This window comes from Babylonia areolata, chromosome 28 (assembly GCF_041734735.1).
Source record: "Babylonia areolata isolate BAREFJ2019XMU chromosome 28, ASM4173473v1, whole genome shotgun sequence".
Classification (NCBI taxonomy): domain Eukaryota; kingdom Metazoa; phylum Mollusca; class Gastropoda; order Neogastropoda; family Buccinidae; genus Babylonia; species Babylonia areolata.
Window position 1 is genome coordinate 3,897,144 of NC_134903.1, and position 68,677 is coordinate 3,965,820.

A 68,677-nucleotide genomic window follows, 5' to 3' on the forward strand; every position below is an offset into this window, starting at 1 on the left:
GAAGAAAGACTCGGAGGAGGAGAAAGGTATCCAAGACAAAGAGAAGAAAGACTCGGAAGGGGAGAAAGATATCCAAGACAAAGAGAAGAAAGACTCGGAAGAGGAGAAAGATATCCAAGACAAAGAGAAGAAAGACTCGGAAGAGGAGAGAGAGATCCAGCATGAACTCAGACATCATCCATCAGACACGGTCAGCTCAGACAAACAGCCAGTGGAACCAGAGAGTCCAGCCCTCAAGCAGCCACCACCACCTGACACAGAGGTCAAAGATCAACCAGGGGCTGATAGACCAGTTGCACGTGCCACTGAGCGTGGAACCACAGACCCAGATCAGATGGAACAGACTCGGCCTGCGCCGTGTACGCCACGCAGAGGTCAGCCAGAACCAGACACACTGAGCGCGAATCAAGGAAAGCAGCAAACTGCAGATACACACCCACCAGAACCAACCAAACTGAACGCTCGTCAACCAGATCTGCATAAACCAGACGCAGATGGGTCAGACCAGAATCTGCCAGGTATCAATGGAACGCACTTAGATCAACAAGTCATAAATGGGTCAAAAACAAGTGAACCGGATACAGGCAAACCACAGCTACACAAACCGCGTGGAAACGAAACAGACCCAATTCATCCAGATACCGGTCAACCACAACCACAACCACAAAACCCCGTCACAAACGAACCAGCATCCAGACAACCAGATTCGGATCATTCACATCAAGATGAACAAAACGTAAGTAAACCGGAACCAAGCGAAACAGAAGTCAGCAAACCACAAGCAGACGAACCTGATACAGAGTCAGAACAAAGTCAGTCGGATTCAAATCAGCCGCGGCGAAAGAGACCAGATACAAAGGAAACAAAAGCAAGTCAACAAGAGGTGACTCAACTAGACACAGCCGAACCAGAACCAGCTCGATCAGACATCAATCAAACACAAGATCAACCAGACACACGTGAGTCAAAACCGAGCCCGTCAGATATCAATCAACCACAAGCAGACAGACCAGCCACAAGGGAATCAGAGCAGGGTCTACACGTTATCCACCAACCACAACCAGTCACAAATGAACTGGAACCAAGTCGACAAAACATCAGCCAACCAGAACCAGGTAATCAACACACGAATGGACCAGGTCAACAAGATATCAATCAGACAGAGCGAGGTAAATCAGACACGCATGAACCAGAACCAAGTCAAATGAGAGTCAATGAACCACAACAAGACCCAGAGTCGGAATCAAGTCAGCAAGATACTTTCCAAACAAAATTAAACAAACCAGACACAAATGAACCAGACCCAGGTCAACAGGATATCCATCAGCCAGAACCAGACAAACCAGACCCAGAGTCGGATTCATCAGTCAGCAATACACTTACCAACAAGAAGCAAACAAATCATACCAAAGTGACCCAGAACAACAAGATGCCAATCAGCCAGAATTAGACGAACCAGACACAGAGTCAGAACCACGTCAGCAAGATACCAGCCAACCAGAACCAGACACGTCAGACACAAATCAACCAGAACCAGACAAGTCAGACACAAAGCAACCAGAACCAGACAGGTCAGACACAAAGCAACCAGAACCAGACACAAAGCAAACAGAACCAGACAAGTCAGACACAAAGCAACCAGAACCAGACAAATCAGACACAAAGCAACCAGAACCAGACACGTCAGACACAAAGCAACCAGAACCAGACAAGTCAGACACAAATCAACCAGAACCAGACAAGTCAGACACAAATCAACCAGAACCAGACAAGTCAGACACAAAGCAACCAGAACTAGACACAAAGCAAACAGAACCAGACAAGTCAGACACAAAGCAACCAGAACTAGACACAAAGCAAACAGAACCAGACAAGTCAGACACAAAGCAACCAGAACTAGACACAAAGCAAACAGAACCAGACAAGTCAGACACAAAGCAACCAGAACTAGACACAAATCAACCAGAACCAGACAAGTCAGACACAAAGCAACCAGAACTAGACACAAATCAACCAGAACCAGACAAGTCAGACACAAAGCAAACAGAACCAGACAATTCAGACACAAAGCAACCAGAGCTAGACACAAAGCAACCAGAACCAGACAAGTCAGACACAAAGCAACCAGACAAGTCAGACACAAAGCAACCAGAACCAGACAAGTCAGACACAAAGCAACCAGAACTAGACAAGTCAGACACAAAGCAACCAGAACTAGACACAAAGCAACCAGACAAGTCAGACACAAAGCAACCAGAACCAGACAAGTCAGACACAAAGCAACCAGAACCAGACAAGTCAGACACAAAGCAACCAGAACCAGACAAGTCAGACACAGAGCAACCAGAACCAGACAAATCAGACACAAAGCAACCAGAACCAGACACAAATCAATCAGAACCAGACAAGTCAGACACAAAGCAACCAGAACCAGACAAGTCAGACACAAAGCAACCAGAACCAGACAAGTCAGACACAAAGCAACCAGAACCAGACACAAAGCAACCAGAACCAGACAAGTCAGACACAAAGCAACCAGAACCAGACAAGTCAGACACAAAGCAACCAGAACCAGACACAAAGCAACCAGAACCAGACAAGTCAGACACAAAGCAACCAGAACCAGACACAAAGCAACCAGAACCAGACAAGTCAGACACAAAGCAACCAGAACCAGACAAGTCAGACACAAAGCAACCAGAACCAGACAAGTCAGACACAAAGCAACCAGACAAGTCAGACACAAAGCAAACAGAACCAGACAATTCAGACACAGAGCAACCAGAACCAGACACAAATCATTCAGAACCAGACAAGTCAGACACAAAGCAACCAGAACCAGACAAGTCAGACACAAAGCAACCAGAACCAGACACAAAGCAACCAGAACCAGACAAGTCAGACACAAAGCAACCAGAACCAGACAAGTCAGACACAGAGGAACCAGACAAGTCAGACACAAAGCAACCAGAACCAGACAAGTCAGACACAAAGCAACCAGAACCAGACAAGTCAGACACAAAGCAACCAGAACCAGAAACACAAAGCGAGAAAAAACCAGAGGAGCCAGAACAATTAAATCAAACAGAAGCCAGTGAAGCTCACCCAGACACAGACAAACCAGACACAAATTCAGATTCAAACCCACCAGATATTGATGGAACACAACCAGATAAACCAGATACAAATTCAGAACTAAGTCCACCAGATATTGATGGAACACATTCAGATAAACCAGATACAAATTCAGATTTAAATCCACCAGATATTGATGGAACACACCCAGATAAACCAGACACAAATTCAGAACTAATTCCACCAGATATTGATGGAACACAACCAGATAAACCAGACACAAATTCAGAACTAAATCCACCAGATATTGATGGAACACATTCAGATAAACCAGATACAAATTCAGATTTAAATCCACCAGATATTGATGGAACACACCCAGATAAACCAGACACAAATTCAGAACTAATTCCACCAGATATTGATGGAACACAACCAGATAAACCAGACACAAATTCAGAACTAAATCCACCAGATATTGATGGAACACACCCAGATAAACCAGACACAAATTCAGAACTAAGTCCACCAGATATTGATGGAACACACCCAGATAAACCAGACACAAATTCAGAACTAAATCCACCAGATATTGATGGAACACAACCAGATAAACCAGACACAAATTCAGAACTAAGTCCACCAGGTATTGATGGAACACATTCAGATAAACCAGACATAGATTCAGAACCAAGTCCACCAGATACTGATGGAACACATTCAGATAAACCAGATACAAATTCAGATTCAAACCCACTAGATATTGATGGAGCACAGCCAGATAAACCAGACACAAATTCAGAACTAAATCCACCAGATATTGACGGAACACAACCAGATGATGCAGACACAGACGCATCCGCACAAAGTCAATCACACCCAGATGCAGAATCAGGCAAAGCAAATTCCAGTTACACAGAATCAAGTAAAACAGATACCAATCAACCACGCCCAGATACAGAGTCAAGCAAATCAGAAGCCAGTCAGCCGAGACCAGAAGAAGAACCAGAAGCAGACAGGCCTGCTCCAGACACACCAGAGACGCCTGCACCTCATGGAAGTTCACCACACTTGGACAAACCAGACGCGGTTCAGTCACATTCAAACAGACGCAAATGGGACCCTGATCAGCTGGACACAAGTCAGCCAGAACCGGAAAGACCAGAAACTGACAGGTCAGAGCTGTGTGAACCAGCCACAACCCACTCAGAGTCTGACCAACCAAGGGAGGAAAGAGACATCAGTCACCATCAGAGAGAGAAAGACGAACACACAGAGAAAGACGAACACACAGAGAAAGACACCGACACGGAAAACGAAAGAAAAGCATCAAAACCAGATGAAGAAGAAGAAGAGTCCAGCCAGTCTCAAAACGAACAGGCAGATATAAACGAAAACATCAAGACGGACAAAGAGAGCCAATTCTCTGAACCAGACGAAGACAAAGACATCGGTGAACCTCAACAAGAGGGAAAGGGAGGTATAAACAAAGGCAAGACGACAGACAAAGGCGACACAGACCCTAAACCAGAAGAGGGAAAATACGACAGCCAGCCGCAGAGAGAGCATGGAGATGATGCAGACAAAGAAGGAGAACAGCTGAAGGAGAAGCAGGATGAGGAGAAGGAGCAGGAGAACAAGCGTGATCAGGATGAGAAACAGGAGGAGGAGGAGAAGCTGGAGGAGGAGAAGAAGAGGCTGGAGGATGAAATGGAGCAGGAGAATGAGCTGGAGGAAAAGGAACAGAAGAAGCTGGAGGAGGAGAATGAGCAGGAGAATGAGCGAGAGAAGCTAGAGGAGAAGGAGCAGAAGAAACTGGAGGAGAAGGAACAGGAGAAGCTGGAGGAGAAAGAGCAGGAGAATAAGCGAGAGAAGCTGGAGAAGAAGGAACAGGAGAGTGCGCAGGAGAAGCTGGAGGAGCAGGAACAGGAGAAGCTGAAGGAGGAGGAACAGGAGAAGCTGGAGGAGGACAAAGAGCAGGAGAATGAGCGAAAGAAGCTGGAGGAGAAGGAACAGGAGAGGGCGCAGGAGAAGCTGGAGGAGAAGGAACAGGAGAAGCTGGAGGAGGACAAAGAGCAGGAGAATGAGCGAGAGAAGCTGGAGAAGGAACAGGAGAGGGCGCAGGAGAAGCTGAAGAAGGAACAAGAGAAGCTGGAGGAGAACGAACATGAGAATGAGCGAGAGAAGCTGGAGAAGGAGAAGCTGGAGGAGGGGATGGAGCAGGAGAATGAGCTGGAGGAGAAGGAACAGGAGAAGCTGGAGCAGGTGAAAGAGCAGGAGAATGAGCGAGAGAAGCTGGAGGAGATGGAGCAGGAGAAGCAGAGGGGAAATGAGCAGGAGGAAGAGGAGAAGCAAGAGGAGAAGGAACAGGAGGAGGGGCAGGATAAGCTGGAGGAGGAGGAGGAACATGAAGATAGGGAGCAGGAGAAGAAGGAAGAGAAACAAGAGGAGAAAATGGAGCAGAAGGAGAAGAAGCAAGAGAAGGAACAGGACGAGGAGCAGCAGAAGGTGAAGGAGGAGAAGGAACAGGAGGGGAAGAAGCAGAAGGAAAAGAAGGAACAGGAGGAGAAGAAGCAGGAGAAGGAAGAGGAGAAGAAGGAACAGGGAGAGGAGAAGCAGGAGGAACAGGAGGAGAAGCAGGAGAAGGAACAGGAGGAGAAGAATCAGAAGGAACAGGAGAAGAAGCAGGAGAAGGAAGAGGAGAAGAAGGAACAGGAGGAGAAGAAGCAGGAGGAGGAAGAAGAGAAGAAGGAACAGGAGGAGAAGCAGCAGGAGGGTGAAGAGAAGGAGAAAAAACAGGAAGAGGAGGAGAAGCAGGAGAAGGAAGAGGAGAAGGAACAGGAGGAGAAGGAAGAGGAGAAGAAGGAACAGGAGGAGGAGAAGCAGAAGGAAAAGAAGGAACAGGAGGAGAAGAAGCAGGAGAAGGAAGAGGAGAAGGAACAGGAGGAGAAGAAGCAGGAGGAGGAAGAGGAGAAGAAGGAACAGGAGGAGAAGAAGCAGGAGGAGGAAGAGGAGAAGAAGGAACAGGAGGAGAAGCAGCAGGAGGGGGAAGAGAAGGAGAAAAAACAGGAAGAGGAGGAGAAGCAGGAGAAGGAAGAGGAGAAGGAACAGGAGGAGAAGGAAGAGAAGGAGAAGAAGCAGGAGAATGAGCAGGAGGAGAAGAAGCAGAAGGAAGAGGAGAAGGAGCAGAAGAAGCAGGAGAATGAGCAGGAGGAGAAGAAGCAGAAGAAGGAAGAGGAGGAGCAGGAAGAGAAGGAGCAGCAGAAGGAGGAGAAGCAGGAGAAGGGACAGGAAGACAAGGAGCAGAAGGAGGAGGAGGAAGAAGAGGTGCAGGAGAAGTTTCTGGGGAGCAGGGCCCCCTTGAGGGACTGTCAGCCCAACCCTGCCTGGTTCAACCCACCATCCTTCCCACCCAACCACCACGTGGACCCCTCGGAAACCCTGCTGCAGGTGAGAGAGAGGGCGAGAGGGGGAGAGAGAGGAGGGGAGAGAGGGAGGGAGGGGGAGAGAGATGGGGGGGCGGGGCAGGGGAGAGAGAGAGAGGCAGGGCAGATATACAGATTCAGATGATTAATTATTCATTTAAGGCCATTGCCCCATAAGAACAGGGAGTGATAACAGAGTTTTAACATGCGTCACTACAACTGTGTAAACACAAGAAGCATAACCAGATACCACAACAATCAGGATACTATTACGAGTGTTTCTGTCAGCTGAAGTGCTCGAAATAAATACAAAACTACACTGCACATTGTTTTCATTATCAGGTCGACAACATCAATAAACATAATCTAAACAGACATGGATATGTATAAAAATTTCTTCGGGATGAATTTAACTCGAAGGTTGTTTGGAGCAGGGCATTTCGAAACAAAATGAACTTCATCCTCTCTGGAGAGGCATGGAAGAGAGAGAGGGAGAGGGGGGGCGGGGAGAGAGAGAGAGAGAGAAGCGGGCGAGGGAGAGAGAGAAGGGAGAGAGAGAGAAAGAGGCGGGGGAAAGAGAGAGACGAGAGAGAGAGGGGGAGGAAGGGGGGGGGAGACATGAGGTAAAGAGAGTAGAGCGGGGGAGGGGGGGGGGTAGAAAGCGGAGGGGGGTGGAAAGAAATGAGTGAATGTGGGAAGATAAAGGAGGGAGAAAGAGAGAGGTGGAGGAGGAGGAGGGAGGGGAAGGGGAGAGAAAGAAAAGAGAGAGGGAGAGAGAGAGGAAGGGGGCAGGGAGATGAGAGTAACAGAGGGGGAGGGGGCGTTGGGGGGCGAGAAAGTATGGGAACAGAGCCAGGAGGGGTACTGAGAGAAGGCAAAAGAGTACATTTGGGGTGGACGGGGGGGTGGGGGGGGGGGTGCAGAGAGATAGAGAGAAAAAAAAAGAGTAGGGGAGAAAGAAAGAGGAGAGAGAGAGAGAGAGAGTGAACCACCACCCCCCACCCCACTCCACCCCCACTCCGCACCGTTGCTGGATTTTCCCCCACCCCCACACCCCCTTTTTATGCTTTAGAGATCAGTTTTACTTCGCTTGAAATGTTTCCCTGGGGACGGGAAGTTCGAATCAATAAGACGGGCGCAGTAGCCGAGTGGTTAAAACGTTGGAGTGTCAGTCTGAGGGTCCCGGGTTCGAGTCTCGGTAACGGCGCCTGGTGGGTAAAGGGTGGAGATTTTTCCTTATCTCCCAGCTCAACATATGTGCAGACCTGCTTGTGCCTGAACCCCCTTCATGTGTATGCCGCAAGCAGATCAAATACGCACGTTAAAGATCCTGTAATCCATGTCAGAGTTTGGTGGGTTATGGAAACAAGAACATGCCCAGCATGCACAACCCCGAAAACGTAGTATGGCTGCCTACAAGGGGGTTGGAGGGGGTGATCCCAAGCATTTGGGTGGGAGGGAGGGTTGGGGGTTAGCATTATATTTCTCTTTTTGTCACAACAGATTTCTCTGTGTGAAATTTGGGCTGCTCTCCCCAGGGAGAGCACGTCGCTACACTACAGCGTCACCCCCCTTTTTTTCTTTTTTTTACGTGCGATGCAGTTTTATTTGTTTTTCCTATCGAAGTGGATTTTTCTACAGAATTTTGCCAGGAACAACCCTTTTGTTGCCGTGGGTTCTTTTACGTGCGCTAAGTGCATGCTGCACACGGGACCTCGGTTTTTCGCCTCATCCGAATGACTAAGCGTCCAGACCACCACACAAGGTCTAGTGGAGGGGAAGAAAAAATCGGCGGCTGAGCCGTGATTCGAACCAGCGCACTCAGGTTCTATCGCTTCCTAGGCGGACGTGTTACCTCTAGGCCGTCACTTCGCAGGCAAGGGCACAACGAACCCCTTCTTTCTTTTTCAATAGCTTTATTTCAGTCTCTAGAGGGGGGAGGGGGTGGGGAGGGGGCGGGGGAATTCCAAGCTTGCGGGCGGGAGGGAGGGAGTGAAGGAGTCCATCTTGACTGGCCACAAATGAATGACCCCGGGGGTGGGGGTGATCATGATGATGACGATGATAATGATAGTAGTAGTAGCAGTAGTAGTAGTGTTAACATCATCATTATCATCATCAATACTACTACTGCTGCTGCTGTTGCTACTACTACTACTACTGTTGTTGATGTTGTAACCGTCATTATCAGTAATACTAGTATCATTATTATTATCATCATCATCATTAGCATCGATACTACTACTGCTACTACTACTACTGCTGCTGCTGCAACTACTGCTGCTGCTGCTACTACTACTGCTGCTGCTACTACAACTGCTGCTGCTACTACAACAACTTCTTATTCCTCTTGTTATTACTATCATTACCACTGTGTTGTTTTTGTTGTTCTTCGTCTTCTACATATTATTACTATCATCCTCATTATCATCATCATCATTATTGTCGTTGTTGTTAACATTATTATAATCATCTCTCGTTTTCAGTTGGACCCGGACCGACAGATGAGCCCCAGCAGAGAGTTCCTGGACTACTTGGACTTCTGGTCCAGTCCATCGTCCTCTTCCGACAGAGCTGGGGGTGGGGATGCCAGCTTTATGGGCGACATGGAGTGAGGGGCGGGGGGGGGGGGGTCTTGTCCAACCCCTAGGGGATGGGGGTGTCAGCTTTATGGGGGACATGGAGGGGGGGGGGTGGTCTTGTCCAATCCCTAGGGGATGGGGGTAAAGGCTTTATGGGGGACATGGAGGGGGGGGGGTCTGGTCCAATCCCCGGGGCTGGTGATGCCATCTTTGTGGAGGACATGGAGTGAGGGGGGGTCTGGTCCAATCCCTGAGGGTGGAGATAACAGCTTTGTGTGGGACATGGAGGGGGGTGGTCTGGTCCAACCCCTGAGGGTGGAGATAACAGCTTTGTGTGGGACATGGAGGGGGGTGGTCTGGTCCAATCCCTGAGGGTGGAGATAACAGCTTTGTGTAGGACATGGAGGGGGGTGGTCTGGTCCAATCCCGTGGGGTGGGGGTGTCAGCTTTGTTGGGGACATGGAGTGAGGGGGGGTGTGGCCCAATCTCTGAGGGTGGGGATGTCAGCTTTGTTGGGGACATGGAGTGAGGGGGTGTCTGGCCCAATCTCTGAGGGTGGGGATGTCAGCTTTGTTGGGGACATGGAGTGAGGGGGGGTGTGGCCCAATCTCTGAGGGTGGGGATGTCAGCTTTGTTGGGGACATGGAGTGAGGGGGGGTGTGGCCCAATCTCTGAGGGTGGGGGTGTCAGCTTTGTGGGGGACATGGAGTGAGGGGGGGTGTGGCCCAATCTCTGAGGGTGGGGGTGCCAGCTTTGTGGGGGACATGGAGTGGGGGGGGGGGGGTCGATGGTCGTGGAACTCGTGGCACTGAGAAATGCTTCTTCTGACACACACACTGTGTGCTCTGTTGTACTGTGTTGCGTTGTTGTGTTTGTATTGTATTGCGTTCGTTAGCTGTTGTGTTGTGTTGTATTGTACTGTTTTGTATTGTGTTGTATAGTATTTGTGTTGTGTTGTATTTCTGTAGTTTTTGTATTGTATTGTGTATGTTAAGTATTTGTGTCGTATTCTGTTGTATTTGGATAGTTTTTTGTATATTATTGCGTGTGTACAGTATTTGTGTTGTATTGCAATGCGTTGTATTGTATTGCTATAGTATTGCATTGTATCTGTTTAGTATTTGAATGGTACAGTATGATTATTGTATTTATTGTATTGCGTTACTATTTGTCACGACAGATTTCTGTATGTGAAATTCGGGCTTCCCTCCCTTGAAGAGAGGGAGTTGCAAAAAAGGGGGTTGCACTGCTAGATTTTTTTTTCTATTTTATTCACAATCTTCAGTCAAGACATACCACAGAAATGTGGTATCAAGATCCATCAACATCGAAGCCAGTTAACAAAAATAGGATTAACACCAATTAGAGGAACCGTCAAAATCTCATGAGTGCTAGCTACAAAGAAATCTAGATGACTTCTTCCTACGGATATGTTAACTAATAGACTACTTTTAATGGTGTGAATGACAACTAACCACATTTTCTGGAGGAAATCACTTGTTAAACAACTGTCTGGACTGTGGTGAGAAACTTATGCAGTGTGTGTGTGTGTGTCTACTTTCATGTATTCTGTTTTGTTTTGTTTTCTGAAGACATATATTGTATATTGACTGAAATAACATGAATTGATAAAGAATGAAATGTGAGTTTGTGTATCTCTGTCTGTACGTGATTGCATGTTTTTTGGGTGTTTTTTTTACAAGATACAACTGTATTTTCACAGACATATTTAATCATAAAAAGTATGGAAGATAGGATATATATATATATATATATATAGAGAGAGAGAGAGAGAGAGAGAGAGAGAGAGGTATATGTGCGTGAAACGTCGTGGATATGAGGTTGTTTTATTTTGTTTTTGTTTTGTTTTGTTTTTTTGTTGTTGTTTTTTTTGTGTGTGTAACAGAGTACACTAATGGCATCTGGAATTGAAACAATATTAGTTAAGGTATTAAAGGGGGGGGGGGGGGTGTGCGCGCGCGCGCATATTGACCAAGGTGCTGCAAATTATCCTGCGCTTTCTGATATTCGTTGCAGAAAAAAAGCACAGTAATTGAAAAGAAAAGGAAGTCTTTGAGCCAATCATCTCAATCCTTTACTTAACACGTCATCACTTGACCCTGACACCCTGAGCTTCAAGACCTCACGAGACCAGATCGGTGGCCGAGTGGTTAAGTGCACTGGGTCCTGGGTTCCAATCAAACCTGCGTATTTGGGTGAAGAGGGGGGGGGGGGGGGGGGTTCTTTCCCTGTCTCCAAGGTGAACATAAAGTGCAGACACGCTTGTGCCTTAACCCTCATTGTGCGTTCTTCTTCTCGTTCGTTAACCCTTTCACCGCCAAGCTCGCATTTATGCACAGGCGTGGAAGAGGACCCATGTCACTGAAAGGTGACCATTCATTGGTCTGTAATCCATGAACCTACTGCTCTTAATGTTCGGTGGTAGGATAGGCCATATTTTCTATACATTGCACAGGGAATCCCCAGGTATTCTTAGCCACTGTCTTATCTGTGTTTATCCCACAAGGGAATTTTGTACTCGAGATTGACTGGCGGTGAAAGGGTTAATGGGCTGCCACTCCGACCTTCACTCGTATGTCCACGAGTGGGCTTTTACGAGTATGACCGTTTTTACCCCCGCCATGTAGGCAGCCATACTTCGTTTTCGGTGATGTGCATGCTGGGTTTGTTCTTGTTTCCATAACCCACCCGAACGCTGACATGGGTTACAGGATATTCAACGTGCCCTATTTGATCTTCTGCAACACGAAGGGGGTTCAGGCACTGGCAGGTCTGCACATATGTTGACCTGGGAGATCGGAAAAAATCTCCTCCACACTTTACCCACCAGGTGCCGTTACCGAGATTCGAACTCAGTACCATCAGCTTGAAAGTGCAACGCTTTAACCACTCAGCTACTGCATTTTATTTTGATTCTCGCCCCCAGAGAGGCACAGTGCAGTACCACACATAGTGGTGACGATGTCTGTTGGATGGAGACAATCCTTTATTGTCTGCATGCATGGATATAGGTAGAGATATAGATAGTTACAGATTTCAGATTTCTCTGTGTGAAATTCTGGCTGCTCTCCTCAGAGAGAGCGCCACCCACTTTTTTTCTCACTGAGAGCGCCACCCACTTTTTTGTTGTTGTTTTTTTCTGCCAGCAATTTTGTTTTCCTATCCAAGTGGATTTTTCTACACAATTTTGCAAGGGACAACCCTTTTGTTGCCGTGGGTTCTTTTACTTGTGCTAAGTGCATGCTGCACACGAGACGTCGGTTTAACGTCTCATCCGAATGACTAGCGTCCAGACCACCACTCAAGATCTAGTGGAAGGGGAGAAAATACTGGCGACTATGGGATTCGAACCAGATTCTCTCGCTTCCTAAGCGAACTCGTTGCCTCTAGGCCATCACTCGACATACGTATGGTTTGTGTCTTAATGACGTATTGTTCGTAAAGGGTTTTGAACTGGCTGAAAGTGGACTCCTGTTATCATGTGGTGTTGGGGCACGTGTATGTGCAGCTAAGTGCATATTTCCACTCTGTGTGTGTGTGTGTGTGTGTGTGTGTGCGTGCGTGCACCTGGATATTTTATATGGAATGATGTGTGCGTGTCCTTGAGTTCAAGAAATATTGAGCAGTCTTTTATTCATATGTCGGTTTTTTTTATGCATAAACCTTTTCATTTTCTTTCTGTCACTGTAGTGTTCTGTAGTTACAGGCGATAGAAATACCCTTATAAATAAATTGTTACGGGTGCACGCATATTCTTCCCTCATGAACAACAAAAACAACAACAACAAAAAAAGAACAGCAAAATTTCATGGTTTGCTGATGTAAAATCATTTATTACAAGATCAAAAATACAGAACATGCATACAAACTATTTAAATAAACAGACTGAATTCAAAACAAACCAAAAAAGTATCTCAAAAAACTATCTATGTAACTATAACAAGTGGTGTTCCTAAAATAAAGAAAAGAAACAAGAATTTATAAACAAACATTATAGAAGAAAGGGGGGGGGGGAGATCGGAGAACAAAACATTTGGACAACCTATCAGAGGCCATGCATCTGTCTGTGTTGGTATTTCTTCCTCCTACAGAAGAGAACAAAGCTGCAAATCACTGCAGTGATTTCATGGCAATTCCACTGCTTTCCACGCTACAAGGGGGAAAGACTTCAGCACTTGGACATTATTTCTGTATCATTTTCACCTCTTAACACTCAGTCTTGATCAGTTTCAGTTTCTCAAGGAGGTGTCACTGCGTTCAGACAAATCCATACACGCTACACCACATTTGCTAAGCAGATGCCTGACCAGCAGCGTAACCCAACATGCTTTGTCAGGCCTTGAGAAAAATTTATTTAAAAAGAAAGAAAAAAAAAATATATATATATATATTGGGAGGTGATCTGGCCTTCAGTTTGGATTTTGTTTCACACATTTGGCGTGTGGATTCGTAAGGCGCATGGTACAAAGTTGAGGAAACGGTACCTCCTTACAATCTGTAGAATATGGTCAATCTCTTCCACGTAAATTCTGTGTAAAATGTTAAATCTCTTTACCATCTGTAGAATATGGTCCATCTCTTCCACGTAAATTCTGTGTGAAATGTTAAATTTCTTTACCATCTGTAGAATATGGTCCATCTCTTCCACGTAAATTATGTGTGAAATATTAAATCTCTTTACCATCTGTAGAATATGGTCCATCTCTTCCACGTAAATTATGTGTGAAATGTTAAATCTCTTTACCATCTGTAGAATATGATCCATCTCTTCCACGTAAATTATGTGTGAAATGTTAAATCTCTTTACCATCTGTAGAATATGGTCCATCTCTTCCACGTAAATTATGTGTGAAATGTTAAATCTCTTTACCATCTGTAGAATATGGTCCATCTCTTCCATGTAAATTCTGTGTAAAATGTTAAATCTCTTTACCATCTGTAGAATATGGTCAATCTCGTATCTCTTATGTAAATGTCCCCTGATGTCATGTAAAATTTACTTCCCCTGACCATCTTTAGAATATGGTCTATCTCTTATGTAAATGTCATGTAAAACGTTACATCTCCTTATCACCTATAGATTAAGGTCTATCTCTTATGTAAATGTCATGTAAAACATTATATCTTATCACCTGTAGAATATGGTCTATCTCTTATGTAAATGTCATGTAAAACGTTACATCTCCTTATCTGTAGATTATGGTAAATCCCTTACATAAATCATTAAATGTCATGTAAAACGTTACTCAAAAGGGAAAACAGACAAGCAAACAGATCTAGCACCAAAACATCAAAAGGACAAGATGTCATCAATTGTTTCCGGTAAATCTGATAACAAAAGTGATTTGTAACATTAAGTTTCCCAGCCTAAAAACCAAGTACACAACCACTAGAGTGCAAATTTAAAATGAGGTATGTTCAAAAAGTTCACTCCACACACAAGCATTCATACATGCACACGGTCACAAAACGATGAGGGAAAAAAATCACGAAATAGAAAAAGTCAATGAGCGTTCTGTGGCAAACGTTCTTGCAATTCATATTGTAAAATGTAATTCCAACAGCCAAACACTATTTTAGTTAGAATGAATAAAATTGAACAAATAAATGTTTCACAAACTTTCCTTAAAATAACAAAGGTGACAGGTTCCAACATTATTGTTCAAAATAGCTATCACAATGGACATAATATAAACTTCATAATATATATATCTAGGTAAACAGGAGGAAAATGCAGGTGTAAATATGAACATCTACCTTGAAAATATTTTACACAAGTGAACCCAATATGATTATATAACATAGCCATCACAGGCACAACTTTGTGCTGAAACAGTGAACGTGTAGCATGTCTTGACCACCTAGTGAACAGACAACAAAGCAATGAGAAGAAGATGACAAAGAGAGACACGGAAAAAGAAGCTTGGGGGTGGGAGGGGAGGGGGGGAATGAGAGGTAAACTTCAAAGAGAGCACTAAATTCAAGTTCAAGACACTTATGACATTCTGCACATGTTAAGCAGTATAAAGGTCATCTCTGTCATTTAGCAGTGTGATAAAAAAAATTTATCTGGAAAAATATTTCTAGTTAATGCTTTTAGATTTAGTGCCTCTCCCTAGGGACACACCACCATGTCAAAACACGGCTTCGAACCTGAATCACTGAAGTCCAAGTCATGTATGTCAAACCCACTCCACCAATGTGCTTGCTCAAGTGCGCTGTGTTCTCTGTTTGTACATTTACCTCTCTCGTCTCTGATCAAATGATGTTTCTTCATTTCTCTCAAAGGCACAGCTCTCTGTGGTTCCTACTTGGCTGCTGGTAAAAAGACATTTCACATGCCGGTAAAAAGACATTTCACATGCCGGTAAAAAGACATTTCACATGCCGGTAAAAAGACATTTCATGGTAAAAGACATTTCACATGCCGTAAAAAGACAATATACTGGTAAAAAGGTAACTCACAGTGAGATGTGAAAGCACAGAGAAGATTTTACTGCTGCCTTCAAATCATCTTGACCGCTGATCTGTGTTGTTTGTCCATTTTCTTAAATGCTGAGACATAAGCTTGAGCAATATACAACATTCATACCAAAATATTGCTTTGTAAAAAAAAAGTTACTCTCAAAATCAAAAATATATATATATATTTTTTTTTTTTAAAGACCCAGCTTTTTTTTTTTTTTATGTAAAAACAGTATGAGCCAAGAAAAACTTAAACAAGAATTTCATAAACACTGCACCTGTGGTGAGCTACCATCAACATTGTCACCACTGTTTTCAATAATGAAAGTAGTTTTTAAAAAATAGCACCATGATTCATGAAAAGCTCAACACCAACGAGAATTTCAAGAACACTACACCTGCATCATCACCTAAAAAAAATCGTCCGCATCAAAGTAGCAAAGAATCACACTGTCTACCCAAAATAACAGATGACAAGACACTTCATCAAAGTAGCAAAGAATCACACTGTCTACCCAAAATAACAGATGACAAGACACTTCAATCAGGCAATGGTAGTTGAATATCAACCATACACAATTTCAAAGCACACTGCTAACAATAAACAAAGAACGGCAGAAGACTAAGTCAATCTGCTGACAATAAACAAAGAACGACAGAAGACTAAGTCAATCTGCTAACAATAAACAAAGAACGGCAGAAGACTAAGTCAATCTACTAACAATAAACAAAGAACGACAGAAGACAAGTCAATCTGCTAACAATAAACAAAGAACGACAGAAGACTAAGTCAATCTGCTAACAATAAACAAAGAACGGCAGAAGACTAAGTCAATCTGCTAACAATAAACAAAGAACGGCAGAAGACTAAGTCAATCTGCTAACAATAAACAAAGAACGACAGAAGACTAAGTCAATCTGCTGACAATAAACAAAGAACGGCAGAAGACTACGTCAATCTGCTAACAATAAACAAAGAACGGCAGAAGACTAAGTCAATCTGCTGACAATAAACAAAGAACGGCAGAAGACTAAGTCAATCTGCTAACAATAAACAAAGAACGACAGAAGACTAAGTCAACCTGCTAACAATAAACAAAGAACGGCAGAAGACTAAGTCAATCTGCTGACAATAAACAAAGAACGACAGAAGACTAAGTCAATCTGCTGACAATAAACAAAGAACGACAGAAGACTAAGTCAATCTGCTGACAATAAACAAAGAACGACAGAAGACTAAGTCAATCTGCTAACAATAAACAAAGAACGGCAGAAGACTCAGTCAATCCAAGAAGACACATCTGACAGCTAAATGTGACCAATGTGTCAACACAGCACATGAGCTCAAGCAAAACCAGACCAACATATACAACTGCACTTCTCTGTCGTAAGACCTTGCCGGCAAGATAAGCCAAAGTGTATGTCATGAAATGTCTTCATAGACCCTGGGAGTGCAAAAAAAACAACAAACAAACAAAAACAAATAACAGCTATGTAATACATCAGCAAATAACCAACAACAGTATCAAAAACAACAATCTACAGACTAAAATATTTCCCCGATTCTCTTTCTCTTAATCTGTGAAACTCATGGAATTACCCTCAGCAAATACTTTAAAAAAATATGCAAGTATATAAAACTGATGACAACTTATGTGACGTGATCCAGTCAATGTTTATGTACATACGCTTTGTATACTGCTGTACAATGCGTCACAAATTTTTGATGGAAACTGATTACGTGGTGTGATTTTTGCTGGTTTTTTTTTTCTTTTTTTTCTTTTTTGTTGTTGTTGTTGTTGTTGTTTTTTCTTTCTTCTCCATATCTGTGATGGTGATGATCTTTTCTGGAATTTGGTATATGTTTTCTGGTCTAATTTAACCTTCATCTCAAGGGGAAAACAAACAAACAAACAAAAAAAAAAACAGATGGTATATTTTGGAGGACAGTTACCAAGAGCAACAACCACTACCAAAGAAACACCTCACACATGTCGACATGGATCATGTTGGAAGGGGAGGAATTCTGTGCAATGTTCCTGTAAACATCTGACATTAATTTCCACATTTCAATGTTGTAATTCACAAATAAATAAAAAGATGTGTGTGGGGGGATGGGGGTTGTTTATTGTTGCTTACAGTCCAATCGACCCGCACAGGGCCATATCAGGACTGTCAAACCATACAAATACCCAACCACGTCAACACAAAACTGTAACTTCTACAAAAACAAAAACCAAAAAACACACCAAGACAAACCCACAAAACACAGTTAATGACACATTATCCAAACCATTTAGCTCCTTAGGGCAAATAAGATCTGGCCATGCTGAGGATGCCAGTCCTTCTGCTTACTTTATCATCCCCAGATTACAAAAAAATCATAAAAAGAATATAAAAAAAAATTAAATAAAGTTTTGAGTTGGTAACAGTCAATGGGGAACTCTTAACTGGAACCATCCAAGTTTACCTCCAAACTACTGAAGATTACAACGACATTCAACATGACTCCATAAAATTAGAATTACTTTAACAGCGGTATTCAACATATTCATTCATTTTCAAAGCAACCTGTAACGGGAATAAAAATCCGAAACTTAATTACAACGTAAAATCAGGTGAGAGCTTATCAGAAGAAGAAAAAAAAACTGTGAGAAAGAAAAAACATTTTACTTCAACAGCAGTGAGTGATCAACTTTTCATTCGTACACAGATGCTGCAGAACGTAAGGCCAACGTAACTCTGAGAGATACTTCCTCACCCACTGGTAAAAAAGTTTTTGCATTTGTACAAACCATAAGTATGACCTCATCTATACTGTGTCAATGCTGACTAACCTTCGTGATCACCACTCCTGGTACTGTATCACTGCAGTCCTGTCTGTAAGGGCGGACAATCTTTGGCAATGGTATTCTCAACTGAGCAACAGAAGTTGCAAATAAGGCAGACACAGACTTCACAGTGCACAAACTGCAAGACTTAAAAAGGCCCCAAGTCCCATAAAAATCAATCGACTTTACTGATTAACATTCCCGCGCAACGTACTGTTCGGAGAAAGACAAAAAAAGCACAAATAGAGGCACCTTTTTTCTCTGGAGGATGGGAAGGTGAATCTCTAACAGTGTGCGCTAGCTCACCGGTCCAAAACTGGTGAGGGAAGAACTGACGTTAAAGAGAAACCAGGCTCAGCTGAACAGATGGCTAGCTGTCACAAGCTGTGTGTCAAACTGGATGAAAAACATGGGACAGCAAACCCTGCCACAATAAAAATATTTAAAAAAAATAAAATAATAATAATAATAATAATAATAATAACAAGCAGACAAAATGAGCACCACCTGTCCCAAGTTCGATAAATCAGAACAGGCATGGATAACCTTTGTATGCGCTTTGACTCATCTGTTATGCAGCTGCATTGATGTTTCTGTGAATAAAGTTTGCTAAAACAAAAAAAAAAGGAACTACTGAACACTACCGAAGTGACTCAGCAACAGTGCTGGGTCTCCTGTGGTGTGTAGCCTCCTTGCGACCAAACATCGATGATTCCCTGTGGACTGCTGACACTGGGGCTGTGACGGAAGAACCAAGGTGAGGTAGTGGATGGGGGATTCAGGAACGAGCGGCGTGGGAGTAATGCCACTCAACAGTCCACATGACGGGAAAGACAACAACAAAATCAGCGGCACCAGACCTTCAGAAAGAATGCAATGAATGGAAGTCATGTTTACAATGAGACCAGAAAGAAGAAAACCTCAGTTTGTGCATTGACTGTAAGACTAAGTTCTCAAGTCCTAGTTACCATGATGACTGGCGTCAGCACAGTGACTTAGAAAAAAAAAAAATTGGGCTTTGAAGCTGTAGGTTAAAATATCATATTCCTGAAATTTCTTGGAAATTTCAGTTTGTTTCTGCTTTTACATCATCAGTTTCTTGTGGTAAGAGTTTGGTGTTGACGTGTATGCCACACATTTTTTTGCAATTTTTGTTGCCACGGCTTCATTAACTCACTCAGTACGGCCAGTCCTCTCTCCTCTACACAGACCCCTCGGATGTCCACTGGATGTCTGAATGACCCAAACCTTTAGCTTCCGTCGTCAGAATTGTGGTATTCTTTGTCAACATTCACCTCTTCAGTGTAAGAGCCTTCCGCTTGTAATATTTTGATGATGGTAATTGGGGTGAAACGCTGTTAACGTCGTCTCTTTCGCCGTTCGTATGGAGAGAGTTAAAACAAGCAATGGAAGACAGAAGAAATCAAGGGACTGACAACACTGCAGAATGGACGGAAAGCCATCTGCAGAGGCCCAGAACTGAACACACAACAGACAGACCTGGAGGAACCTGGTGAACCGTGTTACTGTATGGTGCACATGACTGGCCATTAAGGAGAAGCGTGAGCAAAGGAAGCAGGGCTCAACTTCTGGAGACGTTTTCCCTTGCAACACCTGTGGGAAATGCTGCGCATCCACAATCGGCCTCTTCTCCCATACGAGGACACACACCGACAGGTAAGCCTGCCTGCCTACTCATCCGTCGGTCCGACGGGAGATTCCATCACACGACTCTTCACAGAGCTAAGGGAGAAGAAGAAGAAATGTATGCAGAGTAACAGCCCTTGCCTTACCGCCTCAAGTGAGGCACATCAAAATCTCCACAACAGCCTGAGAACACAAAGGCTGAGAAGAAAGAAGGACATTGAGTGACGCCAAATTCTAATTTCATGAAATGCTTCAAATAGCAAGAATGTGCTTGAAGGAATCGCCAACCTTTTTCATCTTCTGTGTTCACGGGCTTCCACTCCCACATCCACTTGTATCGACGAGTCAGCTGTTTCTGGTACCAGGGGACTCCATGCAGGCAGCCATATTGCTGGGCAAGACTGCTGCAAGGAACGTTTCCACAAACCGCTGCATGCTGACACACAAACCGCTGCATGCTGACACAAACCGCTACTGCATGCTGACACAAACCGCTGCTGCAGGCTGACACAAACCGCTGCAGGCTGACACAAACCGCTACTGCATGCTGACACAAACCGCTGCAGGCTGACACAAACCGCTACATGCTGACACAAACCACTGCTGCAGGCTGACACAAGACACAAACCACTGCTGCATGCTGACACAAACCGCTACTGCATGCTGACACAAACCGCTGCTGCAGGCTGACACAAACCGCTGCAGGCTGACACAAACCGCTACTGCATGCTGACACAAACCGCTGCTGCAGGCTGACACAAACCACTGCAGGCTGACACAAATCACTGCATTATGCTGACACAAAACGCTGCATGCTGACACAAGTCACTGCATTATGCTGACACAAACCGCTGCATGCTGACACAAACCGCTGCATTATGCTGACACAAATCACTGCATTATGCTGACACAAACCGCTGCAGGCTGACACAAACCACTGCACGCTAACATGGACCTGCAAAATGTTTCAAGGCCCCACAGCCTTTTCACGGCCATCAGGGAATCGAACCTGACATCCACAGTGTCTAGGGCTTGGCACAGGAAGGCAGGGCCCGATCTCAAGTACAGCGCCTAACAGATTCTGCCACAGAACCTCAACTGGAGTGCAGGGTGTCAGATGTGATATCTGATCTTCTCTGTGTGTATAAACACAAAGGGGTTAAAACACCAGCAGGACAATACGTTACATCAACCAAGGAGACTGAAGAAAACTATAGGAATTTTTTTTTTCCTAAAATTACGTTTATCTAACATACTTACCGTGACCCACTTGTGCAGACTCCGGCAGGGAGTCGGATTCCTGTCCTGCGCAAACTACTATCCGCCTATGCGGAGAAACCGAAAGTAGCTAACCCACCAGTGGTGATCACAATCAGAATAACATGGACCTCAGAGACTGTAGAAAATATCTCCACATTTAACCCTCAAGCTGTGATCTCTATCACAGTAATGTCGACCTTAAAGACTGTAGAAAATATCTCCACATTTAACCCTCAAGCTGTGATCTCTATCACAGTAACGTCGACCTTAAAGACTGAAGAAACTATCTACACCTTTAACCCTCAAGCTGTGATCTCTATCACAGTAACGTCAACCTTAAAGACTGAAGAAACTATCTACACCTTTAACCCTCAAGCTGTGATCTCTATCACAGTAATGTCGACCTTAACGACTGAAGAAACTATCTACACCTTTAACCATCAAGCTGTGATCTCTATCACAGTAATGTCGACCTTAACGACTGAAGAAACTATCTACACCTTTAACCATCAAGCTGTGATCTCTATCACAATAATGTCGACCTCAGACACTGAAGAAACTATCTCCACATTTAACCCTCAAGCTGTGATCTCTATCACAGTAACGTTGACCTCAGACACTGAAGAAACTATCTACACCTTTAACCTTCAAGCTGTGACCTCTATCACAGTAACGTCAACCTTAAAGACTGAAGAAACTATCTCCACATTTAACCCTCAAGCTGGGATCTCTATCACAGTAACGTCAACCTTAAAGACTGAAGAAACTATCTCCACATTTAACCCTCAAGCTGTGACCTCTATCACAGTAACGTCAACCTTAAAGACTGAAGAAACTATCTCCACATTTAACCCTCAAGCTGTGACCTCTATCACAGTAACGTCAACCTTAAAGACTGAAGAAACTATCTCCACATTTAACCCTCAAGCTGGGATCTCTATCACAGTAACGTCAACCTTAAAGACTGAAGAAACTATCTACACCTTTAACCCTCAAGCTGGGATCTCTATCACAATAACGTCAACCTTAAAGACTGAAGAAACTATCTCCACATTTAACCCTCAAGCTGTGATCTCTATCACAGTAACGTCAACCTTAAAGACTGAAGAAACTATCTACACCTTTAACCCTCAAGCTGTGATCTCTATCACAGTAATGTCGACCTTAACGACTGAAGAAACTATCTACACCTTTAACCATCAAGCTGTGATCTGTATCACAATAATGTCGACCTCAGACACTGAAGAAACTATCTCCACATTTAACCCTCAAGCTGGGATCTCTATCACAGTAACGTCAACCTTAAAGACTGAAGAAACTATCTACACATTTAACCCTCAAGCTGTGATCTATAACAATAACGTCAACCCTGGAGACAAGAAACTATTTCCTCCTTTAATCCACATGCAGTGATCACAATCAGAATCAAACCCAGGCCCCTCAGGCAGAAAGGCCAAAGTGCTGACCACTGGGCCCACGCCTGCCCAATGGCTGACAGCATCAGCCTGACAAAAATGGTCTTCCAAAAAACAACAACAAAAAAACAATGAATGTTAAGTAAAATAAACAATATAAATATCATACTAAAAAATTTTTTTAAAATTTAAAAAAACAAGCAAGTGAGAGACCAGTTCCCCATACAAGATATCAAAAGTTCATGAAAAAAAAAAAATATATATATACATATATAAAAGAAAAAAAGCATGTTTCAATGTTGGCAGCACTGTCTTTTTTTAAATGTAAAAAAAAGAAGAGAGAAAAAAATTAAGCATGCAACATCATCTTTACAACAGGTTAGCAGCAAAAAAAAAAAAAAAAAAAAAAAAAAAAAAAGATTGTTTTCAAGCATGTAACATCATCTTTATAATGGCATAATGAAAATATGATTGTTTTCAAACATACAACATCATCTTCATAGAAGGAAATGGGAAAAAATGATTGGCTTCAAGCATGCAACATCATCTTCATTATAGGATAGGGGAAAAAAAACACTGTTTTCAAGCAGGCGACATTGTCTTTTTGAACTGTAAAGGCAAGGGGCACAACGTTTGTTTTCATGCAGGCGAGACTGCGAGAAAAAAAACACCTCCTTTCAAGCAACCAACACTGCCTTTGTGTAAAATGTAAAAATTGCTCTCCTCTTTGGTCAACAACAAAAACAACCACCACCCCCCCAAACCTCCCCCCCAGCCCCCCACACCCCCACCCCCACCTCAATCACATGCTTGCTTAGAACGAAATCTGCACCAACAGTTCCATCAGTTATTCTGACGTATGATAATGTCATAGTTTGTACCCAGATCTCTCGTTTCTCGTCTGTACAAATCATGTATATGTATGATTTCTCTGCAAGGATGTATGCAAGGATGTATGCATGCATATCTTTGCATTAAGCTTCAAAACAGCAATGTACGTATGTGAGTGTCGGTCGGCGACGATGCGTATGTGAAGGTGTACATGCCTGTTAAGACACACAGCACTGCATACGTGGATGAAGAGAACTGGTTGCCAGGTTATCAGCGGTGCCCGTATGGTCAGAAAGTACAGGGGAGAAGACAACGACAATGACTACATGAGTGTGTGTATGTGATTATATGTCTGTGTACACAAGCATGCAGCAATATATATATATATATATATATATATATACATATACATATATATATATATATATACACACACACACACACACACACACACACACACACAAAACATGCGTGAAGTAAAAAATCCTTCTTCTTCTTCTTCTTCTGCGTTCGTATGTGCACAAGTGGGCATTTAGGTGTATGACCATTTTTACCCCGCCATGTAGGCAGCCATACTCCGCTTTCGGGAATGAAGTAAAAAATGTTTTATCTCATTCCACCCTCCACACCAGCTCTGTTTGGGCACCAGTTTGTGGCTCCCCCTCCCTAACTCATCAAACTGCTTTTTCAACCTTTCCGTTTTCAACAAGGGATGGGACATGACTCTTGATAAACTTCCTGACAACTTGCCGACAAAGTTGGGGCACATCGAACACTTTCAGGCACTTTCTGCTGTTGCTGTTGTTGTTGTTGTTGTTGTTGTTGTTGCTGCGAAGTTTTGTTTAAGACCCCAGCTAGAAAGTGGGCCAGTGACTAAACAAACTGTTCCAAGATGTATACAGTGCTCATCATCCTGATGCTAATGCTTGGAACGATGGCTGTAAAAACAGGTGACAGGTGAGGCAATGCGTCATCGATCCATGCCATGCCAAACGCCATTCCTTTAAGACACGACCATCATTCATACATTAATCTAACCCAGACAGTCAGGTCAACAGCTGCCTCCTCTGCTGTACACATGGTCATGGCTAGACACGACTGTCATTGGACACAACTGTCACTGGACACGACAATTATGGACATGACAGCTGCTGTTCACATGGTCATAGCTAGACACGACTGTCATTGGACACAACTGTCACTGGACACAATTATGGACATGACAGCTGCTGTTCACATGGTCATGGCTAGACACGACTGGACACGACAATTATGGACATGACAGCTGCTGTTCACATGGTCATGGCTAGACACGACTGTCATTGGACACAACTGTCACTGGACACAACAATTATGGACATGACAGTCATGGACACGACTGTCACTGACACAACAATCATTGACATGACAATCACGGACACGACCATCACGGACAACGACTATCATGAACACGACAATCATGGAAATGACTGTCATGGACATGACCATCACGGACAACGACGGTCATGAACACGACAATCATGGAAATGACTGTCTGTCATGGACACGACCATCACGGACACGACTATCATGAACATGACAATCATGGAAATGACTGTCTGTCATGGACACGACCATCACGGACACGATCATGAACACGACAATCATGGAAATGACTGTCATGGTCACGAATATCATGAACACGACAATCATGGAAATGACTGTCATGGACATGACCATCACGGACAACGACTGTCATGAACACGACAATCGTGGAAATGACTGTCTGTCATGGATACGACCATCACGGACACGACTATCATGAACATGACAATCATGGAAATGACTGTCATGGACACGACAATCACAGAAAACGACTGTCACAAACACACAAAACTGACAGGGTTAAAAACTCAAGGAAGAACGTGACCAAAGGGCAGGGTCTTTCCGTCACGGGTGGCGCAGCGCTGCGCAGCGTGGTCTAGTTTCCGGACATGGTGGTTGGCTGGTGGCCCCAGTCGTAGTAAGGGTAGACGGGAGCGTAGTCCATGTTGTCCCGCGTGTGGTCGTTGTCATCATCGTCCTTGATGGTCACCTTGCCAAAGGCACACTTCTTGTAGGACGGGGGCGCTGCAACAACAGGCACACCAAAACAATCACTTGATGCTCACCTTGCCAAAAACAGGCACACCAAAACAATCACTTGATGCTCACCTTTGCCAAAAACAGGCACACCAAAACAATCACTTGATGCTCACCTTTGCCAAAAACAGGCACACCAAAACAATCACTTGATGCTCACCTTGCCAAACACCACTGTTCTAAAAATAGATGGATAGCTCATTGGCCAGGAAAGCTGAAGCCAACTAGACGCCATACTGTTACATGTATCCAGCTGTCAGTACGTTGAGAAGTCGTCTGCTAACTGGTGGTAGTCTCTGGACTGTAACTATGTATCTTCGATGAAAACGTCTTATGCATGCCCCCACGACATGCCAAATGTTGTGTCTTGATTGATATTTGCCAATGGTTTATTTACCAAAGTTATTACAGGAAAACAGTGCAATGACATGTAATGCAAATCTGCTGTGGAGGCACACACAGAAATGTCAACTTAACTCAACGCCGAGAGCAAGTGAAAGCTTGACGTAAAGCCAGCTGAGCGCTTGGCTACATATATGAAGTTACCGCTTCGCACTATACTGAATATATGTGTAGCAAAGTGGCCGATTGAATACTTCCACTGGCTTCAGTTAGCACAGGGGCTCAAAGAAAGCATGCGCTATCCACCTATTTTTAGAGCAGTGGCCAAACACGCACCCGTTGTTGGATGGGGGCGCCACAACTACAGGCACACTAAAACAATCACAGTCAGTTTCTCAAGGAGGTGTCACTGAGTTCCGACAAAATCCAACGTACTTAGTCAGGCCTTGAGTGCATGCATATATAGTTGTATACCAATCAGAGTGGATTTCTTTCGCAGAATTTCACCTGATGACATCACTTATGTTGCCAAGTTTTCTATTTCAGTACACCAGGTGCATTTTCAATACAGCAATCTGTCAAAATTCCATTTCCCCCCCCCCCCCCCTCCATCCTCCATCCTCAAAGTCCCATACTCACACAGGTTCGGAACACTGCTAGGAGAAATGGATCAGAACTGATTCTGCCACGACACCTATTTGAACAAACAGTGTGTGTTTTCTATATCTTCTTCTTCTTCTTCATTCGTGGGGTGCAACTCTCACGTTCACTAACCCTAACCCCCAACCCCCCACCCCCACCCCCCCCCCCCACCCCACCCCACACACACACACAAGTCCAATACTCACGCGTGTCGGGCACACTGCCGGGCGGCATGACGGGGGCAGTGGGTTCCAGTGCAGGCGGGGGGTAGGGCATGGCGCCGGCCCCTTCAGGTGGGGGGTACATGATGCCGGGGGGTGGGCCGTAGCCGGACTGTGGGGGGGCGGGGAGGGGGCCTGGGGCGCGGGGTGGGTACATCTCCACCACCTGGCGTAGGGGGATGGTGCCGATGATGATCTCCAGGGGCACCTCCAGGTCCAGGGCCGGGCCGGACGGGTCCACGTTCAGCTGGTGGTCATGGCAATTATCATGAAAATGATGGTGATAATGATGATGATCATGATGATAGTGATCATGATGATAATGATGAAATATGGGCCCAACGGATCCACGTTCAGCTGGTGGTCATGGCGATTATCATGAAAATTATGGTGATAATGATAATGATGATGATAATGATGATGATGATGATAATGATGATGATATATGGGCCCGACGTTTCACGTTCAGGTGGTGGTCATGGTAATTATGATAATTATGATGATAATGATGATGATGATGATAATGATGACAGTGATAATGATGATACATGGGCCCGACAGTCCATTTCAGCTGTTGGTTAGCGTCATGGACTGATGCCTGGGAGGATGCGAGTTCGAATCCCAGAGGAGTTGGGTTTTTTGGCCCATGGTCGGCTCATTCCCAGATTTGAGTGTGCTGTGGGCTTAAATGGGGAGACTGGTACCACACATTTGAGTGTCATCCACTTCAAGGATGCATCTTTGGGTGTGCTGCTCTAATTACCTGACCAACACTGCAAGTGTCTGTATCTCTCAGGCCTAATTGACTCCAGGATATCATTATGACAGAAAGCGTAGAGAGTACAGCATTGTCACGCAGTCTCAAAACCAAAATGGACCTCCATAGCAACATCGACATTGTCATCCTCCTCCTCCTTCATCACCATCAATATAAACAAAACAGTCTTGAAGTCTGTGGCCTTTCATGCCCTGCTCTGTGCTTGGGGTGAGTCCTGTCAATGTCTTCTGTGTCGGCAGATTCATGGGGGGCTGTTGTTTGAGGGACATGTTGGTGGTGTCCACTCTGGGAGGGACGCTCACTCAGTCTGGCTCCGAGACTGAGCCATTATTGTCGTTAGACAGTATGGGGCTTAGTAGGTGGTGTCCTAAGTATGTTAAATCAGAACAGGCACCACTGAACACCACCGAAGTGACTCAGCAGCAGTGCAGGATCTCCTCTGGTGTGTGGCCTGAAACCTGACATCAATGGTTCCCTGCGGGCTGCCGACACTGGAACTGTGACAGATGAACCCAGGTGTGGCCGTGTATGGGGGAATGTAAATGAGCATCGTGGGAGTAATGCCACTGAAACGGTGCAGATGATGTGGCAGCAAAAAAAAAAAAAAAAAAAAAAAAAAAAAAATATATATATATATATATATATATGTATATGATGATGATACTGATGATGATATATGGGCGTAATGGGTCCACGTTCAGCTGGTGGTGATGACAATGATAATCATAATGATGATAATAATAATGGGCCCGACGGTCTACATTGAACTGGTGGTGATGATGATAACAATGACAATCATGATGCTGACAATGATGATGATATACGGGCAATGTTCAGGTGGTGGTGATGATGATGATGATGATAATGATGTTAATGATAATAATGGGCCCAACAGGTCCACGTTCAGCTGGTGGTGGTGATGATCATGATGATGATCATGATAATAATATCATAATGATAATGGGCCTGTGGGGTCCATGTTCACCCACACACACACACACACACACACCACACACCACACACCACACACCACACACACACACACATACACACACACCACATGCACACAGACACACACACACACACACACACACACACACAGAAACACACGCACACATACACGCACACACACATCAACCCCCCTACACACAACCCACCACAAACATACACCACACCCCCACACTCCCCAACACTCACCACCCACCACCATCCTCACCCCCAACACACACACACACACCCTTCCCCCCAAAGCCCCACACGCCCCCCCCACCCCCCCACCCCCCACCCTCCACACACACACACACCACCCCACACCACCCTCACCCACCCACCCCACCCACACACCGTTCCCCCCCAAAGCCCCACACGCCCCCCCACCTGCAGAAAGTAGCGGATGTCGATGATGCGACAGCCCCCCAGGTAGGAGGGGGGGAGGGGGGGCAGCACAAACTGCTGGCCCTCCCAGGAGAACGACTGCCCCTCGTTGATGACGCCCTGGGTCACCCTCCCCACCTCCTTGCAGTACGATCGGCTCTTGGTGGCGGCATGGAACGTCGTGATCTGTCACACACACAGCCATTTGTTAATGATGATGATGTTATTGATGATGATAATGATGATAATGGTGATAATGATGCCCTGGGTCACCCTCACCACCTCCTTGCAGGACGATCGGCTCTCGGTGATGGCATGGAACGTCGTGATCTGTCACACACACAGCCATGTATTAATGATGATGATGATGATGATGATGATGATGATAATGATGATGATGGTGAGAATGATGATGATGATGGTGATAATGATGATGGTGAGAATGATGATGATGATGGTGATAATGATGATGGTGAGAATGATGATGATGATGATGGTGATGGTGAGAATGATGATGGTGAGAATGATGATGATCATGATGATGATGGTAAGAATGATGATGATGATGATGATAATGATAATGATGATAATGATGCCCTGGGTCACCCTTGCCCACTTCCTTGCAGGACGATCGGCTCTTGGTGGTCAATGGATAAACAATAATAATACACACTTGTATCTTGCCTTGACGTGTGACCACAAATGACTGGGTGACTGGAGGCAGGGTAAAACCCAGAGTAATGCCTTGATGTGTGACCACAAATGACTGGGTGTGATTGGAGGCATGGTACAACCCAGAGTAATGCCTTGATGTGTGACCACAAATGACTGATGGTGATTGGAGGCAGGGTAAAACCCAGAGTAATGCCTTGATGTGTGACCACAAATGACTGGGTGTGACTGGAGGCATGGTACAACCCAGAGTAATGCCTTGATGTGTGACCACAAATGACTGATGATGACTGGAGGCAGGGTAAAACCCAGAGTAATGCCTTGACGTGTCACCACAAATGACTGATGGTGATTGGAGGCAGGGTAAAACCCAGAGTAATTTCTTGACGTGTGACCACAAATGACTGGGTGTGATTGGAGGCAGGGTAAAACCCCAGAGTAATGCCTCGATGTGTCACCACAAATGACTGTGTGTGACTGGAGGCAGGGTAAAACCCAGAGTAATGCCTTGATGTGTCACCACAAATGACTGGGTGACTGGAGGCATGGTAAAACCCAGAGTAATGCCTTGATGTGTCACCACAAATGACTAGGTGATTGGAGGCAGGGTAAAACCCAGAGTAATGCCTTGATGTGTCACCACAAATGACTGATGGTGATTGGAGGCAGGGTAAAACCCAGAGTAATGCCTTGATGTGTGACCACAAATGACTGGGTGACTGGAGGCAGGGTAAAACCCAGAGTAATGCCTTGATGTGTGACCACAAATGACTGATGGTGATTGGAGGCAGGGTAAAACCCAGAGTAATGCCTTGATGTGTGACCACAAATGACTGATGGTGATTGGAGGCAGGGTAAAACCCAGAGTAATGCCTTGATGTGTGACCACAAATGACTGATGGTGATTGGAGGCAGGGTAAAACCCAGAGTAATGCCTTGATGTGTGACCACAAATGACTGATGGTGATTGGAGGCAGGGTAAAACCCAGAGTAATGCCTTGATGTGTCACCACAAATGACTAGGTGATTGGAGGCAGGGTAAAACCCAGAGTAATGCCTTGATGTGTGACCACAAATGACTGGGTGTGACTGGAGGCATGGTACAACCCAGAGTAATGCCTTGATGTGTGACCACAAATGACTGATGGTGACTGGAGGCAGGGTAAAACCCAGAGTAATGCCTTGATGTGTCACCACAAATGACTAGGTGATTGGAGGCAGGGTAAAACCCAGAGTAATGCCTTGATGTGTGACCACAAATGACTAGGTGATTGGAGGCAGGGTAAAACCCAGAGTAATGCCTTGATGTGTGACCACAAATGACTGATGGTGATTGGAGGCAGGGTAAAACCCAGAGTAATGCCTTGATGTGTGACCACAAATGACTGATGGTGATTGGAGGCAGGGTAAAACCCAGAGTAATGCCTTGATGTGTGACCACAAATGACTGGTGGTGACTGGAGGCAGGGTAAAACCCAGAGTAATGCCTTGATGTGTCACCACAAATGACTGGGTGACTGGAGGCAGGGTAAAACCCAGAGTAATGCCTTGATGTGTCACCACAAATGACTAGGTGATTGGAGGCAGGGTAAAACCCAGAGTAATGCCTTGATGTGTCACCACAAATGACTGATGGTGATTGGAGGCAGGGTAAAACCCAGAGTAATGCCTTGATGTGTGACCACAAATGACTGGTGGTGACTGGAGGCAGGGTAAAACCCAGAGTAATGCCTTGATGTGTGAGTACAAACGACTGGGTGACTGGAGGCAGGGTAAAACCCAGAGTAATGCCTTGATGTGTCACCACAAATGACTAGATGATTGGAGGCAGGGTAAAACCCAGAGTAATGCCTTGATGTGTGAGTACAAACGACTGGGTGACTGGAGGCAGGGTAAAACCCAGAGTAATGCCTTGATGTGTCACCACAAATGACTAGGTGATTGGAGGCAGGGTAAAACCCAGAGTAATGCCTTGATGTGTCACCACAAATGACTGATGGTGATTGGAGGCAGGGTAAAACCCAGAGTAATGCCTTGATGTGTGACCACAAATGACTGGTGGTGACTGGAGGCAGGGTAAAACCCAGAGTAATGCCTTGATGTGTGAGCACAAACGACTGGGTGACTGGAGGCCAGTCCAGAATGACCCTGGGGTAAAAACCAGCATGGAGTAGTTTGACAATGTTACACCGACTTTCAACACAGCCGATAATTTCCTCTGTCAGAAACCAGCTTTCCTCTGACTCACTTCACAGCAAGTCATCAAAGAATCAGTATCACTATCAGTATCAGTAGCTCAAGGAGGCGTCACTGCGTTCGGACAAATCCATATACGCTACACCACATCTGCTAAGCAGAAGCCTGACCATCAGCGTAACCCAACGCGCTTAGTCAGGCCTTGAGAAAAAAAGAAAGAAAAGAAAATGAATAGAAAACAAACAAAAAATAATAAAAAATAAAAAAGCAAAAGAATATTTAAATATATTAAGAAAAAGAAGAGAAAAAAGATTGAACAATAAAGAAGTAAATGAATAATTAAATATGTTCAGAAAAAAGAAAGAAAAAAAGAATCGGACAATATAAACCCCTCCATATCCCTCCCTCCCACTGAAAATGGAGTGTGGCTGCCTAAATGTGATAGGGTAGAAAAAAAAAAAAAAAAACCCAGTCATAAACATGAAGTCCAATGATGGATACAAGTAAACATGAACGCTGAACCTGAACGTTTAAAAGCGAACTGATCACAGCCAAGCGCACTTCTACTTTCTGAAAACTCCCAAGATATCACAGTGAAGAATTAACCCTTTCACCGCCAGTCAATTCTGAGTACAAAATTTCCTTGTGGTATAAACACAGAAAAGACAGTGGCTAAGAATAGCTGGGAATTCCCCTTGCAATGTACAGAAAATACGGCCTATCCAACCACCGAACATTAAGAGCAGTAGGTTCACGGATAACAGACCAATGAATGGTCACCTTTCAGTGACATGGGTCCTCTACTACGCCTGTGCATAAATGCGAGCTTGGCAGTGAAAGGGTTGAAAGGATAAGGTTCAAGGTCCCATAACCCTTCATGGCCGTCGGGAGCATCCATCCAGCCACATACACTGTTTTCATGACTCGGCATAGAAAGGCAAGGCTGAATCCTCTCAATCCATCATTTTTAACCATTCCCAACCCGAAGTCAGGTTCCCATTCACACCTGGGCGGAGTGAGGAAATGTGCAGTGAAGTACCTTTCCCCAGGACACGACACCAGGCCTCAAACCCTGATCACTGGTGAACACTGGATCAGAAGTCCAACGCCTGACTGAATCTTCCATGGCGCCCCTTAATCTCACAGTGACGGGTGTCGTGGCCGAATGATTAGAGCACCAGATTCTCGCTCAAGTGTCCTGTGTTCGATCCCAGTTTCGAGGCACCTGATGGGTTAAGGGTTGAGATTTTTTATAATTCCCAGGTCAACATATCTGTAAGTGCCTGAACCCCCTTCGTGGTGTATACACAAGCAGAAGATCAAATACACACGTTTAAGATTCTGCAATACTTGTCAGCATTCAGAGGGTTACGGAAACAAGAACATAATACCAACAACCACAAGCTCAGAAGTGGAGTATGGCTGCCTATATGGCAGGGGAGGAAGGAGGCGGGGGGAAGGTAAAAATAGTCCTACACACAAAAGCCCACTCCCACATACGAGAGAACATGGAAGCTTCAGCCTGAAAACACAGCAGAAAAAGAAGAATCTTGCAGTGAAAACGTACGGTCAAAAAAAAACAAAAAAAAAATCCTCTGCAGCACTCACCATCCTCAGGTCGACATAGGATCGGAACATCTTCCAGTTGCTGTTGTTCTCGATGTCGGCAAAGAGGGCGATTGCCTCCCCTGGCACGTAGCCGCGGCGCTCCAGGCGGAAGGTGGCCTCGATAGGCCCTGAGGCGCAGCACAGACAGCAGATCATCTTCTGGTTGTGGCCCTCCACCGGCATCTGGGGCAGTGGGGGGGAGGGGGGTGTTGTATTGCACTGGCTTACTAGTACTTTGGTTGTGTTGTGTTGTGTTGTGTGGTGTGGTGTGTTGTGTGTTGTTGTGTGTTGTGTTGTGTGGTGTGGTGTGTTGTGTTGTGTGTTGTTGTGTGTTGTGTTGTGTGTTGCTGTGTTGTGTTGTGTTGTGTTGTGTTGTGTGTTGTGTTGTGTTGTGTTGTGTTGTGTTGTGTTGTGTTGTGTTGTGTTGTGTGTTGTGTGTTGTTGTGTGTTGTGGTGTGTGGTGTGGTCTGTTGTGTGTCATGTGTCGTGTGTCGTGTCGTGTCGTGTTGTGTGGTGTTGTGTGGTGTTGTGTGGTGTTGTGTTGTGTGGTGTTGTGTTGTGTTGTGTTGTGTGGTGTTGTGTTGGGTTGTGTTGTTTGGTTGTGTGGTGTTGTGTTGTGTGGTGTTGGGTTGTGTTCGGTTGTGGTTGTTGTGTTGTGTTGGGTTTTGTTGTGTTGGGTTGGGTTGTATTGTACTGCACTGAGTTACTTTTTAGTCACAGCAGATTGAAGTGTGGTGGGGTGGGGTGGGGTGTGGTGTGGGTGGGGTGGTGGGGTGTGGTGTGGGTGGGGTGGTGGGGTGTGGTGGTGTGGTGTGGTGTGGTGTAGGTGTGGTGTGGTGGGTGGGGTGGGGTATGGAGTGGGGTGGGGTGGGGTGGTATGGTGTGGTGTGGGTGGGGTGGGGTGGTGTGGTATGGTGTGGTGTGGTGTGGTGTGGTGTGGGTGGGGTGGGGTGGGGTGGTGTGGTATGGTGTGGTGTGGTGTGGTGTGGGTGGGGTGGGGTGGTATGGTATGGTGTGGTGTGGTGGGGTGTGGTGGTATGGTGTGGTGTGGTGTGGTGTGGGTGGGGTGGGGAGGTATGGTATGGTATGGTATGGTGTGGCATGGTGTGGGTGGGGTGGTTGGTGTGGTGTGGGGCGGGTGGTGTGGTGTGGTGTGGCATGGTGTGGTGTGGCGTGGTGTGGGTGGTGTGGTGTGGTGTGGCATGGTGTGGTGTGGCGTGGTGTGGGTGGTGTGGTGTGGTGGGGGTTGGGGGGTGTGATGTGGTAGGAGGAGGTGGGGGGTTGTGTTGTGTTATGGTGTATTGTGTTGTGTTGTGTTGTACTGGATTACTTTTTTGCACGTTGTGTTGTGTTGCTCTTTAGTCCCAGCAGATTTCACTCACTGTTACCAGTCTGTGCTTTATTTTCTTCACATAAGCAATTATGTAGAAAAAAAAAACATCCATTTTGATAGGAAAACAAACACCGACAGTCAGAAAAATATAATAATAAAGGTGGTGCTGCACTGTAGCGATACGCTCTCAATGGAGAGAGCAGCCGACATTTCACAGAGAGAAATCCGTTGTGACAAACAGTAACAAACACAAATCAGTCGAGTACAGTACAGTACAGTACAGTACAGTACAGTACAGTACAATACAGTACAATGCAATCCAATGCAACACAACACAATTCAATTCAACACAACACAGCTTCATACAATACAATACGATAGAGTACAATACATTATAACACAATGCAACATAATACAATAAAATACAACGCAATACAGCACAACACAACACATTCCATTACAACACAATACACAACACAACCCAAACCAACCAAACACAACCCAACACATCACAATACATTACATTACATTACAGCACAACACAACACAACACAACCCAAACCAACACATCACAATTCATTACAGCACAACACAACACAGCACAGCACAGCACAGCACAGCACAGCACAACACAACACAACACAGCACAGCACAGCACAGCACAGCACAGCACAACACAACACAACACAACACAACACAACACAACACAACACAGCACAGCACAGCACAACACAACCCAACACATCACAATACATTACAGCACAACACAACACAACACAACACAACACAACACAGCACAGCACAGCACAGCACAACACAACACAACACAACACAACACACTTATCACCTGCAAACTGCGGTCGGCGTTCAGGTCCAGAATGCCGATGACGGTGAAGGCTCGCTTGCACGTGTTGTCGAACGTCCAGCGCTTGCTGATGATGGCTTTGACGGAGTAACGCACATAGCCATGGGCCCCCTCGAAGGACGAGGGCAGGTTGGGGGGCAGGACGAAACAGAAGGGGAATGTGTGACGTCCTCTAGGGAGCTTGGTCGTGTTGCTGCCCTGGTTCTGCCCTGAGGAGGTATATGAGCACATGTGTGTGTGTGTGTGTGTGGGGGGGGGGGGTCAGTGTATGTGCGTGGGGTTGGGACCCATTTTGGGGTCAAATGTCAATGTGGCCCAGAACCCCCGGTCCTTATACTACTACAGTGGTTAAGATGCTTATCCGCCAACACAGTATCCGTGAGGGCCTGGGTTCGCTTTTTCTTTTTTTTCTTCGTTCGTTGGCTGCAAGTCTCAGGTGCACTGAGTACATGCGTGGGCTTTTACGTGTATGACCATTCTTACCCTACCACGTAGGCAGCCATACTCTGTTTTCGGGGGGGTGTCTGGCTTCAAGTCCTGGTCTTGCCCTCTGTCCCGAGTTTGACAGGAAAATCAAACTGAGCGCTCGTCATTCGGTCAGAACGTCGTATCAAGTTATGGTGCCTAGAGCCTCGCTGACCACTAAGGCCATCTCAAGGCGATCGCCACGTTAGCATCTACTTCAGGTTCATTCGGACAGATGATAAACTGAGGTCGCAAATGCACACATAGTAGACACACTCATACACCCACATCCACACACACACACACACACACACACACACACACACACACACAACACACACCCATCCACTCATCCCCACCCCCTCACACACACACACACACACACACACACACACACACACACACACACACACACACACACACACACAGCTGCACTTCCACCCCACAGGGACTCACAGATGCCATAGAGGAGAACGTCCTGGTTGAAGTATGCCTCACTGGCAGAGTAGTGATGAATTTGTGTCCTCGTCGTCTCGTCTTCCGAGTCCGAGCCGTATGACCCTGTCGAATACTCCTCCGTCCAATGCACATAGGCCTTGCCTTCAAACCTCATTCGTACACCTGTGTCAAAACATCAACACCATCTATTAAAGATGTACACATAATAGCAACAAGCTTCAGTGCAAACAGGACTTGCCCTCAAACCTCAGACGTACACCTGTGTCAAAACAGCAACACCTTCAATTAAAGACATAGACGTTACAGCAACAAGCTCCAATTTTTCAAACCTCAGACGCACACTTGTGCACAAACCAAAACATCATCAACACCATCAATTAAAGATATACATGTAACAGCAACAAACTCCAGTGGAAATACACCTTGCCCACGGCTGTTGGCCCGAAAGCTTTTAGCTGGGCCAGTTTTCTCTGCTAAAAACAGTAAGATGAAACTGGCACGGCTAAACACCCGCGCAGTACCCCACTGAGCTGAATGGGTACACCGCGCGAGCACAGACGGTAATGCCAAGCCGGCCTCTTGTGTGAATGTGTGCCTTCATGTTTTACATTTATTTGCTTATTTATCATCATTGTTGTCTTTTTTTATTACTACTACCTTTTTATATTATAATTATTATTTATTTATTTATTTATGTAAGCTTATCTATTATTTATTCACTTTTCTCAAGGCCTGACTAAGCGCGTTGGGTTACGCTGCTGGTCAGGCATCTGCTTGGCAGATGTGGTGTAGCGTATATGGATTTGTCCGAACGCAGTGACGCCTCCTTGAGCTACTGAAACTGAAAACTGAAACTGAAACGGCCTCTTGTCTGTGCTTCACACACACACGCACAGACTGAGGCGGTGATATCGCCTGTCAGATTGAGCTTGGTGCATGGGCGGCAGGGACTTACACGTGACGGTACTCTTGAGATAACTGCTAATTATTAATGTTACACTGCCCACACACACGAAAGATTAAACTGGCTACAATTCACCTGTGAGAAGGGAGCGATTCAAAATGATACGTAAAACACACAAAACGTTGTTTTCTAAAACAGGCAAAAGTAAGAGAGAGATCAATGAAGAGTATAAATCCACTTCCTCTTCACATTGAGCACTTGAATAACGGAAGTTATCTGTTGGTAGAAAAGTTGTTTTTTTTATAAAATAAAATTAAAAAAACAAGCGAGTTTCAAGCAGTTCTCACATTTCTCACATACATATAAACAATTTCCACATACTGAGTACAACGTCAGGAAAAAAGCAAACAATGAGATTAACTACACACACACACACACACACACACACACACACACACACAAAATGACCTTTCATCCTTCATCATTTCATCACCCCCAAGTCCTGTGGCGACAGGCGAGCGACGAAACGACAGGTGTGGGTACACTGGCAGTCGCAGCCGCAGACCTGCACGCAGGCGGCTCAGGCCATAGGGTCGTTCTTCGTCGACAGGAGCAGCGATGGAGCTCGGCAGCCGTCTGAGCGTCTGAGCAGCCCTCTTTAGGAATGCACTGCTCACCTCCCTGGCATGAGGAAGGGGCTAGAAAAGGTGCCCTAAAAATTGCCTGCTCCATATCACCCTGGCCAGCATACCGCGGCTGGCGGGGACCCTACATCAGCGGTCGAAACAAAAAGAAAGAAAAGAAAAAAACAAGGATCGTTCCTCTCACCATTGGTGCTTGGAACATAAGGACTCTCCTGGACAGAGATAACGCGGACAGACCCCAAAGGAGAACGGCACTAGTTGCATCCGAACTCGCCAGATACAACATTGACATCGCAGCCTTGAGTGAGACTCGGCTTGCAGGCGAAGGCGAGCTCTGTGAACGGGGATCTGGTTACACCTTCTTCTGGAGTGGACGAGGAAGCGAAGAGCGACGTGAGGCTGGCGTTGGTTTTGCAGTAAAAACAGCACTTGTCAGCAAGCTAGCTGGAATCCCAAAGGGAGTCAACGATAGGCTTATGACCATGAAACTCCCACTGGCATCTGGCCAGAAGCACCTCACCATTGTCAGTGCCTACGCCCCAACCATGACCAACCTGGATGAAGTGAAGGCGAAGTTCTACGAGGACCTTCACTCTGTCATTGCTGCTATCCCTAAAGCAGACAAGCTCATCATTCTTGGGGACTTCAATGCTAGAGTTGGCTCTGACTACATCTCCTGGGATGGAGTGATTGGAAAGCACGGTGTGGGCCACTGCAACCCAAATGGATTGCTTTTGCTTCAGACTTGTGCAGAGCACGAACTGCTGATAACCAACACAGTTTTCTGCCTCCCTACCCGTAACAGGACGTCATGGATGCACCCACGCTCAAAGTATTGGCATCTCATCGATTACGTCATCGTCAGGAAAAGGGATAGGCAAGATGTACGTGTAACAAAGACCATGTGCGGCGCCGAGTGTTGGACAGACCATCGCCTTGTAGTCTCGAAGCTTAATATTCGAATCCAGCCCAAGAGACGCCCCCAAGGCCAGAAGGCTCCAAAACGGCTCAACATTGCTAAGCTGAATAATATAACCATCAAACAGTCCTTTGTGGAGCTGCTGGAAGATCGTCTGGAATCCGCCTCTCTGGACAACCAGAATGTGGAGTCTGACTGGAGGACCCTGCATGAGCTGATCTATAGTACAGCTTCAGAGACCCTGGGACCCATGACCAGAAAGCACAAAGACTGGTTTGATGAAAACTGTGATGAAATCAAGCAGCTTCTGGATGAGAAACGCCGTCTGCATCAAGCCTACCTGAGCAACCCAAAGTCCACATCAAAAAAGGATGCGTACGATGCCATCCGCAGGACTGTTCAGCAAAAGTTACGCCAGATGCAGGATAAGTGGCTGAGTGACAAAGCTGATGAGATCCAGGGATATGCTGACAGGCACGATATGAAGAGGTTCTATGATGCCTTAAAAGAAGTCTACGGCCCCACATCCTCAGGATCATCCCCCCTCCTCAGTGCAGATGGGAATACCTTGATCACCGAGAAGGAGAAAATTCTCGAACGCTGGGCTGAGCACTTCAACAGTGTCTTAAATCGCCCTTCCTCCATAAATGATGAAGCCATAGACCGTCTCCCACAAGTCCCCATCAACGAAGCACTGGACGATCCGCCAACACTTCTTGAGACCCAGAAAGCAATCCGTCTGCTATCCAGTGGCAAAGCACCTGGCTCAGACTCCATACCAGCAGAGGTCTACAAGGATGGAGGCACTGTGCTGACTGAGAAGCTCCATCAGCTGTACTCACTCATGTGGAAAGAAGAGACGATCCCCCAGGATTTCAAAGATGCATCTATCATTCACCTGTACAAGCGAAAGGGGAACCGGCAAGCCTGTGATAACCATCGGGGCATTTCCTTGCTCTCCATCGCAGGCAAGATACTTGCCAGGATCCTACTAAACCGCCTCACAGCACACCTTGACCAAGGTCATTTGCCTGAGAGCCAATGTGGATTCCGGAAAGAGCGCGGAACCACCGACATGGTGTTTGCTGCAAGGCAGCTGCAAGAGAAATGTCAGGACCAAATGCTGATCTGTTCTCCACCTATGTCGACCTCACTAAGGCCTTCGACACCGTGAGTAGAGAGGGACTGTGGAAGATCATGGCCAAGTACGGATGCCCTCGGAAATTTATTTCCTTGGTCAGCCAATTCCATGAAGGCATGCAGGCTCGAGTCCAGGACAGTGGCGAAACATCTGCTCCTTTTGCTGTCACAAATGGTGTCAAGCAAGGCTGCGTCCTGGCTCCAACGCTGTTCAGCCTCATGTTCTCTGCAATGCTTACTGATGCCTTCAGAGATGGCGATGTTGGAATCGGCCTAAAGTACCGAACAGATGGCAAGTTGTTTAACCTCAGAAGGCTTCAAGCAAAAACGAAGGTCATGACAGACATCATCAGAGACTTTTTGTTTGCTGATGATTGTGCCCTCAACGCTGGATCTGAAGCTGACATGCAACTCAGCGTCGACAAGTTTGCCACTGCCAGAAGGAACTTCGGCCTTACCATCAGCACAAGGAAAACTGAAGTTCTACATCAGCCAGCCCCAGGGAAACCCTACGTTGAGCCCAACATCACAGTCAACGGTCAGAGACTCAGTGCAGTGGAGCGGTTCACATACCTTGGCAGCACACTGTCACGAAATGCAACCATCGACGATGAAGTGAACGTCAGGACTGCAAGAGCAAGCGCAACTTTTGGCAGACTCAGTGCAAATGTCTGGAACAGAAGAGGCATTAGTCTTGAGACCAAGCTAAAGGTCTACAGAGCAGTAGTTCTCCCCACACTACTGTACGCCTGCGAAACTTGGACAGTGTACCAACGACATGCCAAGAAGCTGAACCACTTCCACACAACATGCCTCAGGAAGCTACTGAACATCAAGTGGCAAGACAGGACCCCAGACACAGAGGTGCTCGCAAAAGCCACCCTTCCCAGCATCTTCACCATCCTGATGCAGTCCCAGCTTCGCTGGGCTGGACACGTGGCGCGCATGCCAGACCATCGGCTGCCCAAAAGGCTCTTCTATGGCGAGCTGCAACAAGGGAAGAGATCACACGGAGGTCAGAAGAAGCGCTTCAGAGATACTCTGAAAGTCTCTCTTAAAGCGTTTGATATCAACCCTGACTCCTGGGAGGAATCTGCAGTGGACCGTGACAAATGGCGCGCTGCTGTGCACAAAGGTGCCAAGTTGTGCGAGGCCAACAGGACTGCTGCAGCTGTTCAGAAGAGGCAGGCCAGAAAGTCACGGGCAAACAAGCTCCCTGACAATGATATGCCTGTCTTTGTCTGCCCCAACTGTCAGCGAACATTTCGTGCACAGATTGGACTATTCAGCCATCTGCGCATTCACAGATAGATTCATGAGCATCCTCCCCCCCACCCCCACCACCACCCTCCCCCCATCCCCCAGCTGGATGACAACGATGGTCATCATCGATCTCTCGATGGACACACCACCACATCGGACAAAATAACACACAATTCCGAAACGAAACGAAACGAAAGTTTATTCAATAAGGCCATGGCCCCATTTGAAGGGGTGATTACATATTTTGTAAGAATAGATTTGCATATGAATATAATCTTACAACGTGTATGCTCAGAGCTCTGTTCTCTTTAACCAATCATGAAACTCCGTCGTTTTAATGACTTATAGATAAATATGGCAAGATTCGAAAAAACGTTAGCATTTGTAGAATACAGAAGTAATACTAACCGAAACTTACTTGGTCTGTTATAATATCTCAACGGAATATATATTTGTCTCAAATCATCTAATACAGGACAACATAATACGAAATGGACTTCAACTTCTTTTGCAGATCTACATACCGGACATACCATATCGTTTACAGTGCTGGGCTTGTGTCTTTTACTATGTACGTTGATATCAGATACACCAAAACGAAACCTTGTTAAAGCACATCTGATGACTCGGTTAATATTTTTTGCTAAATATGGTTCTGTGAAATGATTCCTTTTAAACAATCTGAACAAAGAAAATCTTTCACTATTTTGTACATGGTCGTTCCACCCCTGCCATCTACAGTCAACCATACGCTGTTTAAAGCAAACAAGAAAATCATGAACACATCCAACCCCTTGATTAAGCCATACAAATGCAAAACCATTACTACATAAACATTTTCGAATGCTAGTCACCCATGTTACCCTTCCCCTGGCATCCAAATCAAATAACACTTTATAAGCTTGAGCAGGCAATCTGCATTCATTCATTTGAACCAGTTTTAACCAATACCTAATACATTTTACATATGAATTAATATAAATCGGATACCTACCAAGCTCACCGTAAACTAAGTCATTTGGCGTTCTTCTGTCCACCTGCAAAAACCTCTTCATAGCAAACAAATGTAGTTTTTTTTATCTCGTACCCCTTATCCAACCCCCAAATCTCAGCACCGTACTGTACTATAGGCTGGGCTTGAACAAACAATTTAAAAAACAATCTAACAGAATTACTTTCAAACTTATATAATAATTGTAATATGCTCACGACCGCTCGTTTCCCTTTACTAACAAGGTTTCGACAAGCAAACGTAAAACTAAGTTTTGTGGAAAAGAATAAACCAAGATACTGATACGTATTTATGACAGAAATTTGAAGATTCCCCAAATACCATCGTTCATATGCAGCTAAATACCCACCCTTTCTGAAAACCACTACATTTGTTTTATCCATATTTACTTTAAGCTCCAACCTGTTTGCTGCTTTGTGTAAATTGTTTAACTGGTTTTGTAAACCAACTACAGTTTCAGACAATAAAACAATATCATCTGCAAACAATAATATGAATAACTCTATCAAATCGAAAGTAACACCATGTCTACCATTTTCTATAATTTCTAGGGCTAATTCATTGATAAACAAAGAAAATAAAACAGGACTACAAACATCACCCTGTTTAACCCCCTGTGTACATCTGATATACTCACTAAATTTAGCACCACATCTTATTTTAGCTTTAACCTCCTCGTACATACTTTTAATACAGCAATAAAGTTTACCTTTTATTCCATTTTTTTGTAAGAATCGGCCATAAAAGTTTTCTTGCTACTGAATCAAAGGCTTTTTCGAAGTCTATAAAAGCGACGTATAATTTTCGATTATGTGCAAACTGCTTTTGAACAGCTGCCATTAAAGTGAACATATGATCAATAGTACTGTAACCCTTCTTAAATCCAGCTTGGTATTCACTTGTCACGTTGTTCAATGTTATCCATTCAGTTAATCTTTCGTTAATAATGGAACCATATAGTTTACTTGCTATATCACATAACGATATCCCTCTATAGTTATTCGGCTCATTTCGTTCACCTTTTTTAAAGAGAGGAATGATAATTGACTCTGACCAGTTTTCAGGATAGATTCCCTGGTCAAACAAAACATTAAACAACTTGACAAGAAAAGTGATGGCAGGTTCACCAAAGTTCTTATAAAATTCACCAATCATTCCGTCCGGTCCAGCGGTTTTCCCATTTTTTAACTTTCTTATTGCTGACAATACTTCTTCTTTGGTGATAGTCCGATCTAAAAAGGCCGTGTTCTGATCTTCCATTGTCATAATATGTTCATCATCACGTGACATTTCATTTTCCTGAGCACTACAATCAGTATTACTTTCTTTTTCCAATATTCTTTTAAAATGATTATACCATTCCTCCATTGTGATACTGTTCTTGGCAAAGACTCGTTTACTCAATAAACCCCGAACATTTTCCCAAAAATCTTGCTGGCTGTCAACAGAAGTAATAATCTGTTTCAGCAATGAGTTATTATACAACCTTTTCTTTCTAAGTAGCATATTTTTGTATTCCCTTCGTGCTACACAGAATAAATCCTTGTCAACAGCATCCAATGTTCTGTTAAATTTTCCCAACAAACTACGCACTTTTTGTCTAACACATCTACATTCAGTATCAAACCATTTATTTTGCCGTATATTTCTATTTACACATATTTGCTGTTTCATACAATCTGCCGCTTGCTTTATTGTGTTGTTAAAGATTACAAGTGCCTCGTTAACATTAATATCAACCAAATCTGTAGCATGTGACAATTCCAGACATATCTCATGTGACTTTAACTTATCAACAAAACCAGACGCAAATTCATTTTTCCACACATATTTTTCAATGTACTCTTTTCTCTGGTGCAGCTGTACTTCCGTTCACAAGAGGAATTTGCGCGTGAAATTCCAAAGGCATGTGGTCAGATTCTATTTTTTCTTTTACACAAAATTTACAGCAAGAATTTATAAACTCGAAAAGATCAAACGATGCAATAAAATAGTCATTCACACTGCTACCAGTGTCACTTATATATGTGTAACGACCATTACTGTCACCGTCACATACACCATTGAGAATGTATAGACCAAAAGCATCACACATATCTAACAAGCTTTTACCGTATGAATTTAAAATCCTGTCTTCAGAGCGTCTGCTAATTTTAACCAAAGAGTACTTATCAAACCATGAAAACGTTTTCATTTCTTCACTGAAATCTGGAAGTAAGTCGGCAGTTCTACCATTAAAATCACCACACATCAATACAGAAATCTTTTCATCAGAACATAAATTATCCATCAAACAATCCTCGAGCTGACTAATACCATTATCGATGTTAAACACTGAATAGTAAGGGGACTTTTCCGGAGGCACATATCCACACACATACAAAACATCATTCCGAGAGACAATGAAAAAAAGAGACAAGGAGAGAGAGGGAGGGAGAGACATTCACAGAAGGGAGCAGTGAGCAGTGTCAACTTGTGTGACTGTGGAAAACTTGAACAACTGCAACACACACACACACACACACACACACACACACACACACACACACACAATGTGTCACACACACACACACAGTCACACCCACACACATACACACACACACACACTGTCACACACGCACGCACGCGCGCGCGCGCGCACACACACACACACACTGTGACACACACACACACACACACACACACACACACACACACACACACACATGGTCTGCCTGCAACATGCTTCTAATATGTTATGCGTGCAACAAGCATTATTGATAAACAGACAAAAATACGTTTACCCCCCACAACTCCACACACACACACGGACAGAATGATAAAAAATGTGAGAAAATGAAAAAAAAAGAAAAAAAAAAATGGATCGACAGAGATAGAGAGGTGAACAGTGTCAGATTGTGTGAGGGTGGAAAAACCACAACACACACACACACACACACACACACACACACACACACACACACACACATGATCTGCCTGCAACATGCTTCTAATATGCTATGCATGTAACATGCGTTGTTGAAAATCAGACAAAAATGCATTCACACACACACACACACACACACACACACACACACACACACACACACACACACACATGTACCCACCAATGGTGAAATGAATGTCTTCTGTATGTAAGAATCAATAGACAACTGCTGCCACATCACACACATAACTATACATGTTGACATGACGATACTCCACAGGTGCATGATCAAGAATGCAGATTAGGACAAGCTATTGCTCATTAGCATTATCTGACTGACATGCTTGTTTTTTCTTTCTTTTGTTCTTTGCACATATCATGGGATCTGAGATAATACATTTCAACAAAAAGAAATGTTTTTCACTCCCTTGCAGTTCTGTGTACACAGGGTTGGCTTCTCATTCAAACATAATCAGTTGCCACAGTGGTGCAGTTCTCAGGCAATAAAAGGAGATAAAAAGAGAGTTATGTACAGCTGTAGGAACAACCAACACAATGTTAATCACAGTTACAAGACAACATGGAGCTATGTACACTTGGACTTGGAGGAATCAAATACTGTTCATTTACATGAATGAATGAGACACAGCACTATGTATGGCTGCAAGACTAAAATAAGCATGGACCACACATGTACCCACCTCTAATGGACATTTCCTCGGTCAGCTCAATGGTGCAGTGACCCTGCACATTCTGACCAGCGTAGTACACGCCTTGGGAGTTGTCCAGAGTGATTTCAAAGATTTTCAGCTTTCCCATTCTGTCAGACAGCCAACCAACCATTTCTGACTCATGTCTGTAAGTTTCCATTTCACTTTCAGTTCAAAGGAGGTGGACTGATCATTTGTTCTACACCGCGTCTGCTTCAAACAAAAGCAAAAAACAACAACAAAAAGAGAAGAAAAAAAAGGAAACAAAATGGAGCTGGAGATGCCTGAACTACACACACTATTGACACTGAAAGAGATGCCTGAACTACACACACTATTGACACTGAAAGAGATGCCTGAACTACACACACTATTGACACTGAAAGAGATGCCTGAACTACACACACTATTGACACTGAAAGAGATGCCTGAACTACACACACTATTGACACTGAAACAGATGCCTGAACTACACACACTATTGACACTGAAAGATGCCTGAACTACACACACTACTGACACTGAAAGAGATGCCTGAACTACACACACTATTGACACTGAAAGAGATGCCTGAACTACACACACTACTGACACTGAAAGAGATGCCTGAACTACACACACTATTGACACTGAAAGAGATGCCTGAACTACACACACTACTGACACTGAAAGAGATGCCTGAACTACACACACTACTGACACTGAAAGAGATGCCTGAACTACACACACTACTGACACTGAAAGAGATGCCTGAACTACACACACTACTGACACTGAAAGAGATGTCTCAACTACACACACTACTGACACTGAAAGAGATGCCTGAACTACACACACTATTGACACTGAAAGAGATGCCTGAACTACATACACTATTGACACTGAAAGAGATGCCTGAACTACACACACTACTGACACTGAAAGAGATGCCTGAACTACACACACTACTGACACTGAAAGAGATGTCTCAACTACACACACTACTGACACTGAAAGAGATGTCTCAACTACACACACTACTGACACTGAAAGAGATGCCTGAACTACACACACTATTGACACTGAAAGAGATGCCTGAACTACACACACTACTGACACTGAAAGAGATGCCTGAACTACACACACTACTGACACTGAAAGAGATGTCTCAACTACACACACTACTGACACTGAAAGAGATGCCTGAACTACACACACTATTGACACTGAAAGAGATGCCTGAACTACACACACTATTGACACTGAAAGAGATGCCTGAACTACACACACAACTGACACTGAAAGAGATGCCTGAACTACACACACTATTGACACTGAAAGAGATGCCTGAACTACACACACTACTGACACTGAAAGAGATGCCTGAACTTCACACACTATTGACACTGAAAGAGATGCCTGAACTACACACACTATTGACACTGAAAGAGATGCCTGAACTACACACACTACTGACACTGAAAGAGATGCCTGAACTACACACACTACTGACACTGAAAGAGATGCCTGAACTACACACACTACTGACACTGAAAGAGATGCCTGAACTACACACACTATTGACACTGAAAGAGATGCCTGAACTACACACACTATTGACACTGAAAGAGATGCCTGAACTACACACACTATTGACACTGAAAGAGATGCCTGAACTACACACACTATTGACACTGAAAGAGATGCCTGAACTACACACACTATTGACACTGAAAGAGATGCCTGAACTACACACATTACTGACACTGAAAGAGATGCCTGAACTACACACACTATTGACACTGAAAGAGATGCCTGAACTACACACACTATTGACACTGAAAGAGATGCCTGAACTACACACACTATTGACACTGAAAGAGATGCCTGAACTTCACACACTATTGACACTGAAAGAGATGCCTGAACTACACACACTATTGACACTGAAAGAGATGCCTGAACTTCACACACTACTGACACTGAAAGAGATGCCTGAACTACACACACTACTGACACTGAAAGAGATGCCTGAACTACACACACTACTGACACTGAAAGAGATGCCTGAACTACACACACTATTGACACTGAAAGAGATGCCTGAACTACACACACTACTGACACTGAAAAAGATGCCTGAACTACACACACTATTGACACTGAAAGAGATGCCTGAACTACACACACTATTGACACTGAAAGAGATGCCTGAACTACACACACTACTGACACTGAAAGAGATGCCTGAACTACACACACTACTGACACTGAAAGAGATGCCTGAACTACACACACTACTGACACTGAAAGAGATGCCTGAACTACACACACAACTGACACTGAAAGAGATGCCTGAACTACACACACTACTGACACTGAAAGAGATGCCTGAACTACACACACTATTGACACTGAAAGAGATGCCTGAACTACACACACTATTGACACTGAAAGAGATGCCTGAACTACACACACTACTGACACTGAAAGAGATGCCTGAACTACACACACAACTGACACTGAAAGAGATGCCTGAACTACACACACAATTGACATTTTTAATTACACTGAAAAAGCCCACACCATACCCACGAGAAATGGCAAGGGAGGTGGTGCGGGGGGGGGGAGGGGGGTGCGGGGGGAGTGGTGGGGGGCCAACATGAGTTACCAATGATATAGGTAACTCATGTGTTTCCACAAGGCTACCAGTCCTCTGGATCAGCCAGTGTCAAATGCTCCATGTTCACACTTCATGCTGGACCATTCACATTATACCAGGCCACAGGCACTAATATCACCCCTGGGATGTTGGTATGTCCACACTGGACCATTCACATTATTATGATTATACCAGGGGCATGGCACACTGAATGTGCATCAATGTGTGATGGGGTGGTAAGGTGGTGTTAGAGAAGGTGAAGACAGGTAGAAGGTGTTAGCAGAAGACAGCTGCAGCCAGGCAAGGTAGACTCGGGAAGGCGGTGCGCCGGTTTTTCTTCTTTTATTCTCTCATTCTTCCAGACCAGGAGAGTTCTCCCTTTGTCTGGCACTCGCTCACTCCTTATATTCTGTTCCGCCGAACCGCAAAGCCAGCGCCGCGAAGCGACTCGCGAAACCGGCCCTCCGCGAGCCTTGAGGGGCCAAGCTTGTGTTTGTTTGACCAAATTTGGCGGCTTCTTTCGGCTCGGGGAACTAACATAGACGTATTATATATCACATAAAACTACAAGAGACGAGCATTTTCTTAAGCTAAACCATTTTCTTAAAAAATAATGTAGTTAAAAACTGTAAACAAAAAGAGTCACTGAATGAACGAGCTTTTAACGAGTACATTACAACAATTAAAACGTCGCGATATGTAATATAATTGCAACAGTTAAGTAACTGAAAATCCTGAATTTCCAACTATATAAAAATCATCTATAGAATCTGCTTCTAGAGTAAAGATTTTTTATGTAAAAATTCAAGAGAAAACTCAACGGACAGCTCCTGTGTCGGCACCGCTTGGCGGCGGTGTTTTTGGCACTTGTGATCGACAAAGAAATACTTCGTTTAAACCAACAACAACACTGCTATACATGTATGATACGAATCAGACTGATAACAGAAATGCAAACATCTGCAAGACACGCTATAAAAATGTCTAGGTATTGTAAAAACGTATTTTGCTCAAATCGGCACTGACGAATTCCAATGGCTTGAAGAAGAGATAGTTTTGTGGCGCCGAAATGCCGTCAGACATTTCGTACCATCGCATGCCTATAACTTAGGTGTACACGGAAAGCAGTATACGAGAAGAAGCTTAATCATTTACATTTTAATGCACAATCTAAATTCCACGGCAACTATATCGATTTATAGAAAACGAAGGTATTTTGTATGCTTCAACTGAGTGGATTTCGAAGATCGCGCCAAAACTCATTCACATAAATATTAGTTTTAAAAAGTTATAGGCTTTCTGGCCAAATGATATCATTACATTTGAGAAGTATGATCAGTCTGAAGTCCCATAACATAAAACTATAATCTCATCTATGAGGAAGTGTTTATAATTTAACAAATTGATGAAAATCATCATACGGTTCCCTGTTGTGACGTGTGCCGAGTATTTTGAGTCGGACAAACAACACTAGAACACTGGCAATGAATTTTTCTTATAACTATAATTAACACAGCTTGTAACAAAACACAACCAGCAGACCGTTGAACTAAGTCTCGAAACGCGATCTCGCATGCGTGACTCGAAAGCGAAAGGACGACTCTTGTCGTCTGCAATGTGACATCATCGTACATCTCCCTCCTTTTAAATGGACATAAAGCACGTTCGAAGTGTGCTAGTAAATTATCTTTTAAAGTCTTTGGAAATAACCGAGGGGGAGACAAATCAATAAAATTAGCTCATGCACCAAAATTGAACAATGTCATTTTTCTTTTTTTTTTCTTTCTTTTTTTTTCCTTTCTTCTTGATTGTCTTTCTGTTATAAATAAAAGGAAATACAGTTACTGAGTTGAGTAACTTCATGCATAGTACAGGTGCAGGAACTGTCTCAGTATCTGTAGCGGGCAGGAATGTTGACAGCACGTCCACTCCGCGTTGTCCGGACTGGCACTGCTGCTGGATGGGAATCAGGTTGACTTTGTCTCTGGGTGTCAGCCTGAGGTTGTCCTGGAGGTTCTGGGTTGTCTTGAGAACTTGGAACATCAGGACTGGGACTGTCATCAGGCGGCTCAGCAACAGGAGTTCTGGGAGTGTCAACAGCTGTTCCACTGAGGCCACTAGGGGGAAACATAGATGATGACAGACGAAGGTGTTTTCTGTTTCGTCTGTACTGGTTGCCAGAAGAAGTCTGTATAACGTATGAACGTTCAGCAACTTGGTTCAGGACTGTTGCAGGGTTAGACCACTTTCGCTCATGATCTAACTTCTGGAGGACGACATCGCCTGGACGAAGTTCTGGCAAGACTTGAGTTCCATAGCTTTTGTCGAAGTGTCTTTCGTTGTTTCTCTTTGCCCTAGCATCATTCTCAATGACAGTGCTCTTCTTGAACAGTTTTGGTTCAAGGTTGGATCGAAGAGTTGGGAGTGTTGTACGTAGACGTCGACCCATGGCCAACTCTGCTGGACTCACTCCTGTCGGTGCTGTTGCTGTGGCACGGCATGAGAGTAGAGCTAGGAATGGATCCTCTTGTCACAGAATGTGTTTGGCAATCTGCACTGCTCTCTCTGCCTCTCCGTTTGCTTGTGGAAAGTATGGACTGCTGGTAGCATGTGTAAAATTCCACGACTCTGCAAAACCTTTGAACTCAGTTGATATGAACTGTCGGCCATTGTCTGTCACAATCGGTTCTGGGATCCCGTGATGGGCAAAGATGTTTTTCATGCTCCCAACGACACTTGCTGTGGTGATATCTGGGAGATGTGAAATCTCAAGGTATCTTGAAAAATAGTCCATGAGCACTAGAAATTGTTTGCCCTTGTGTTCACATAAATCTGCTCCCACCATCTGGAATGGATACTCTAGTAGTGAAGTTGGAATCAGAGGTTCTCTCTTTTGGGTGGGTTTCTTTTCTTCACAGTGCCTACAGGTCTGAATTTTCTTCACAATGTCTTGACTGATACCAGGCCACCACACTGAAGAGCTGGCTCGTTCGCGACATTTTGTAATACCTTGATGTCCTGCATGAATGATTTCCAGAGTCTCTTTTCGCAGTGATGTCGGGATAACAATTCTGTTGCCCTTGATGAGTAGACCTTTGTGTGTGCTCAATTCGTTTCTTATAGCAAACAGCTCATGTAGGTCTGGACTGACCTGACTCTTGTAGATGGGCCATCCTTTCTCTGTGTATTCAAGTGCTTTTTTGAGGACTCGGTCTTCAGAAGTCTTGGACGCAATTTCTTCAAGACGCTTGTCTGAAGCTGGCCATGATGATCGAACACAGTCGAGGTTAGCTTCAACATCGTCCATCATCTGGTAGATTCGCTGACTTTTCCTTCCTTTGTCTGTCTGTGGGCTTCTTGAAAGCGTATTGGCAACCACTAGCAATTTTCCAGGAGAGTACTTTGCTTTTGGATTGAAGTGCATCAGTCTTATGAGCAGTCTGACATCGTAGAGGAGCCTCATGAAGATCTTTTGTGTTGATTAGTGGAATTAGGGGTTTGTGATCAGTTTCAAGTTGAAACAACTCAAGTCCAACCAAATATTTTTCAAACTTTTCGCATGCCCAGACAGCCGCAAGGCACTCTTTCTCGATTTGAGCGTAACCACGCTCCGCTGGTGTCAGTGTCCTTGAGCAGAAGGCTATCGGCTTCATGATCCCATTGTGCTCTTGAAGAAGGACTCCACCAAGTCCGTAACTGCTAGCGTCTGAACTAACAGTTGTTGGTTTCATCAAGTCAAAGAACGCAAGTGTAGGCTCTTGTGACAACTGTTCTTTCACTCTGCAAAATGCTGTAGACTGTGGCTCATCCCATGACCATTCTCTGCCATTCTCAAGCAGCTGACTCATTGGTTGAAGTGTCGTAGACAAATTTGGGATGTAGCGGCCCAAAAAGTTGATCATTCCGAGAATTCTCTTCAATTAAGTGACATTCTGTGGGTCAGGCATGTTCTGGATAGCCTCGACTTTGGCTGGATCAGGTCTCACGCCCTCTTCACTGATACGATGTCCTAGGTACTCAATCTCCCTTTTCCGTAGCTCTGCTTTCTCTTTGTTGAGTTTCAGTTCAACTGATTCAAGTTTCTTGAGTATGCTGCCAAGATGCTTCTCATGGGAGACGTCGTCTTCACTGTATATTAGAATGCCATCAAAGTAACAGATGACGTTTTCTTCACCTGCCAAAATTTCCTCCATAGTCCTCTGAAAGATTTCTGGGGCTGATGAGATTCCGAATGGCAGTCTCTTGTAGTAGTATCGACCACAGGGTCGTAATGTGATGAACGTGGTCAGCTTTGCAGTCTTTTCATCCAGTGGTAGCTGCCAGAAACCCACGTTGCATCAAGTTTGCTAAAGATTTTAGTTTTGTTCAGTTTGTGTAGAACATCATCCAGGGTTGGAAGCATGTATCTCTCACGTTTGACGGCTTCATTTAAATGTTTGAAATCAGTACAGATTCTTACGTTGCCATTCTTCTTCAAGACTGGTACGATGGGTGCACACCAATCAGTAGCTTCTGTGATTTCTTCAATGACGCCATTTTTCTTCATCCGTCCCAGTTCTGCCTTCACCTTCTCAATGAGAGGTATAGGAACTCTGTGTGCTGTGCCTGAACTGTAGGGCTCTGCATTTTCTTTCAACTGTATTTTCACTGGTTTGCACTTGACTGGTTGGTCATCAAGGTCTCCGAAAACTGATGATCTGACGTTGTCTAACTTTTCCGTTCTCTTGACAAGTCCAAGACCACAAGCTGCACTGTGACTAAGAAGATTGTCAGTATCTGCATCCACAACAAATATGCACAAATCAAAGTTCGCAATATCACCATGCATCACTGATGTCATAAACTGACCATGGCATTTCATTATACCACCTGGTGATTTCACTGTTGCTTTACTGGGATTGAGAAAGGGTCTGGGGTAAAGCTTGTTGTACTGGGCCAAGGACATGACAGAAACATCTGCTCCTGTATCAATTTTAAACTGACAGTTTTTTCCACAAATGTTCAATTGTGTGTGCCATGGAGGTTCATTTGAATCAACAGAGCCAAGAAAGTATGTAGCAGTATCTTCAACAGAAGCAACATTGTGGTTGCGGCTGCGGCAACAAATTGAGAAATGGTTTGGCTTACCACAGCTGCGGCATGTCTTTCCCCGTGCAGGGCAGTCCAAGTCTTTTATGTGAGAGTCTCTACCGCACCTGTCACACTTGGGATGACGTTGTTCTAACATCTGCGCCTTGACTTGTTCAAGTTGACGGGAAATTTCTATTGCACACTTCAAAGTTAGATCTGGTTGCAACTGTAGTTTTTCTGAGAGTTGTCTGTCTATCAAGCCAACAACCAGTCTATCACGTATAGCTGACTCTTTATCTGGAAACTCTGCATGTTCAGCAAGGTCATACAGTACTCGTATGTATGTTTCAACATTCTCATCAGAACGCTGACAACGTTGGTGAAAAATAGCTCGCTCATGAACAACATTCACTTTCGGGTTGAAATGTTCGTCAAACATACGAATGACGTCATCGAACGTCGTGTCTGCTTCATTTACTTTACTTACTTTACTTTACTGTGTCAGCGGTGTAGGTCCTTGTAGACCTGTACGCTGGTCTGGGTATTTACCACACTGCATGCGTGGTTGGAGGCTAAGGGCAGTTATTCCTGGCATTTCGGGTGAAAGACTGATGGTTCGTTTCTCCAGTGGTTGTCTAGCCTGTTCTTGAAGGCATTGACTGTTTGTGCAGTGACTATCTCATCTGGGAGACTGTTCCATGTTGAAATGATTCTGTTTGAGAAGTAGTTTGCCCTAAGGTTGAGTCTACTGCATGTTTTCTTCAGTTTGAGTGAATGCCCTCTGAGTTGTCTCTGCTGGTTGTCTGCTTTTGGTGGTGGATCTTGTCCGTCACGATGTCCAGAATGAATAGTAAAAGTACTGTAAATCTTTTCTGCATCTGCACCCATGCTATAAATTAATGAACTGGTCTGCACATCAAATGTTTCTCTCATCAACTTGGCTGCTGTTCTGTATTGTAAAAACCTTTGACGCCATGTGGGCCATTGCTCTGGTTTGCTAAAATCAAAGTCAGTCGGAGGCTTGAAAGACAAAATTTTTTGCACTTATCTTTTAACTTCTGACTAATTCCGTTGACCGCTGCCACCATGTGACGTGTGCCGAGTATTTTGAGTCGGACAAACAACACTAGGACACTGGCAATGAAGTTTTCTTATAACTATAATTAACACAGCTTGTAACAAAACACAACCAGCAGACCGTTGAACTAAGTCTCGAAACGCGATCTCGCATGCGTGACTCGAAAGCGAAAGGACGACTCTTGTCTGCAATGTGACATCATCTTACACCTGTAAAGGGAGATAACTTGTGACCGATTTATAACTTCCTTAGTAACCTTCGGCGAGTCACTAAAGTCGTCAGCTAAGCTGGCCCAACGAAGATTGTAGCCAACCCGGCTACAAATGCAACAACAAAAGGCATCTTCTATAAAGTATTCAAATGAATGTCAATGTATGATAGTCAGTCGTGTCCGACTATGACCATCAGAACAGCAGAGCCCAAGTACATCCCCACTTTCTCAGCCAAGAGGGTTTTAGGACAGTCGGCGTTGGGATGGTTCCGGAACGCCAACTAGCCCACAAGGCTGCAGCACTATGAGCCAGTGCAATTTTTCCTCCAAGTTTGAGAGCCATAGTCCTTCACAAAAGACTAAACTGTAAATGGTTTCCCATTGACTGGAGAAACCATTGATAATATAGCTCTCACTTTGCTGTTGGCCCAAATGTAAACTTATGTCAATCTGTGATATAAGCCGAGATGTCACTACAGTACACATAACTACAAAGAGGTCGGGTGGTATTTTTCACTTTCTGTTTACAAGTCCAATTTTAGCATCCTAAATTATTGCACCTATCATACCGGCAATTTTTGTGCGTGTATGAAACGATATTTCCATCAGTAGATACAACCCAATTTTAAGTTAGATTTCGACTCTTATTTTGTATATTATTTTACTCCATTCTGATGCGGAATCAGTCACTAAACTAAGATAAGATAAGATAAGATAACTTTATTATCTCCAACTGGAGAAATTTGGTCAGGTGCATTATCACAACATAGACAAGTAAACAACATGGGGACCATAACTGTAAAAGCCAACAACAGCCCCTACAAATATTACGAAGATACAAATGTAAAAAATATGGCAATATTAACATTTTTACCCGTGCACTCTTCGATGTTGAAGTGAGAAATCAAATCCACCCGAATGGGTATACCGGCTTGTGACATTGTGCACCATCTCTGGTTCGACATTCTTATATTATAATTAACATTTTTACCCGTCTGCAGTACAAAACATACGTGAGAAAGTCCAAAACGGGTGAAAATGTTAATTATATATATAAGTTTGTCGACTATAGTAGACGATTTTAAAACGAACTTGTCGAGATTAGAAAGGTGTCTAAAATACCGGCTTGTGACAATTGAAGTTGTGCACCATCTCGGGTTCGACATTCTTATATTATGATTAACATTTTTACCCGTCTGCAGTACAAAACATACGTGAAAAAGTCCCAAACGGGTGAAAATGTTAATTATATATATAAGTTTGTCGACTATAGTAGACGATTTTAAAACGAACTTGTGGAGATTAGAAAGGTGTCAAAAAAGGGATGCTTTTTGGGGCATTCCATGCACCTAGCAAGGGGCTTGGAAAGAATGGGGGATACGCAAAGTGAAAGAAAAAATGTGACCCATGGGTCAGTTCGAACTTACCCGTCTGTGTTACAAAACATACATGAAAACGATTAAGACGGGAGTGTGTATATATACACAAGTTTGGGTCAGTACTCGTAATGAAACTTGTCTCGATTCTAAACGCCGGTATGTCCGAGTTCGTGGGGCATTCCATGCATCAAGCAATGGGCTTGAAATAGAAAAATTCGTAAAGAAATCGGGAAGCCTGTCGCTGTCATATCTCCAGGAGCGGACATGCGCGAACGAGACGTATAAGGCAGTTCGATCGAAAGCGGTCAGTGTACGCGATCGCCAGGTTATTTAAAGTGAAGACGGAATGAGCTGTACCATGCTTCGCGAGAGGATGAAAACAGAGTGGGGGACGAGACAATAGGTTCTGATCCTAACATGAACATGACTGAAAATAATAAAACAGCTTGCATGAAACACTCACGTGTGTGCGACGTCAAAAGAGTGACGGCAGTCTCCTGTGGTGGGTCCGTTCTTTTCGGCCTGTTTCGTTGTACGTCCTTGCTCGGTTCCGACAGCACTGACCAGGTACACGTGGAAACCGCACACCATTCCCTGTATTGCAGTGCTCAAATGCGTTGCACAGAGGACTTCACATTAAAAAATGAGCGGGACTGGTGGAACTGACCTTCCTTAACAACGTGCTGTGCAGAAAAGTCACATACCGAAATAGGAAAGTGCATTTTAACGGCCGAGTCAGTGTCCGTGCTGAACTTAACCGTTTCAATTGGACAGCTGCACGTCCCTTTCTCGTCAGTGATGCTTTGGCCGGCTGTGAATGTTCAAGTCAGCGATTTCACATGTGTGTGTGTGTGTGTGTGTGTGTGTGTGTGTGTGTGTGTGTGTGCCGGTGTGTGTGTGTGTGTGTGTGTGTGTGTGTTGAGAACTTCATTCCGTGATTGTCCGTGGTGTGTGTTAGCTTGTTTCCTCGACAGCACGCGTCACATACGTGTGTGCTGTGTCCTGTGTTGCATGTCAGTGTGCTTCTGGCCTTCCGTGGAGAACTGAGGGCGAGACATAAAATATTTAGCTCCACAGATGGCCATTCTTTCCGTACGCACACAGTTGTTCATGTTACGTTCGGAACCCATCAATTGTCTAGTCCTCCACTCTTGTTTTCATCCTCCCGCTGAAACACGGTGCAGTTCATTCCGTCGTCTTCACTTCAAGTATAAGATTGTCAGTGCACAGTAACCTCTTTCCTACGTCCCCTTCGTGCACATCCACTTCGGCAGACAGGACAGGTCGTGCATGTACAATCACAACATTCTTTCAACATGTGTCTGGCAGTGTACAGTGACAGGTTCATTCCGTGTTTGCCAGTGTGTCCGTATAGCTGCCGCGGGGGCTCAGGCTGACTTTATTCCGTGACTTATGATGTTGTGCGAGCCAGTGTACACTCACAAGTTCATTCCGTGATAATGTGTGTATTGTTGACAACTTCATGGTTCCGGGATTGTGTGTGTAGGCACTGACAACTGACTTCATTTCTTGGCGCACCAAACCACGAAATGAAGAAAGGTGTCAGTGCCTACACACAGAATCCCGGAACCATGAAGTTGTCAACCCTACACACATTATCACGGAATGAATTTGTGAGAGTACACTGGCACGCACAACATCATAAGTCACGGAATGAAGTCAGCCTGAGCCCCGGCAACTGTACGGACACACTGGCAAACACGGAATGAACCTGTCACTGTACACTGCCAGACACATGTTGAAGGAATGTTGTGATTGTACATGCACGACCTGTCCTGTCTGCCGAAGTGGATGTGCACGAAGGGGACGTAGGAAAGAGGTTACTGTGCATTGACAATCTTGTACTTGAAGTGAAGACGGAATGAACTGCACCGTGTTTCAGCGGGAGGATGAAAACAAGAGTGGAGGACTAGACAACTGATGGGTTCCGAACGTAACATGAACAACTGTGTGCGTACGGAAAGAATGGCCATCTGTGGAGCTAAATATTTTATGTCTCGCCCTCAGTTCTCCAGACCAGGAGCACACTGACATGCAACACAGGACACAGCACACACGTATGTGACGCGTGCTGTCGAGGAAACAAGTTGTCTAACACACACCACGGACAATCACGGAATGAAGTTCTCAGCACACACACACACACACACACACACACACACACACGTGAAATCGCTGACTTGAACATTCACAGCCGGCGCAAGCATCACTGACGAGAAAGGGACATCCAGCTGTCCAATTGAAACGGTTAAGTTCAGCACGGACACTGACTCGGCCGTTAAAATGCACTTTCCTATTTCGGTATGTGACTTTTCTGCACAGCACGTTGTTAAGGAAGGTCAGTTCCATCAGTCCCGCTCATTTTGTAATGTGAAGTCCTCTTTGCAACGCATTTGAGCACTGCAATACAGGGAATGGTGTGCGGTTTCCACGTGTACCCGGTCAGTGCTGTCGGAACCGATACAGCAAGGACGTACAACGAAACAGGCCGAAAAAAAACGGACCCACCACAGGAGACTGCCGTCACTCTTTTGACGTCGCACACACGTGAGTGTTTCATGAAAGCTGTTTTATTACTTTCAGTCATGTTCATGTTAGGATCAGAACCTACTGTCTCGTCCCCCACTCTGTTTTCATCCTCTCGCGAAGCATGGTACAGTTCATTCCGTCTTCACTTCAGATAACCTGGCGATCGCGTTCACTGACCGCTTTCGATCGAACTGCCTTATACGTCCCGTTCGTGCATGTCCGCTCCTGGAGATATGACAGTGACAAGCAGTCCTGATTTCTTTACGAATTTTTCTATTTCAAGCCCATTGCTTGATGCATGGAATGCCCCACGAACTCGGACATACCGGCGTTTAGAATCGAGACAAGTTTCATTACGAGTACTGACCCAAACATGTGTATATATACACACTCCCGTCTTAATCGTTTTCATGTATGTTTTGTAACACAGACGGGTAAGTTCGAACTGACCCATGGGTCACATTTTTTCTTTCACTTTGCGTATCCCCCATTCTTTCCAAGCCCCTTGCTAGGTGCATGGAATGCCCCAAAAAGCATCCCTTTTTGGACACCTTTCTAATCTCCACAAGTTCGTTTTAAAATCGTCTACTATAGTCGACAAACTTATATATATAATTAACATTTTCACCCGTTTGGGACTTTCTCACGTATGGTTTGTACTGCAGACGGGTAAAAATGTTAATTATAATATAAGAATGTCGAACCAGAGATGGTGCACAACTTTGTCACCAGCCGGTATACCCATTTGGGTAGATTTGATTTCTGACTTCGACACCGAAGAGTGCACGGGTAAAAATGTTAATATTGCCAAAAATATCACATACATCGTTCCATACATACATCCACACACTGCAGGTAATAACTAGTATTCTTAATGTAAAAACAGAAAGAATTAAGAAACATTATTTGAATATAGTTATAAACATAACCTACTATACTGCACATTGATTATAATAGACAGATAAGATAAGAATAAAGATGAATTGCGGAAAACCACAACCAGATAATCAGCACACACACACACCCTCCCCCAACCCCACACACGCGGATAACTTGATTAAACAAGAGTAATAAACATGTACGTGTCATCATCTTGTTTTTTTTTTTCATTTTCATCCCACAAACCATGGAAATGTAACCAATGTGTGCAATAATTTAGGATGCTAAAATTGCACCCTTGTTCTGGCTAACAAAAATGTTAGTCTTACCTTAGTTTAAGGACTGTTACTTCCTTATCCCAGTTGCGAGGTTCGTGTTTCCACTGAAAAGATGCGAGCAGATGCACTGTCGGATCCGCCCTTTCGCAGCTTGTTTGTCACTGTGTTCTGGTCAACACCCACCCTGTTCAGTGAATTGCAACACCAACACACACAGAATCTTCAAAAGTTTTGCAAGGACCGCAAAATCGACAAGTTGCACACGTACCTTACGCAATCAACCACTTCAGCTTCGGGAGGGGAGAACACTCCTCAAATGTTGATCTTTTTTTTATGAGGTCAGGCTCAGGTCACACGCCTAAAGGCCACACGTCTGTTTTGGAGAGTAGTAGAAAACACGAACTCCTCACTATGCGCGTGGATTCAGAACAGAACAAAAGATTTTTCCTGCAAAATATTCAGTTTCGGTTTCGAATCTATCTGATTTTTTATGTGCGTTCCGTTTCTATAATTACATCTAACTTCGAGGTGAACACTGAGATTAATAGCGTATAACTTAAGACATAATCGAAAGAATAACAATAACGCGTGTTGGATCTACAATGCACACTTATCATTCTGACCTCCAAGTATTCTGACCTCGCGCAATGTTTTCGTTACCGGATAAATAAGGTTGACAATCACAGATCGTGGTAAACCTTCGCAGTCGGAAAGAACTTGATAAGATAATTTTAAATAAAATCAAGAAGGGAAACGAACTGGCGCTAGAGAGACTAAGCTTGTATTGTAATTTCCATCTGGGGACAGTTGCGCGGGCCCTGCGGTTACTGACGGATGCCGGATAACTGAACAACAATTAAGACACAACAGTTAAATATAAAGGGCAAAACGGTTAGATAAAATAATTTATAGTACTGAACAATTAGATGAGTCAGGAAAAAAAACCCAGAAAATTGCAACAGTAAAGTTAACCGTCATTTTTACAGCCGTGACCAACTATTCAGTGAAACATCTCGACTCAATTTCAAATTCAGCACAAAGAACAACTCAATCAACTTCAAATTTAGTGAAAGAAAATCAACTTTGCATCTTAGTGCTGCAGCCTTGGGGCCCGGGGCCACTATATCGTTGGCCTTTGGGAACCATCCCATTGCAGACTGTCCTAAAACCCGAGTCTCAGAGAGTCAGTGGGTCAGTGTAACCCGGTTGGGCAAGACACTCGATCTCCACGGTACTGAATCAGATTCTCAGTAGCCCAGATAGTCAGGACAGCCGTGTTGCCTCCTCTGCTGTTCTGGTGGTCATAGTCGGACACCAACCAGTGACTATCTGTATCGCCGTACAGATCAGTAGCGTCTGTCTGCCGCTCAGTGGGCGGGAGGGGCTGACAATCTTACCACTTACTTTCACAACTGATTCTTTCCAGAACACCCTGGTCTTGCATTTATCACAACAAATGAATGGATATGCCAGAACAGGTTCATTAAGACAGCGGTGAAAACTTGACTGAAGAAGTCCGGCTGTTTTCACATCAACGGTAAAGTCCGCTTTCAATGGTAGCTATAATGATGTGGACGGTTGAGTTCAGTCAGTGAACAGTCGAGCTACAATACTGTTAATTAATAATTTATGAGTTGCCGTGTGGACTGGCATTGTAGGGCTACTACAACTTATACACTGACACACGGCACACACACACACACACTGTGCCTCACACACACACACACACACACACACACACACACACACACACACACACACACACACACACACACACACACACACACACACACACACACACACACTGTGCCTCACACACACACACACACACACACACACACACTCACACTCACACACACACACACACACACACACACACACACACACTGTGCCTCACACACACACACACACTGTGCCTCACACACACACACACACACACACTGTGCCTCACACACACACACACACACACACACACACACACACACACACTGTGCCTCACACACACACACACACACACACACACACACACACACACACACACTGTGCCTCACACACACACACACACACACACACACACACACACACACACACACACACACACACACACACACTATCGCACCGTGAGTTTTTCCTTTTTCCTCCTCAGTTCTTATTTCGTTCAGATGTTATGATGATCATGTGAATTTTTTTTGCTTTCACATGTTGCTTTCACATAGTTTTTCCTGCTTGCTCAATGAACTCCTTTATAAAAAAAATGTGATGACGTGAATCTGCAGTGAGAGGGAGGGAGAAAGAGAGAGGCAGACAGACACAGACACTGCGGGAGACATACTAACAGGCAGACACTAAGACAAATAGATACTGAGACAGACAGACAGACAGACAGACAGACAAATAGACAGACAGGCCGGCGGCACCCATCGTGGCACACCGACGGTCACTGACTGACAGAAGTCAGACAGAGATAGACAGATAGGTAGACATACAGACAGACAGAGAGACAGACAGACAGAAGACAGACAGAGATAGACAGATAGGTAGACATACAGACAGACAGAGATAGACAGATAGGTAGACATACAGACAGACAGAGAGACAGACAGACAGAAGACAGACAGAGATAGACAGATAGGTAGACAGACAGACAGACAGACAGAAGTCAGAAAGAGATAGACAGATAGGTAGACATACATACAGACAGAGAGACTGACAGAGAGACAGACAGAGATAGACAGATAGGTAGACATACAGACAGACAGACAGACAGACAGAGATAGACAGATAGGTAGACAGACATACAGACAGACAGACAGACAGACTGACAGAAGACAGACAGAGATAGACAGATAGGTAGACATACAGACAGACAGACAGACAGACTGACAGAAGACAGACAGAGATAGACAGATAGGTAGACATACAGACAGACAGAGAGACAGACTGACAGAAGTAAGACAGAGATAGACAGATAGGTAGACATACAGACAGACAGACAGACAGACTGACAGAAGACAGACAGAGATAGACAGATAGGTAGACATACAGACAGACAGACAGACAGACAGACAGACAGACTGACAGAAGACAGACAGAGATAGACAGATAGGTAGACATACAGACAGACAGACAGACAGACAGACAGAGATAGACAGACAGGTAGACATACAGACAGACAGACAGAGACAGACAGAGATAGACAGATAGGTAGACATACAGACAGACAGACAGACAGACTGACAGAAGTCAGATAGAGATAGACAGGTAGACATACAGACAGACAGACAGACAGACAGACTGACAGAAGTCAGACAGAGATAGACAGATAGGTAGACATACAGACAGACAGACAGACAGACAGGCAGACAGAAGACAGACAGAGATAGACAGACAGGTAGACATACAGACAGACAGACAGACAGAGACAGACTGACAGAAGTCAGACAGAGATAGACAGATAGGTAGACATACAGACAGACAGACAGAGAGACAGACTGACAGAAGTCAGACAGAGATAGACAGATAGGTAGACATACAGACAGACAGACAGAGAGACAGATAGAAGTCAGACAGAGATAGACAGATAGGTAGACAGACAGACAGACAGACAGAGAGACAGACTGACAGAAGTCAGACAGAGATAGACAGATAGGTAGACAGACAGACAGACAGACAGAGAGACAGACTGACAGAAGTCAGACAGAGATAGACAGATAGGTAGACATACAGACAGAGAGACAGACTGACAGAAGTAAGACAGAGATAGACAGATAGGTAGACATACAGACAGACAGAGATAGACAGATAGGTAGACATACAGACAGACAGAGAGACAGACAGACAGAAGTCAGACAGAGATAGACAGATAGGTAGACATACAGACAGACAGACAGACTGACAGAAGACAGACAGAGATAGACAGATAGGTAGACATACAGACAGACAGACAGAGAGACAGACAGACAGAGAGACAGACAGAGATAGACAGATAGGTAGACATACAGACAGACAGAGAGACAGACTGACAGAAGACAGACAGAGATAGACAGATAGGTAGACATACAGACAGACAGACAGACAGACAGAGAGACAGACTGACAGAAGACAGACAGAGATAGACAGATAGGTAGACATACAGACAGACAGACAGACAGAGAGACATACAGACAGACAGACAGACAGACAGACAGGATTCGCATGTTTGAATTGTGACAGGAACTTTTTTTTTCTTTCTTTTTTTTTATAATAATTATGTGTCCAGTTATAAATGTATGCCAGAGTGTCGGTAATTACTGTTGTTGGCTTTAGATTTTTTTCAATCAGTCCGGTCGACTGAGCAAGTCTGAGACTGTTTTATATGATTCAATGTATCATTTTACATCCGTACGTTACTGACATTGGTGGTATGATAAGTTTCTCAGTAATGTTTTCAAACCACAGAATAGCTTCAACTTTCAAAGTTGTTTAGCCTTGTGCGGTTACTGGGGATAGGTTTCTCTTGTACTTTTTATATTCGTAATGGAGAAATGTGTGTTGACGTTATCTGGTGAAACATGCATATAAGATTATATACTGTGATGGAGGGAATTTGCTCGTTAGCTGATTTATGGCTTTCATATGGATTTTGTATTGCATTTCGAAGAGATGAAGTCTTCAAAGAATGCTCTTTTTTCCCTTTTTATTTATTTTATTTTATTTTTATTTTATTTTATTTTTTTCAAGTTTTTTGCTGCACGCTGAAAAGCGTGTTCACTGTGTGTGTGTGTGTGTGTGTGTGTGTGTGTGTGTGTGTGTGTGTGTGTGTGTGTGTGTGTGTGTTAGGGCCGGCATGGCGTAAAGAAGCTTTCAGCCGGCTTATTAGTCCAGTTTACCCTCAATAAAACACTTGTCATTGTCATTTGTCATTGACCACGTTATACTGACACACAGGGAAAGGCTAAGTCACCTGCACCTGGAACACAGATTTCACTGAGAAATCAGTGTTATGCCTGTGGTACTGCCACATGTATGATACATTAGATATGGTCTTCTTCTTCGGCACTGATGTTAAGTTCCCCAGGCCATGCTGTCAGATGGTTCATCCGGTCTGCAGCGCGAAGTCCGCTGTCACGTCCTCTGCTGTGCAACATGGTCAATTGTGGTCTTTGATGTAGCAGTTACACACGTAGGTACATGAGAAAATCAGTTGGGACATCAGTGTTGTAAAAATAATCAGTGTTCTGTCCACTGATGTTTTTGATTTTAGCAAAGCAGTGTGTTTAAATCCCAGGTCGCCGATTTCAGAACCACCAATAACATCAGCGTCCACCATGAACGAGAATTTATCACTTCAATCTGTCTTTTCAACTGGGTGTCTGTAAAGAAATTTTTCCCCGGCAAGCCATACAACTCAGGTGGCCTTTTGAAGATGCGTTAAAGTGTTTTGAAATGGACTCAGTCTCATTTCTGTGGGTCAGTGTCTGTGAAAGTGTACACAAGTGTCAGGAGAGATATGTGTACGTGTGTGTGTGTGTGTGTGGTGGGAGTGCGGAGGGAGGTGGGGTAGAGGATGAGGTATGTGAGTGTATGCATGCCTACACTGTGGGAGCAACAGGATATTGGAACGTATATATATATATATATCTTTGTATGTACGTGTGTGGGGTTGGGGGTGGGAGATATGGGCGTATGTGTGTGTGCTTGTACAAGTAAGTGTTCATCTCTGTGAGTGTGTGTTTGTGTGTGTGTGTGTGTGCCGTGGAAGCTGCGATACGTAGACTAGAAATGAGTGTGTGGAGGAGGGGGTAGAGGAGGTGCAAGGTAATGTGTGTGTGTGTGTGTTGGAGCTCATGTACGTTTATATGTATTTGACTGTGCTTTCATATGTGCTTGTACAAGTAAGTGTTCATCTCTGTGAGTGTGTGTTTGTGTGTGTGTGTGTGTGTGTGTGTGTGTGTGTGCCGTGGAAGCTGCGATACTTAGACTAGAAATGAGTGTGTGGAGGAGGGGGGTAGAGGAGGTGCACGGTAATGCGTGTGTGTGTGTGTGTGTGTGTGTGTGTGTTGGAGCTCATGTACGTTTATATGTATTTGACTGTGCTTTCATATATGTGAAACTGCATGTTTGGTGCATTTCTGTTATGCATGTGTGGGTGTATGTGTGAATGTGTGTCTTCATATTTTACATTTATTCGCTTATTTATCACCATTGTTGTCTTATTTATTTATTTATTTATGTTTTATTATTATCATTTTATTAGTATTACGAATATTATTACTACTACCTTTTTCTATATTATAATTATTATTTATTTATTTATTTATGCAAGCTTATCTATTATTTATTCCCCCGTTTTTTTTGTTGTTGTTTTTGTTTTTTTTTTTTTGTTTTGTTTTTCTCAAGGCCTGACTAAGCGCGTTGGGTTACGCTGCTGGTCAGGCATCTGCTTGGCAGATGTGGTGTAGCGTATATGGTTTTGTCCGAACGCAGTGACGCCTCCTTGAGCTACTGAAACTGAAACTGAAACTGTAAAGAAATCCTACTATCGTATATTATTTTTTCCCCGGCAAGCCATACAACTCAGGTGTCCTTTTGAAGATGCGTTAAAGTGTTTTGAAATGGACTCAGTCTCATTTCTGTGGGTCAGTGTCTGCATACATGGCGGAGGGTACAAAACTCAGGTGTCCTTTTGAAGATGCGTTAAAGTGTTTTGAAATGGACTCAGTCTCATTTCTGTGGGTCAGTGTCTGTGGAATTTGGGGAGTGAAGGGCGCGAACTTATTATACCTATTCTATTTATAAGTCCGTGGATGAAGGGTCTTACGAATTATGTTGAAACCTGGTACAGTGACATCACAGTCAGCAACGACACACGGTAGTCTGGATTCAGAAAAAGTGACAACAAACAACTTGAATGAAATCTGTTTTTCATTAGACAGACACAGCGATGGAGAGATAGAGTGAGGAGCAGAGAGTAGCAGAAAAGTATTTAGTTCTATAGTTGCAATAGAAGAGTTGCTGTTTTACTTAAACGCTCTTATGGATCACTGGCACACACACGCACACACACACACACACACGCCCCACCCATCGAAGCATTAAGTAGAAAAATTAATATCTTATCAATCAAGGAGACATCACGCGACGCTTTCATAGGACATTACCCATCAAGGGTGTGAAGATGTACGAACAGTGAACTGTGTGCATGTAAATAATCATTTGCAACAGTACATGTGCTATGTCTTTCCATTGACACCTTTATGGGCAAAAGGAAGAAGGAAAAGAAAGTTACGGAATAATTATTCCCCTTGATGTTCCATCAAGAATCCAGAGGGCTGGGGACTGAAGACACTGGTCACTTTTCTCTTTCTCTCAGCATCGGTCATCCCCTGCTTACACTGACCAGTCCTGGCAGCACACACAGCATCAACTGACCACGGTCCTCAAGGATTCTGACACCCCCGAAAGCGGAGTGTGGCTGCATACATGGCGGAGGGTACAAAACAGTCCTACACGTAAAAGCCCACTCATGCAAACGAGTGAACATGGGAGTTACAGTCCCTGAACGAAGAAGCTGAAGAAGGATGATTCGGACCGTCGCTGGAGATGACCAGGAAGAAAAGAGCATCTATACCAGCTGGGCTAACATGATCCAAGAAGACAACACCGACGACTCTGATCCACTCTGTTTACGCATACCCAGATTCAAACACCCGACTGTTGGCCGCCGTTCTTTCTCTGTCTCTGGACCTTGTGATTGGAATGAACTTCCTCTTTCGCTTCGTCAAGTCTCCACACTCAGCTCTTTCAAGTCTGGTCTTAAAACCCACCTCTTCGAGAGATAGCCTCCCTTGCCTGCCCTTCCTTGTCTTTAGTTTCTACAGTTTTAGAGTTATGCATGCGTGTGAATGACTGGTGCGAAAGCGCTTTGATTTGTCTCTGCACAAGATTCAGCGCTATATAAATACCATTATTATTATTGTTATTATAGTGACGCCAACAGTGACTGGTGTTTCAAGGACGACAACGCCATACTCCGAGATGATGATGCGCTCAACCACCCAGATTTGCCACCAGTCATTGTACTACATGACTCAGTGCTCACTGGTGTGGACCCCAAACGGCTCAGTCATTCTGATGGACTGAACGTGACAATGAAAAAGGTATCCACTACAGAGCGACGCATTTCAGACACCAGGCCGACAGCCCTGGTGGCGCCATCTAAGGGCCTGCATGTGAGTGCCAATGATTTGAGAGATCTTGACGCGTAAGCAGCCAGCAATAAGCTGACCTCGGCCGTTCAATCACTACGACGAGAAACAAAAAGCAAACCGCAACACCATCACCAGTAAGGCCACAGCCAGTCGCCAAAAAGACTCACACAGCAAAACAGACCTGTTCAACACTTTGCAATATAGGTCTGAAAATCTACATGAGCTGGGCAGCAGCTCTGTTGCAGGCCATGACAAC

At 44.4% G+C, this 68,677-nt stretch overlaps 1 protein-coding gene across 1 annotated transcript; it reads right to left on the minus strand.

Annotated features, from left to right (window-relative positions):
• Positions 1–25,038: 25,038 nt before the first annotated feature.
• LOC143301759 (arrestin domain-containing protein 3-like) lies at positions 25,039–60,360 on the minus strand. The gene is made up of 8 exons (XM_076616147.1): positions 60,284–60,360; positions 46,138–46,256; positions 36,626–36,790; positions 35,687–35,913; positions 33,507–33,689; positions 29,034–29,216; positions 26,864–27,125; positions 25,039–25,661 (listed from the first exon to the last, which is right to left on the minus strand). The coding sequence occupies exons 2-8, from the start codon at positions 46,253–46,255 to the stop codon at positions 25,513–25,515; spliced, it is 1,287 nt and encodes a 428-aa protein (XP_076472262.1). The 5' UTR covers position 46,256; positions 60,284–60,360; the 3' UTR covers positions 25,039–25,512.
• Between the last annotated feature and the right edge of the window lie 8,317 nt (positions 60,361–68,677).

What these genes read in the sequence shown, in the direction of transcription:
- LOC143301759 (XM_076616147.1), bottom strand. Translation starts at nt 46,255, where the DNA reads ATGGGAAAGCTGAAAATCTTTGAAATCACTCTGGACAACTCCCAAGGC. An exon ending in CGTTCTCCTCTATGGCATCT is followed by an intron (nt 35,914 to 36,625) that starts GTGAGTCCCTGT and finishes ATACCTCCTCAG; the next exon opens with GGCAGAACCAGGGCAGCAAC. An exon ending in ACGCCGACCGCAGTTTGCAG is followed by an intron (nt 33,690 to 35,686) that starts GTGATAAGTGTG and finishes CCACTGCCCCAG; the next exon opens with ATGCCGGTGGAGGGCCACAA.